Source organism: Taudactylus pleione, unplaced genomic scaffold (assembly GCF_031769625.1).
Source record: "Taudactylus pleione unplaced genomic scaffold, aTauple2 ptg000504l, whole genome shotgun sequence".
NCBI lineage: Eukaryota > Metazoa > Chordata > Amphibia > Anura > Myobatrachidae > Taudactylus > Taudactylus pleione.
In genome coordinates, this window is record NW_028284906.1 from 269,752 (window position 1) to 341,840 (window position 72,089).

General features: G+C 43.5%; 2 protein-coding genes across 3 annotated transcripts in view; both read left to right on the forward strand.

The window, feature by feature from the left end:
- The first annotated feature begins 6,259 nt into the window (after positions 1–6,259).
- LOC148501722 (uncharacterized) lies at positions 6,260–26,147 on the forward strand. Its single transcript, XM_088450044.1, has 7 exons — positions 6,260–6,394; positions 9,680–9,844; positions 11,419–11,610; positions 12,459–12,537; positions 12,656–12,753; positions 13,102–13,549; positions 24,909–26,147. Exons 2-7 carry the CDS (start codon positions 9,767–9,769, stop codon positions 25,841–25,843), a joined length of 1,830 nt encoding a protein of 609 aa, XP_088306170.1. The 5' UTR covers positions 6,260–6,394; positions 9,680–9,766; the 3' UTR covers positions 25,844–26,147.
- Positions 26,148–60,586: 34,439 nt separating this feature from the next.
- Positions 60,587–72,089, forward strand: part of LOC148501723 (uncharacterized) — an 18,579-nt gene continuing 7,076 nt past the window's right edge. For both annotated transcript variants that reach the window (XM_088450035.1, XM_088450036.1), the window contains exons 1-2: positions 60,587–61,922; positions 67,895–68,005. In XM_088450035.1, the coding sequence (XP_088306161.1) occupies positions 67,903–68,005 (103 nt within the window). In that variant the 5' untranslated portion in view covers positions 60,587–61,922; positions 67,895–67,902. The remainder of the gene's footprint in view (positions 61,923–67,894; positions 68,006–72,089) is intronic.

The following is a 72,089-nucleotide window of genomic DNA, read 5'->3' on the forward strand; positions in this document are numbered from 1 at the left end:
ATAGGTTTCCGCAGAAGGGACCCGTTCCCGCGGCAAGGTATTAATCCCCGGTGTGCTGGAGGTAAGGGCACCATGTGGTGCAATCCAGCTCTGAGCCATCTTCGGAGACTGCTGGGCTATGTGTCGACTGCTGGGGACCGGTGCACAGGGCATCAAGGAGCAACTGCAGATGGGACTCATGTCCCGGACTGCAGGGCTGAGTGACACACAGGGTGATCGGCTAACCGCCCCCAGCCTCAGCACCGTGGTAGCCAAGCCCAGCGCTGAGCACTGTAAATAAAAACACACTGTGGAAAAACACCCACACATAACTGGAAATAATGTTAAATAAAATGTCTAAAAGTATTTAACCCTGTACAGGGAGCATGGAGCTGGGCACATAGATCCCGAGCTGCAGTGCTGCACTGTGTGCAAAGTCTGATGCTGTGCACAGGTATGAAATGTGGATGTATATAACAAGTATTTAACCCTGTATAGGCAGCACTGAGCTGGGCACATAGATCCCGAGCTGCAGTGCTGCACTGTGTGCAAAGTCTGATGCTGTGCACAGGCATGAAATGTGGATGTATATAACAAGTATGTAACCCTGTATAGGCAGCACTGAGCTGGGTACATAGATCCCGAGCTGCAGTGCTGCACTGTGTGTAAAGTCTGATGCTGTGCACAGGCATGAAATGTGGATGTATATAATATGTATGTATATTAAGAGTATAATTTATAAAGAAAATGCACTTACCTGTGATTCTCTGGACTACCAGGGGATCTATAGTCCTCAGTGGGCTGCCGGATCCCCCAGCCCCTTCCAGAAATATAAAAATGTCCTCCTATGCAGCCTCTTGTCTGGGAGTGGTATGAGGATGTGCATAGGAAGCTGGCTAATGCAGCCAGCTAATTGTGTTAAGGGAGCTCCAAAAGGGCTTCCCCTCCGTGGCCAGGAAACCCTGCTTGCCCACCTCTGGAGCGAAGATGCGGGCAGAGGTGGCAGGCTTGATCCCTTAGCAGATTCCTGGAAGTCCGTTTTGGAGGGAAAACTTTGTACCTTCCAGACAAGTCGGAGCCGTGGGTGTGCCGAGCTCGGGCACATGGGAGTGACTACTCCCCACTTTCCATAGGGGACAATGTTAAACGTGCATTTGGCCAGCACATGCACAGGGCGTGCACTTAAGGTAATTGGTTGGAAACCACAGGGCGGACTTACCCCATGTGGTAATGTGTATTGGAGTGGCATAAAAGGCGGCTGCGTGCCTGGTAAAAATGTACATCTTTGTATATCCTTTGTGGAGAAGAACTGCTGTAACACCTTTTGTATGCTGAACCCCTTCAACCTGATGGACGTGTCTTTAAGATTTTGAGCAATAAACATCTTGCCCGACTACAACTGCATCTCAATCCTGCGACCAACAGAATTGCGCCTAATGCTAATCCGTTCGCCAGTTGTTCTAGGTGCTCAGCACTCCAACTTCAAGCCCTCTGCCAGCTACCGTGCAGAGCCTGGTCCATTGAGAGGGATCATGAGGAATCAGCTGACACCAAATCAGGTGGTGTGGCCGCAGCTAGTCAAAGCATACATCTGTGACCGGATGGCCTCAGCCCGACTCCCAATCAGAGGGGGAGCAGCTTCACATTTCTAAATTATTTAAAGTGCCAGCTCCAACTATCCACACCTCTATACCCAGTGTACAAAGCTTCCGGTATCCCCTAGTGGATGAGAGGAAAACACTTTATCAACCTTAAGTAAAAATTAGGGAGAGGAAGAGGAAAGTCACCGCACTGATCAAAAAGGAGTGGAGCTTTATCAACCTTGCCTGACTCTTGAGTTATTATACATTCTTTAACTTCATACTTAATTATTTTTATGGTGCCCAAAAATAAAAAGTGGGTTCAATACGCATTATCAACCTAAGGCAGAGGAGTTATGTCCCTTTTTTTTTTTTTATTGAACCTTAAAGTATACTTTAAAAGCCTATGAAAGACAAATATCGGGATTTTGATTGCCTGTATGAGTATTTTAATGTTTAATTAAAAGTCTGTCTTTAAAAAGGAAAATGACCATTTGGTATAACTTTGCCCGCCAGGGGAGTACTTTAATTTGTATATTTATATATACAGTGGGGCAAAAAAGTATTTGGACAGCCACCGATTGTGCAAGTTGTAGCACTTTAAAAGATGAGAGAGGTCTGTAATTTCCATCATAGGTACACTTCAACTGTGAGAGACAGAATCAGAACAAAAAATTCCGGAAATCACATTATGATTTTTAAACAATTTAATTGTATATTCTTGCGGAAAAAAAATCAAAAAGTTTAACTCAATACTTTGGAAAGTAACCTCGGTTGGCAATTACAGAGGTCAAACGTTTCCTGTAGTTCTTGACCAGGATTGCACACACTGCAGCAAGTATTTTGGCCCACTCTTTAATGCAGATCTTCTCTAGATGTGTCATGTTTTGGGGCTGTCACCGGGCAACACAGAATTCCAACTCCCTCCACAGATTTTCTATTGGTTTGAGGTCTGGGGACTGGCTAGGCCAATCCAGGACCTTGAAATGCTTCTTACGGAGCCACTCCTTAGCTGCCTGGGCGGTGTGTTTGGGGTCATTGTCATGCTGGAAGACTCAGCCATGTTGCATCTTCAATGAGGGAAGGAGGTTTTCCCCCAAAATGTCACGATACATGGCTCCATTCATCCTCACCGTAATACGGATCAGTCGCCCTGTCCCCATTGCAGAAAAGCATCCCCAAAGCATGATGTTTCCACCCCCATGCTTCACAGTGGGTATGGTGTTTTTGAGATGCCACTCATCATTCTCCCTCCAAACACGGGTTGTGGAGTTTATACCAAAAAGTTCTATTTTGGTCTCAACTGACCACATGACATTCTTCCAATCCTCCTCTGGATCATCCAGATGGTCATGGACAAACTTTAGACGGGCCTGGGCATATGCTGGCTTAAGCAGGGAGACCTTTTGGGCGCTGCAGGATTTGAATCCATGACAACATAGTGTGTTACTAATGGTAACCTTTGCGACTGTGGTCCCAGCTCTCTTGAGGTCATTGACCAGGTCCCCCCGTGTAGTTCTGGGCTGATCCCTCACCATTCTCAAGGTCATTGATACCCCACGAGGTAAGATCTTGCATGGAGCCCCTGATCGAGGGAGATTGTCAGTGATCTTGTATTTCTTACATTTTTTAATAATTGAGCCAACAGTTGATCTCTTCTCACCAAGCTACTTGCCTATTGTCGAGTAGCTCATCCCAGCCATGTGCAGGTCTACAATTTTGTCCCTGGTGTCCTTAGACAGCTCTCTGGTCTTGGCCATGGTGGAGAGGTTGCAGTCTGACTGTTTGAGGGTGTGGACAGGTGTCTTTTATACAGTTAACCAGTTCAAACAGGTGCCATTAATACAGGTAACGAATGGAGGATCGATGAGCTTTCTAAAGAAGTAGTAACAGGTCTGTAAAAGCCAGAATTCTTGCTAGTTGGTAGGTGTCCAAATATTTTCCGCAAGAATATACAAATAAATTGTTTAAAAATCATACAATGTGATTTCCCGAATTTTTGTTCTGATTCTGTCTCTCACAGTTAAAGTGTACCTATGATGGAAATTACCGACCTCTCTCATCTTTTAAAGTGCAACAACTTGCACAATGGGTGGCTGTCCAAAAACTTTTTTGCCCCACTGTATATGTGCAAATTTCTTATTACACATAGGGGGGTATTCAAGTAGCCTGCGATTATTTTTCTGGAATCTCCATAAAGTGATTGACAAAGTTTAGGCACTGAGGGACTGATTCAGCTTTGGGAATAGAGTGAGAAAGAGCATGCAACTGTGAATCAGTACAAACCATGTTGCAATGCAAGGGGTGCAAATACATACATTTTATTTTGCATGTAGGGTAAATACTGGCTGCTTTTGGATGTAGCCCACAAATACTGCACAGCTATATTTGTAAAATGCAATTCAGATGTCAGTTTGGACACAGGGCCTGCACGCTATGGGCGATTGTCGCCAGTCTGCGCATGCATCGCAGTGTGCAAGCCAGTCATTGAGTTTGGGAATCGTGCGCTTGTAGCATAAAGACTGAGCGCTACTTTGAGTGACAGATAGTGCCGTTTGTGGGTGGTAACAGGGGAAGGTGAAGGAAAAAGGGGGAGTGGATGTGCAAACACAGGAGTGTCTGAGCGTCAAAACGCCGTTCTTTGGGCGTGCATAATTAGCATGGAGGAGTCACCTGGTTGTATTTCAGCCTGCAGTGATCGCAGTGCTTGCGGCGGGGCAGGGTCTACCTTACGGGCTGCATGCAGCTCCGATGGCTCTCGATGTTACTGATTAATCATACACTTCCTGGAGATGACTTGTGCTAAGAAAGAAAAGTGGGCGTCTTTACACCGGCATGCGATGACTCTGCCGTTGCTCTCTAAGAAAAAGAGGGCGTCCTTTAGCCTGGCTATGCGATCGCAGCATTTGCATACCCGGCCTCTTTGGCTGCGAGAGAGCACAGCTTAGCATCCGGGTCTGAATCGCCCCCACAGTCCTCCCAAATCTAATCTCTCTGCACATATTACATCTGCCCCACCTACAGTGCTGCATGGTTCCCCCAAGATGATCAGTTACGTGCTTTTCCTCACTCTATTCCCAAAGCTGAATCAGGCCCTGAGATAGGAATGGTTTTTCATACACCTTACATAAAAACGGAGCATCAGGAGTGGCATTTACAAGCAATATTTTTAAACTTTGACCACCTATATTATTATTATTATTTATTTATATGGCGCCAGAAGTGTTCCGCAGCGCCTTACAAAGTACAAAAACAAATTGGATACAAGTGACTTACAGAACAATACAATACAGGACATGGATAACATATATTGCTACATTAGCGACCATATCACCCAGATAAGCAACAGAGCATAAGCAACCAAGTGTTAGGTGCCCTAGTGGTGAGAAAGAAGTAAATGACACTATAGTAAGGAGAAGCACAAGAGGGTAGATGGCCCTGCTCGTGAGAGCTTACATTCTAAAAAGGTGGGGGAAGACAAACTGGGTTGACACAGATGGGGACGAAGGAGCATGTAGCAAGGAGTTAGAATGATAGCTGGAAGGCTTTGATGAAGTAGTGGGTCTTGAGAGCCCGTTTGAAGGATTGCAAACAGGTGGAGAGTCTTATGGGGAGTGGGAGAGAGTTCCAGAGGTGGGGAGCAGTGTGGGCAAAATCTTGGAGGCGGGAGTGGGAGGAAGTAATCAGCTGGCATGAAAGGCGGCGTGCATTAGTTGAGCGAAGAGGGCGGAGAGGAGCGTGAAGGGAGATGAGGTCAGAGATGTATATTGGGGTAGATTGGGTGAGGACTTTGTGAGCGAGCGTGAGAACCTTAAATTGGGTTCTATATCTTTTTTACATGGGCTTGTAGCTATGTGGTAGTATCAAGTCTACAAAGTTTCATGAAAATATGATTTGGTGGGTGTCATAATTACAGTTTTCTGGGTGATTTGACATTGAATGACCCCTGTGTTATCCCATATATAATACTAATATCACATATCAGTGTGTGCTGGGAGCTGTGTTATTCCCCCTCATATATCACTGTACAGTCCCCTCTCCCTATATAATAATAATACCACATATCAGTGTGTGCTGGGAGCTGTGTTATTCCCCCTCATATATCACTGTACGGTCCCCTCCCCCCTATATAATAATAATACCACATATCAGTGTGTGCTGGGAGCTGTGTTATTCCCCCTCATATATCACTGTACAGTCCCCTCCCCCCTTATATAATAATAATATTATCACAGATATCATATAAGAAGTCACATGACATAATCACCAGAGATGTTGTGAATGGATAAAATGGCGGCTGAGGTATCTGGAATCTCTCGCTATGTAGCCCCGCCCTCTCCGCACCGTCACGTGTTACTCTCACTCTCCCTGCTGTGTATTTTGTGCAATCTGATTGGCTCTTCGCTACGTCCTTCAACTCATTATCAGGGAGGAGGTGACGGCTGTAGCCATAGAGACGGCGGGTGGGCGGAGCCGCCTCATTACAGCCTGGCCGTACGATTGGCTGCCGCTTCTTCCACCCCGCCCACTCCCCATAGGAATCTGTGGCATCATGTGATCCCCTCTGTAATAACTTTGACCACACATGTCCCCAGTGCAGGAGGCGGGCGGCCATTTTCTTGTATACCAGGCTCGGCAGTTACTATGGGAGCGGCGGCCATTTTCTCCTGGTCTGAGCCCTGCCCCCTATTTATCACGTGATCTCCTCCGGGCAGCGCTGTAGACACAGAGTCACTCAGTCATTGTCTCATCCTCTGCTGCTGCTGCTGCTGCCGGGGAGAGGGGGCACAATAGGAGCAGAGAGACACCGGGGAGACTGCTGCAGGGGAGGGCAGGTAGGATGGTGACAGTCCTGGTGCTAATCTGTATTATTAAGTGGTGATAACAGTCTTCCTCCCTGCAGGTATAATCACATAGAGATGGCATGTGTGCACGCAGGGGGGGTTCTGAGCACCCAGAACCCCCCCCATGCCTGTCGGTCAGTGGCATAGTGGTGTAGGACCAGTGGTGCCGTTGGCCGCTGTCAAGGTCACCTCTGTCAGTATGTGCAGTGTGGACCGCGCTAAACAGTGACAAATCTCACCGCCGGCGCAGACCCTGTTGTTACTATTATACAGATGGTGCAGACTCAGTTGTTACTATAATACAGGTGGAGCAGACTTAGTTGTTACTATAATACAGTTGGTGCAGACTCAGTTGATACTGTAATAGAGGTTGTGCAGACTTAGTTGTTACTATAATACAGGTGGAGCAGACTTAGTTGTTACTATAATACAGGTGGTGCAGACTCAGTTGATACTATAATACAGGTTGTGCAGACTTAGTTGTTACTATAATAAAGGTAGCTCAGACTTAGTTCCTATAATACAGGTGGCGCAGACTTAGTTACTATAATACATGGAGCAGACTAAGTTGTTACTATAATACAGTGGCGCACACTTAGTTGTTACTATAATACAGGTGGTGCAGACTTAGTTGTTACTATAATACAGTTGGCGCAGGCGTAGTTGTTACTATAATACAGTTGGCACAGACTTAGTTGTTACTATAATACAGGTGGCGCAGACTTAGTTGTTACTATAATACAGGTGGCGCACACTTAGTTGTTACTATAATACAGGTGGCGCAGACTTAGGTACTAAAATACAGGTGGCGCAGACTTAGTTGTTACTATAATACAGGTGGCGCAGACTTAGTTGTTACTATAATACAGGTGGCGCAGACTTAGTTGTTACTATAATACAGTGGCGCACACTTAGTTGTTACTATAATACAGGTGGCGCAGACTTAGTTGTTACTATAATACAGTTGGCGCAGGCGTAGTTGTTACTATAATACAGTTGGCACAGACTTAGTTGTTACTATAATACAGGTGGCGCAGACTTAGTTGTTACTATAATACAGGGGGCGCACACTTAGTTGTTACTATAATACAGGTGGCGCAGACTTAGGTACTAAAATACAGTTGGCGCAGACTTAGTTGTTACTATAATACAGGTGGCGCAGACTTAGTTGTTACTATAATACAGGTGGCGCAGACTTAGTTGTTACTATAATACAGGTGGCGCAGACTTAGTTGTTACTATAATACAGGTGGCGCAGACTTAGTTGTTACTATAATACAGTTGGCGCAGGCGTAGTTGTTACTATAATACAGTTGGCACAGACTTAGTTGTTACTATAATACAGTTGGTGCAGGCGTAGTTGTTACTATAATACAGTTGGCACAGACTTAGTTGTTACTATAATACAGTTGGTGCAGACACCAGCGCCTTTGATGGTGATTCATTTGATTACTCTGCGAGGTGTGGCACTCACGCGGTGACGGCTGTATCGGAACTCCCCGCCTGCTCTTTGTAAAGAGTCATCTGCTGTCTCAGAGCGTAACGGACACAGCGTCGGTGTTTGGAGATACAGATTCCTCAGTCTCACCAGGCTTGTGATGAGATGTTTTGTTTTACCTTAAATGTTCATGTTTATGGTACTTTCATCTATATAAATGTACAATTGTATTACATCGTGCGCTCCTGTTTTATTACTAGAATATAAATATATATACACATACGAGGCAGGGTGTAGGTGCGCTGTGGGTCGGGCTTAGCTGGTCATGTGGTGGGTAGAGGCTGAGGGACATTGAGACCCCTGAATTCTGGAAACGAGTGATAACCTTATCTGAGGAGGGGGCTGCTAGAAATCCTGCATTTGTCAAAATAGATTTCCTGCAATAGAAGCCGTGTAAGGGCAAATACATGATGCAATTCAATTCTTCCTATCACATATGAATATAGATTTACATTTGCCAGGTGGGATTGCTAGAAGGTGATGCCGGGCTGCGCACAGATCTGCCATGTACAGTAGGGCTGACATTGAACCTCTGCATAGGAAAACCTCACAGTAAAGATGGGCTCCGGAACGGCTCATCGCATCCTTCACACTGAATTCCCCCAAGTGTGCAGCCCTGAGTACGTTATCCCGCAGGTCCAGGTGCCGGGATGGAGCACAATGTGCCTTAGCCATCTGTTCCTGGTGCCAGAATGGAGCTTTGGGTATGTTAGCCAGCAGTTCTGCGTGCCGGGAATAGGTATACGGGAACATTATCCATCCCATCCAGCTGCCCCATTGGTGTCCCAGTATCTTACCATCCATTCTGGGTGCCGGAATGGGGCTCTAAGTACCCAAGCCCTTCATCCCAGCTACTGGAATAGGTGTTGGAGCAGTAGTCCTATATATTTCAGTTGCCAAAACAGGTGTTAGGTTACTAATTCCATCTCATCCAGCTCCTGGAATAGGTGTCTCAATACCATGGGTGTACCTAGAGCTTTGTGTCCCCAAAGCAACATTTTGAAGGAGTCCCTGCAAAACACACACCCAGAGGGAGGGAATCTGCATACAAGGCGTCCACAATAACAAGTCATCCAATTTTTTATTTTTTTTACTCCAACACTGGGGGGCATCATCTTCATATCTAGGGAGGGGACTGTTAACCCTCTCACCCGGGAAGGCCCAAGCCAACCATGGTTACCCAATCACTAATAGATGGGGGCACCTGGGAGTGTCGGTGTAACCCCCTATACACTGATCAGATCTGCTTCCTCAGGCAAATTGTATAAAGTATGTGTCTTGGAGGTCCAGGACTATTGGCAATGAGAGGACCATTGGTGTAAACTCCAGCAATGCCGTGTGTTGGTCATTGAGAAGCCCTATAAAGCTGGATCAGAGGAACTTCTGAGAAACACTGAACAAGACTCTGTCTCTGGGAATGAGGGGATTTAGTGATCATTCAGTGTACGCTTATGTTTATATGATAGCATAATGGACAGCATAACTACTCACCACTGAGGTCGTAAATTCAAATCCCGACCAAGACCATGTCACTGGGGATTTTGTATGTTGTTCTTGTGTTTGCATTGGTGTCTTCCATGTGCATGCTGGTAGGTTAGTTGGTTTCTTTTAAAAGTACCCCTAATGTGTGTGTACGTGTGGTAGGAAATGTAGAATGTAAGCTCCCCTTGGGCAGGGACAGATGTTACTCAATATTCCCTGTAAAGCGTTGTGTGATGTGTGCTAACTACATAAATAACTAGTAAGAAATAGGTTCTAATAAATATATTTATTCCTAGATATCTGTTCATTGAGGAGTCAGATCCTTGTTACTAGAACTCACGTGAGGGTGAGACGTGTCCTGTATAAATCACTGATCACTGAGAATGGACACGGACAGGAGTCACATGACTGAGAGGATACTAAATCTCACCCTGGAGATCATCTACCTGCTGACTGGGGAGGTGAGATGGTCTGGGAGTGTCACAGTGACGTCACTTATATCTATAGTAATAATACAGAGATATGACTGGGGGGTGAGGGGATCTGGGAGTTTCATAGTGACATCACTTATATCTATATTAATAATACAGGACTTGATTGGGGAAGTGAGTGGGGCTGGGAGTGTCACAGTGACATCACTTATATCTATAGTAATAATACATGGTCATGACTGGAGAGGTGAGGGGATCTGGGAGTGTCACAGTGACATCACTTACATCTATAGTAATAATACAGCGAAATGACTGGGGAGGTGAGGGGATCTGGAAGTGACATCACTTAAATCTATAGTAATAATACAGAGACATGACTGGGAAGGTCTATCGATCTGGGAGTGACAATGACATCACTTAAATGTATAGTAATAAAACATGGACATGACTGGGGAGGTGAGGGGCATCTGGGAGTGTCACAGTGACATCACTTATATCTATAGTAATAATACAGGGACATGACTGGGGAGGTGAGGGGATCTGGGAGTGTCACAGTGACATCACTTATATCTATAGTAATAATACAGGGACATGACTGGGGAGGTGAGGGGATCTGGGAGTGTCCCAGTGACATCACATATCTATAGTAATACAGGGATATGACTGGGGAGGTGAGGGGATCTGGGAGTGACCACTTAAATCTATAGTAATAATACAGGAACATGACTGGGGAGGTGAGGGGATCTGGGAGTGTCACAGTGACATCACTTATATCTATAGTAATACAGGGATATGACTGGGGAGGTGAGAGGATCTGGGAGTGTCACAGTGACCTCACTTATATCTATAGTAATAATACAGAGATATGACTGGGGGGTGAGGGGATCTGGGAGTTTCATAGTGACATCACTTATATCTATAGTAATTATACAGGGACATGACTGGGGAGGTAAGATGATCTGGGAGTGTCACAGTGACATCACTTATATCTATAGTAATACAGGGATATGACTGGGGAGGTGAGAGGATCTGGGAGTGTCACAGTGACCTCACTTATATCTATAGTAATAATACAGAGATATGACTGGGGGGTGAGGGGATCTGGGAGTTTCATAGTGACATCACTTATATCTATAGTAATAATACAGAGATATGACTGGGGGGTGAGGGGATCTGGGAGTTTCATAGTGACATCACTTATATCTATAGTAATAACACAGGACTTGATTGGGGAAGTGAGTGGGGCTGGGAGTGTCACAGTGACATCACTTATATCTATAGTAATAATACAGGGACATGACTGGGGAGGTGAGGTTATCTGGGAGTATCACAGTGACATCACTTATATCTATAGTAATAATACAGGGACATTACTGGGGAGGTGAGAGGATCTGGGAGTGTCATAGTGACATCACTTATATCTATAGTAATAATACAGGGACATTACTGGGGAGGTGAGGGGGATCTGGGAGTGTCACAGTGACATCACTTATAGCTATAGTAATAATACAGGGACATTACTGGGGAGGTGAGGGGATCTGGGACTGTTAGAATGATATCTGGGAGGGTATGCAGTGATTTTTGGTGTCTCCCCCAATACACAGGATTACACAGTAGTGAAGAAGACATCCGATGGCTGCGAGACACCCAGCAGCTGTCCCCATGTGTCAGGAGGGCTGAGCAGGAACCAACGCCCCATCACAGTGCCTCTACCTCACTCACTGATACATGAGAGAGACAATAACCAGAAGATCTTGGAACTCACCAACCGGATTATTCAGCTGCTGACTGGAGAGGTGACTGCTGGGAATAGGACATTATACAGTAACACCAGGGGATGTGTCTGGGTGATGACTGGAGAGGTGACTGCTGGGAATGGGATATTATACAGTAACACCAGGGGATGTGTCTGGGTGATGACTGGAGAGGTGACTGCTGGGAATGGGACATTATACAGTAACACCAGGGGATGTGTCTGGGTGATGAATGGAGAGGTGACTGCTAGGAATGGGACATTATACAGTAACACCAGGGGATGTGTCTGGGTGATGACTGGAGAGGTGACTGCTGGGAATGGGACATTATACAGTAACACCAGGGGATGTGTCTGGGTGATGACTGGAGAGGTGACTGCTGGGAATGGGACATTATACAGTAACACCAGGGGATGTGTCTGGGTGATGACTGGAGAGGTGACTGCTGGGAATGGGACATTATACAGTAACACCAGGGGATGTGTCTGGGTGATGACTGGAGAGGTGACTGCTGGGAATGGGACATTATACAGTAACACCAGGGGATGTGTCTGGGTGATGACTGGAGAGGTGACTGCTGGGAATGGGACATTATACAGTAACACCAGGGGATGTGTTTGTGTAATGACTGGAGAGGTGACTGCTGGGAATGGGACATTATACAGTAACACCAGGGGATGTGTCTGGGTGATGACTGCGGAGGTGACTGCTGGGAATGGGACATTATACAGTAACACCAGGGGATGTGTTTGTGTAATGACTGGAGAGGTGACTGCTGGGAATGGGACATTATACAGTAACACCAGGGGATGTGTCTGGGTGATGACTGTATCATTGTGTGTGTCAGGTTCCTATAAGTTGTCAGGATGTCACTGTCTGTCTCCATGCAGGAGGGGGAGTATTTAGATGAACACAGGGGTCTGTACAAGGATGTGATGATGGAGAATCACCGGCCCCTCACATCACTGGGTAAGAGGAGACTGTCATTTATTGTACAGGGGAGAGCAGGTATGGGGGCCCCTATATACACACATCATCTGATAATCACATATATACAATGTACTCAGTCACTGTGTGTCTCCTACAGATGGACCCAGTAATAGGAAAACCCCAGAGAGATGTCCCCGTCCTCTGTATTCACAGGATTGTACAGAGGAGAATCACAGGACGCCACAGGAGCATCAGGTAGATGGAATTTCGGGTCTCATCCATATACCATAGTGACTTTCTCTATATGACCTGTAGAGCAGCAGTGTGTGCCTTATACACTGATATTGTACTGTGTAGTCTAAATCAGTGGTTCTCAAACTCTGTCCTCAGGAGCCCATACAGCACACATTTTTCAGATCACCCAGCAGGTGCACAGGTGTATTCATTAGTCACTGACACATTTTTAAGAGATCCACAGGAATTATTTTACTTGTGATTATGTGGGGAGACCTGGAAACCATGCACTGTTTGGGGTCCTGAGGACCAAGTTTGAGAACTTGTGGTCTAAATTAAATCAGACATTATTTTTTATGGGTCATTTAGAGTGAAGATTTTGCTGATATTAAAGTTGAAGATATAGAGGGAGAAGAAGACACGTATGTGACTAATATGAAGGCAGAAGATATAAAGGGAGAAGAAGAGACGTATGTGACTGATATGAAGGCAGAAGATATAGAGGGAGAAGAAGAGACATATGTGACTGATATGAAGGCAGAAGATATAGAGGGAGAAGAAGAGACGTATGTGACTAATATGAAGGCAGAAGATAGAGAGGGAGAAGAAGAGACGTATGTGACTAATATGAAGGTGGAAGATATAGAGGGAGAAGAAGAGACGTATGTGACTAATATGAAGGTGGAAGATATAGAGGGAGAAGAAGAGACGTATGTGACTAATATGAATTTGGAAGATATAGATGGAGAAGAAGAGACGTATGTGAGAAGTGATCAGCAGTGTAAGGAGGAGGAAATCCCTACAGATATCAGCACAGGTGAGTAATAAACATTTATTACGAAAAGAGTCACATATACTACTTGTTCAGTTACTACAACAGTCTCTTACTCTACATCCTCCTCTGTCAGTACAAACTAATGACAGAAATGTATCTGCCCAGTTGGGGAGTCATCAGCCCCTATTATACTCCTGCTCTCCCCCTCACATCATGTCACTGTGTGTTACCAGCCCAGAGATCTGACCAGTCTCCTCCCCACACTCTCTGGTGTATCTCATACATCAGGATCCATCAGCCCCTATTATACTCCTGCTCCCCCCCTCACATCATGTCACTGTGTGTTACCAGCCCAGAGATCTGACCAGTCTCTTCCCCACTTTCTCCTCCTTACATCATGGAAGGACTCAGGAGAGTGCGCTGTTGGCGGGCCCTCAGCATGGTGGTCGTCTCAAGGGCCTGGAGCTCAGGAGACATTCCTGCCGGCTTCGGACACTAGGTGCCGCCATATTGAACCTGGTCAGCTTACCGCTATTTCCCAGTGGTAGCCAGGCTAATGTCCACCTGACTGCACCAGCCAATTACCGCGTTGACCCAGGGTATAACTATCCTTCTTTGATAGCATTCTGTGCCTGAGCTTCGTCGCTACTAGACGTCCAAGGCTCCAGCTCCCTGGCTAGCTGTCTGCAGTTCACCTGACGATTCTTGCTGTGGTACCAATCCGGCTCAAGGTTGTTCTATAGTCAAGTCCCAATCTGGTTTCAGTTTGTGGTATAGCCTGGTCCCAATCCACCTCCAGTTTGTGTTACAGTCCTATCCCAACCCGACTCCAGTTTATGCTACAGTCCAGTCCCAATCTGGCTCCAGTTTATGCTACAGTCCAGTCCCAATTTGGCTCCAGTTTGTGCAACAGTCTGGTTCCTCCCAGCTCCAGTTTGTGCTACAATCCGGTCCCATTTGGTGCTACATTCCAGTCCCAGTGTTTTTTTTTCCAGTGCAATAAGAAAAAGTTATTTTAGCTGGCACTCCCCTTCTGGAATTAATGTGACTGAGTAGTGTGTTGTGTGGTAATAACGGTAACGAGTTAGACTTTAAAGATAGAGATTTGTGGAATGTGACTTTGACCACCCCTCAATGGTCTGAGGACCTCATTCAGAGTCGGTCGTTAGGTCCGCTCTATCGTAAGGGAAAAGTCACCGGATATGCAAATGAAGCGATCGCAAGATGCGTCGCTAAGATGGGCTCGCAAGCTGAACGAGCGAGGGTAAGAAGCAGCCGTAAGACTAAAAACACGCCCCCATTGCGATGGCAACACACGTCATCTCTGGGGATATAAGGATTAATCGAGACCATCGGGACCCATCGGAGCTGCTCGCAGAGCTTAAGGCTGACCATACCCTCACTCAAGCACTACGATCTAGTCAGTGTAAAAACCAACCATGTCACATGTGCCATGACACTACTTTTTTAATTATGCACTCCCATTAAACTCCATTTGCATAGTCAGGCACGCCTGCGTTCGGATCTCCACTCCCCCGTTCACAAGCACCTTCCCCTGTTACCTCCCTCAAACGGCTCATTCTGTCACTCAAACTAACGACCTGGCTGTGCTCAAGGAGAGAGAAATTTCCGATCGCAACAGCTAGTTTGCGCATGCGCAGTTTAGTGAACATCGCTGGGTACGACCGAGCGGCCGCTTACGACCTACTCTGAATGAGGTCCTGAATCTTTTGACACCCTGTTTGACTCCGTAGCTGCTGGGAAGTTTATTACATCATCATTGGTTTGGGAAATTTCCATTCCCATCAAGGCTCTGTCTAATCCGGTCTATCTCACAGCGGTGGACAGGAGCCGCATTCAATGAGGTCTCGTTACTCATTCCACTACTAGAGCTTCCAGTTATTCCCAAAGCTACTCATCATCTTGTCTTCCATGGCTACAACTTCATAATCCACAGTTTGATTTGCCTAGAACACATCTTAAGTCATGGGGTGCCTCTTGTTTCCAGTCTTGTTTGCCTCGTGTAACTCCTCTACATTTAATCCAGTCTGGCCTTCTTTGATCATCTTTGATACACAAGATGGCCATTACAAATATTTAGTCATGCCATTCGATATTTGCAATGCCCCCGCTGTATTCCAGCACTTTATAAACAAGATTTTCCCAGACATCTTGTATCTCTTACTTAGACGACATTCTTATATTCTCCAGAGACCTGGAGTTCCATCGGCAGTGAGTGAAAGAAGTTCTGCAGCGTCTTCGTGTCAATCATCTCTATGGTAAACTGTCCAAGTGTATCTTTGAAGTGCCCGAAATTCCATTTCTAGGCTACAGCTTGAAGGCGGTCCAGCGATTTTTAGGATTCGCTAACTATTACCGCAAGTAAATAAAAAAAAAAAATTATTCTGTGGTAGCCTCGATGACAGCCTTAACAAAGAAGAGAGCCAATCCTTTGCACTTGTCTCCTGAAGCCATCTCTGCTTTTCATGTTTTAAAACAAGCTTTTACCTCTGCGCCAATCCTCTGTCAGCCTGATTTGGAAAACCCATTCTTCCTTGAAGTCGATGCTTTGTCTGTGGGAATAGCTGCTGTCTTATCACAGAACATGGAAGACTGGAAGCTTCATCCATGCAGGTTTTCTCCCAAAGATTTTCTCCTGCTCAGAAAAATTATTCAATTGGTGACCAAGAGCTCTTAGCCATCAAATTAGCCTTAGAGGAGTGGTGATACCTTATTAGAGGTTGCTAAACATCCCATCTTGCTTCATAAGAATCTGTTGAATTTAAAGTCAGCCCAGTGTCTCAACCCTTGGCAGTCTTACTGGGCCTTATTCTCAAGGTCCAACTACAAAATCACCTTCTACCCTGGAATCCAAAATCATAGGGCAGACGCTCTAACATGTGTCTGCTATCCATCAGGAATCTTGTCCTATTCCCAATCCGCTTTCATTTGCCAACACCCAGGTAGCCCCTGTACCACCACCTGGTAGGATGTTCGTACATCCAGAACGCCACCAAAAATTGATGACATGGGCTCATGAATCCTTCTTCGCTGGTCTTCATAGGCGACATTTTTTGTCTCCATAATCTCCCGAAGGAAATTGTCTCAGACAGAGGTGTAGTTTGTGGCCAGGTTCTGGAGAGCATTGTGTTCTGCAATTCAAGTCTAATTAAAATTCTTTTCAGCATATCATTCCCAAACTAATGGTCAAATGGGGGACTCAAGATAGTGCGCTGTTGGCGAGCCCCCAGCATGGTGGTGGTCTCAGGGGCCTGGTGCTCTGATGTTCCCGCCAGATCCGGACACTGGGCGGCGCCATGTTGGTCCCGGTCAGCTGAGCGCTATTCTCCAATTGCTGCCGGGCTACTGTCCACCTGACCACACCGGCCAATCACTCTGTAGCCCAGGGTATAAATCTCTTTCTCTGACAGCATTTTGTGCCTGAGTTTTGTAGCTACTAGATGTCCAAGGCTCCAGCTCCCTGGCTAGCTGTCTGCAGTACAAATGCTGATTCCTGCTGTGGTCCCAATCCGGCTCCAGTGTTTGCTATTGTCCGGTCCCAATCCGGCCCCAGCCTGTGCTACGTTCCAGTCCCAATCTGGCTCCAGTTTGTGCTATAGTCTGGTCCCAATCCGGGTCAAGTTGGTGCTACATTCCAGTTCCAGTCCCAGTGTTTATTTCCAGTGCACCTGGATGGACACCTTGAATACCTTGTGATGCCCTTTGGGTTGTGCAATGCCCCTGCCGTGTTTCAGGGCTTTATTAATGAGATTTTCCGGGACCTGTTGTATGTCTCGGTTGTAGTTTGCCTGGACGATATATTGATTTTTTCTTCTACTGTAACAAAACATCATGAACATGTGAAGGAAGTATTGTCCCGTCTGAGAAAGAACCACCTGTACTGCAAACTGGAGAACTGTGTCTTTGGGGTTCCCAGTGTGCCATTTCTTGGTTACGTCATCTCTGGCTCCAGTCTAGAAATGGACCCCAAGAAGGTGCAGGCGATTTTGGATTGGTCCTGTCCTCAAACTTTGGAAGCCATCCAGAGATTGCTTGGGTTCGCCAACTACTATAGACGTTTTATTGAAGGATTTTCATCATTGTTGGCTCCCATCACCGCCTTGACCTGAAAAGACGCTAACCCTGCCCTATGGCCACCTGAGGCAGAGACTGCCTTCCAACTTTTAAAACAGGCGTTTATTTCAGCTCCAGTCTTATGACAACCAGATCTGGATAGGTCGTTTCTAGTGGAAGTGGATGCGTCTTCAGAGGCCGTGGGTGCAGTTCTTTCCCAGCATTATGACGATAATCGAGTTCATCCCTGCGGGTTCTTCTCTAAGAAGTTTTCTCCTGCTGAGAGAAATTATGCCTTTGGTGAACAAGAACTTTTAGCAGTAAAATTAGCCTTAAAAGAATGGAGATACCTGCTGGAAGGGGCCAAGTTTCCCTTCACTGTCTTCACGGACCATAGAAATCTGCTCTTCCTCAAGAATCTTCAGTGCGTGAGTCCTCGTTTGGCCCTGTGGGCGATATTTTTTGCTCGGTTCCAGTTCACCCTGACCTTCCGGTCTGGAGCCCTTAATCAAAAGGCAGATGCCCTGTCCAGATCTTTCCGCTGTGATGACAAATCAGAGAACAACAAAATACCCCTGTTTTGGAGTCGAGTCTTCGCCACCTTACAGCTACAGCCTCCTACAGGGAAGTCCTTTGTGGCCCCGGAGTTAAGGAAGCAGCTCCTCACATGGGCTCATTCCTCTCGCTTTGCAGGTCACTCAGGTACCCGGAAGACCTTGGAATTTTTAAATAGAGGCTATTGGTGGCCATCCATGAAAGCAGACGTGTCGGAATTTATTTCTTCATATTCTTTGTGTGCCCAGCATAAATCTTCACGTCAGGCACCGGCTGGTGAGTTATTGCCACTACCTATTCCACCACGTCCCAGGATGCATCTCTCCATGGACTTTGTCACGGATCTGCCGAATTTTCAAGGGTTCACTACCATCTGGGTCGTAGTAGACCGATTCTCTAAAATGGTCCATTACATACCACTAAAGAAATTGCCTTCTGTCCCTGACCTGGCTCACTTGTTCATTTAACATATTTTCCGTCTCCATGGTCTTCCAGCTGAGAGAGTCTCTGACCGTGGTGTTCAGTTCACAGCAAAATTTTGGAGAGCCTTATGTTCTGTATTGCAAGTAAAGCTAATTTTTTCTACGGCTTATCACCCACAAAGCAACGGTTCCACTGAGAGGGTTAATCAAGACCTTCCTAAGGATTTTTATGACATCTTCCCATTGGTCTGCATTGCTGCCATGGGCTGAATTTGCTCATAACACCTCCTACCACTCTTCCACGAACCAAACACCATTCCAAGTGGTCTACGGCCTTCATCCTCGGGTCCCTGAATTTCAAAGCCTCCCCGTCTTTGATGTCCCAGCTGTAGAAAACACTGTACGGAAATTTGCTTCAATCTGGTCTCAAGTTCGTACTGACCTGGAGAAGGCGTCCTCCCGTTCAAGCTGATAAAAAGCGTAGGAAAATACCACGTATGCAAGTTGGAGACCAGGTCTGGTTGTCCACCCGGAACCTACGACTTCGAGTGCCATCCATGAAATTTACTCCACGCTTCATCGGGCCCTTCTCCATCATAGAAGTCATTAACCCCGTGGCTTATAGCCTTCAACTACCCCCTTCTCTGAAAATTCCCAATTCCATTCATGTCTCCCTGTTGAAACCCCTGGTGCTAAACAAATTCCACAGAGTCCTGCCTGCGTCTCCCCGTGTCCAGACTGAAAGGGGCATAGAGTTTGAGGTCTCCCAGGTCTTGGATACCCATCTCCGCAGAGGACATTTGCAGGACCTACTGGACTGGAGGGGCTACGGCCCAGAAGAATGTTGTTGGACCGATGCCTGAGATGTCCATGCTCCTAAACTCATCAAGAGATTCCATGCTGCCCATCCGGAGAAGCCTGGTGAGTGTCCTGAGGACACCCATAAGGGGGGGAGGTACTGTCACAGCCAGGGTTTCTCGGCATGGTAGTCACCGGGTATTACCTGTGAGGTCGTTATGGCGGGGGGGTCTCAGGCAGCGGTGCTGGTGTTTGGCGAGGGGCATTGGCTGTGCGTGGTTCTGTGCGGGCACATTGTCACTTAGCCTGGTGAGGTCTGGCGGTGTTTCTGTTCCGTTGGCATGGGCGCCGCCATCTTGCCTGCGGCCATGTGATTCCGGCTGTCCAATCCTGGTAGGTCATGTGCTCATTCCAGCCAGTCACAGCGCGGCACTGAGTATTTAGGAAGGTCCAGAGCCTTCCTTTGCCAGTGCAACGTGTTTCTCAGCTGCGGCTGAGAGTACCTGTGCCTTATCTGCCTGCTTGTTATACGCTTCTAGCCTGAACCTTGCCTGCTCCAACCTGCTGGGCTTACCCTGCACCCTCCATATACCTTCTTACATGCCTGAGTACCTGAACCTGCTGTTTCCCTGCACCTTGCTTCATTTCAATCCCAGCTGGACTTCACTACCTCTGCCTGCATCAGTTACAGCTCACCAAACCTGCATTCAGTTACAGCTCATCATACCTGCATTCAGTTACAGCTCATCATTCCTGCATTCTGTTTTCAGCTCACCATACTTATTTACTGGACTGTTCCTGCCTGTCACTATCTGGACATTTCCCCATTAACCCCCTCTACAGTTATCAAGTGCACTTTAGTGCTATACCTGGACTTTTTCATTTGCCATTCCCATGTCTTCTAAGTCACTTATTAAAAACTCCACTTTTTCATTTAAGTCTGCTTCTGTGTCTGTTCCTATCACCACCCCGGGTCCACAACAAATACAGAACCTCACACCCTGTAACAGTGATGTGACCCATTACTGCAGATTAGGGGATAATACTAAGTATCATGTCTGGCCGAGATGCCAGTCACTGGGGAGTTTAGCCTGTTTTTTCTGACACGGATGATGACGAAAGACAAACACAGGAGTAAAAACGAATTAATACTGCAAGACAGGTGTAAAAAAAATAAAGTTAAATACGCCATCAGCCAAACTCATAAGTACTTTCCATAGGAAACAATACTTAATGAGAATTTACCAAGAATCGTGTTTTTAAACACATTCCGAAAATCACTAAACTCAGGTCAAAACTAGGGATGTGCGCCGACCCCTGTGTTTTGGTTTTGGATATGTACCTCGTGTTTTGGGATCTGGATCTGGTTTTGCCAAATTCGCCCCTTGCGTGTTTTGGTTTTGGATCTGTATTTTTTATTTTTTTTAAATTTATAAAATCTGCTAAAATCACATTTGTTTTTATTTTGTTCCTACAGTATTATTAACCTCCATAACATTAATTTCCACTCGTTTCCAGTCAATTTTGACCACCTCACAGCTCACAATATTGTTTTCATCCGGTTTAGGCCCAAAATTTGCACCAAGCTGACTAAGCTAAGCGGCAACAGTGGGTGGCACAAACACGTGGCAGTTCAACTTCCAACATGGCACATAAGGAAACATATTTTCATTAATCAAGAGGCCTGAGGGAGTTGTAGTATGTATGTAGTTGAAGGCAGGGAAAGGAAGATCTGATTAGTAGTAAATTTCATTTAATTTTTTTGATTCTGAAGCAAATTTATGAGGGAGGAGGGGAGGCATTTACAAACGATATTTTACTCATTCACATCAGTCCTTGCCCCAGAAGAATCCTTGAGCACTATGCCTGCTGCTGCTACTGGGAGTGAATTTTCATCCCAGAAGGGCACCAGGAAGACTACTAGTAGTACTTTAAAAAACAATTAATTGTTAAACAAACCTTTGCAAGGGGGAGCAAGTATGACAGTAGTCACCGAGTTGTACAGCGGATCACTGATGCCATAACATCTATGCTGGTATTAGATGTGGTCCAATAGCCACCAATAATGAAGTGGGTTTTAGACAGTTAATTGAGGTCCTGTGTCCCCGCTACCAAATCCCCTCAAGATTCCACTTCACTAGAAAAGCAATTTACAAACCTGTACAGGGACATTAAACAAAAACGTAATTAGTGGCCTCTAAAATGCTGTTGCACCCATTGTCCACTTAACCACAGATATGTGGACAAGGTGAACAAAGCAAACTTAAGAGTTATGGTTTAATCATACATTGTGTCTTTCTTCTCAGTGGACACAGATCTGAAGAAATGTAAAGAGCTGTTGGTAAGCAAATTGTCAGCTCAAGTGTCATGTGATGCAGCAATGGCTTCACCTTCAGTTTCTCCAGCAAATGCATCGGGCGAGAAAAAAAACTAAACTTTTTCCCCAAAAACACCCACTGGTGATGCAGATGAGTCAACCCAACCAAGTTTTTTTGTTTTGTGCCCAGGCATAATGGGCCACAACTGTTTCATCCACTAGTGCCTAATTTACACAAACATTATCCTCATCATCAACATCCTTATTAGCGTCAGCTACACAAATATCCTGCTCATCCTGGTGCACTTCCACAGAAGCAGCCTCAATTTCTATGTCAGCATGTTCACTTGTGCTTACATCATCATAAGAGGCAGAACCACCAGTCATAAAGGCCAAGGCCTTAGCCTTTCCTTTCCACTTTATGTGGTGAAACTGTCTTTCTCCAGCTAACTTTCCCTTTAACGTTTTTTCTTTACCACTGTAAAAGATTGGTTCTTGATTTTAGATGCCTTTACTTAAGCCTGTATGACCTTGGGTATCGGCTTTAGTAGATTATGTAGATAGACTAGTATCGTCATGACTGGTGGCATTGGCAGAAGCCCCAGCACTAGTATGTGGTTCCTGCTCTCCTCTCAACTAATCGTTCTCCATATCAACAAACACGAATGAAGTGGGGGTAGAGCACACGTCAATTTGTACTAAATTTTACACTGCGGTATCAATGACCTACAGTGTCACAAGATTTTTTATGAATAAGAAAAGAATAACACTGCGCTGCCACTTACAGTGTCACAAGATTATGAATAAAAATAACACTGCGCTACCACTTAGTGTCACACAATTATGAATAAGTATAACACACTGCGCTATGATTTATAGTGTCACACTACGTGGATGTAAACTGCGGTCTGGCCGGCAGTGTCACCAAACATTAACGCAGCTCAGTTGCTAACGCACACACACAAAAAAAGCACTTTTATTTTTTTTAACACTGCTGAAGAGCACCCCTGAATGAGGCAACAGGTGCTTGATGAACAACACAGACAGCACCCCTTGTTTATGGACAACAAAGCACCCCTTCCAAGTGCGGACAGACCACCTGCAGAGTCACAAATACATGGACGATAAACTGCGGCAATGTCACGAACAATAAAAGCTGCAGCACCCACTGAAGGTAGCCCCCTTTATATACTGCAGCCTAAGCCCCTTTATGGACATCACAGCAGCAGTCTTCAGCCCAAGACCCCGACTGGGTGCACACACTGAGAGACTGACTAGTACTACATGTCTGCTAGCTTCTCTCCACAGCCGGAGTGAAAATGGCGCAGATCGCGGAGACCTTTATATAATCCAAAACCTGCGAGAATCCAACAGCGGGAGGATGACTTGTTTTCTGATCCGAGTCGCATGAAGTTTGGGTGGGTACGGTTCTCGGAGAACTGGACCTACTCATCTCTAGTCAAAACACACTGCCCTGTGAGCCGCATGTTTGTAGAAGGCTGCACAGATCAGTAATATCCGTGCAGGCTTCTGTGTGTATGTATAGTATAAGAAAATGTAAAAAAAAAAAGGCGGCCTCCCAAAGCATAACCAGCACCAGGCTTTTTGAGCCACTCATAATTCATGAAATACAGGGGGAAAATGGCGTGGGGGTTCCCCTGTATTTCTATGGGAAACACCATGACTCCGCCATCATTTGGCAAGTACTGTACTTAGAGTACAGTGCTATTGTCCGTGGGGATGGGTAATTTGTTGTTTTATTTTGCAATGTCCTGGACTGCCTACATGGAGAAGAGGACCGACTGCCACCATGAAGTAGTGGAGTGATTGTGTATTAATCTAATACAACATTCGGTGTGTGTGTTTGTCTTGTTGTTTGTTCAATATTTTCTTTGCAGAAAGACTAGAAGTGCCAGCAGGCCCTTAGGTCTCAGAATGTCGGCACTTGCGAATCTCTAATTGCCAACATTCTGGGACCAGTAGTCCCACTGTAATGGACTATATTTATTCTATTTTTACACAATTGATCCTGCACCAAAGGTACTTGGAGTGTAGAGAATAAACCTGGGCTGTCAGCCTGGGGTATTCTTGGCAGGGGGTTCCCCCTTTTAAGGGTGGGCCTATTTCCCATGGAATCCCAGTCCTAAGCTGCCTAGTTAGGAGATTTAATGCTTTGGCCAGGGGACCCTGTGAATCGTGTCTCCTTGCTGTGACATTAACCCCCAGCTAGTTAGAGCTGGTTGATGGTAATACAGGGGACCCCCTATGTATTGTTTTCACTGTATTTACTAAACTGGACTGGTACAAGAGCCCAGTGCTGCTTCATTGAAATATGGGGGACTCCCCAAGCTGCTTTTTCCCATATTTCCTAAACCAGTACTGGCTCAAAAAGTGTTTGTTGGTGCATTTTATATGTAATATCCTAATGTTAGAGAATATTAATATTGATTAATGACCCAGTTCCCGCCTCTTTTTAATTAAGTGCAGTTTGATTGTTTTTTGTAAACCCTGCTATATGCATAGGGCAACTTACACTGTCAGTAATGAGTTATACATTGTACCTTGCAGCATCTTCAGTGTGTATGCAATCGGGAAGCCGACTGCCTAAATACCGGCAGCCGGCTTCCCGACTGTCATATCCCGGCAGGAGTGAAATGCCGGGCGTCTAGATGTAAACGCCCGGCATTTCCCCGATGCCGGGAGACCGGCGCCCGGCATCCCGATCGTAGTGATGCCGGGCGCCGCAAGCGGGCAGCCGCTGGGGGGGAGGGTTAGGTTTAGGGCTCCCAGGGGGGACTTAGGGTTAGGCACCCCCCGGGAGGGTTAGGGTTAGGCTAGGGGGAGGGAGGGTTAGGGTTAGGCACGCCCGGGGAGGACTTAGGTTTAGGCAGCGGGGAAGGGGGTGGTTAGGCACTTAGAGGGGGGATTAGGGTTAGGCACTTGGGGGGGAGGTTAGGATTAGGCACCCCTAAGGAGGGTTAGGGTTAGGGGGGTTAGGTTAGTAGATACTCACCTATCCACAATCGGGATTTCCAGCGCTGTCGGGCTTCCGCTGCCGGGATCTCTGCTGATGTCGTGCTGCCGCTGCCATGCGGCCGGCAGTATTTCATACCAATTCCTCTTCAGTGTATCATTTGGTGGTAATTCTGGGACTTTTAACTATAGTCTTTATTGGGCAAAATAAACTTGTCATAGGGAAAACATTAATATTACCATGTATTTGTTTTATTTACAGCACATGGATGTAACAGCAGGAATGTCTCAGAGGAATTTCCCATGCTCTCTCCAGATTGTGAAATAGAAGGCAACGACATCACAGGAGATTCCCCACGAGAAAGCCCCATTATACATCCAGTACATCACCGTACAGATGTGTCATCTAATCCCTCTACTCATGGGGAATGTTCTCCTGATAACTCTGTTATTGGAACTTTTAGTACAGATAAAATATTTCCCTCTTCCACAGGGAAAGCTAAGGCAGGAGAGAGGCCATTTCCATGTTCTGAGTGTGAGAAATGGTTCACATACAAATCATATCTTGTTAGACATCAGAGAAGTCACACAGGTGACAAACCATTTCCATGCTCTGAGTGTGGGAAATGTTTTACACAGAAATCACATCTTCTTAAGCATCAGAGACTTCACACAGGTGAGAGACCATTTCCATGCTCTGAGTGTGGGAAATGTTTTACACAGAAAGCACATCTTGTTATACATCAGAGAAGTCACACAGGTGAGAAACCATTTCCATGCTCTGAGTGTGGGAAATGTTTTATAAATAAATCACAACTTGTTACACATGAGAGAAGTCACACAGGTGAGAAACCATTTCCATGCTCTGAGTGTGGAAAATGTTTTGCACAAAAAATAGATCTTGTTACACATCAGAGAAGTCACACAGGTGAAAAATTATTTCCATGCTCTGAGTGTGGGAAATGTTTTATAAAGAAATCACATCTTGTTACACATCAGAGAAATCACACAGGTGAGAAACCATTTCGATGTTGTGAGTGTGGGAAATGTTTTTCAGATCAATCACATCATCTTAAGCATCAGAGACTTCACACAGGTGAGAAACCATTTCCATGCCCTGAGTGTGGGAAATGTTTTGCACAAAAATCAGATCTTGTTAAACATCAGAAAACGCACAGAAAAATGCAATGTCCGTGAACTGGGAAACCTAAAATAACAATATTCCAAATGTTCCAAAGGTGTGAAATGTTCTCTACAGAAAAAAAGTGTATTTTTTTTTACCATATTCTGTTATACACTAAGGGGCTTATTTACAGATGGACATGAGCATTATTTCTCATACATAGAATATGCCAGCAAGAAAATGTATACTTCCTTATGTAAAAAAACAAGGAGAAAGAAATGTCCTCTTTGTTGGCGCACTGAGAATGAGTATAAAATATAACTTTTAATTCATTAAGATAAAATGTAAATAAACTTTTAACGTGAAATATGAAAACAATTGTGAATATTAAAAATAATAAAATAATATTAAATAAATGTGTGTGTCATTATTGTCCCAATGGTAATAAAGATATGTCCTAAGATCCTCGTTGTTATTATGTATCCAAATTGCACTAAGATCCTAATAAGGTAGGTGAATAATTCAGCCTGTATGAGGTAATGTATCAAGAAAACTAACTTGTGTGCTACAAAAAAGTATCCACTGTATAATAATTCTCTAGCAGTTGAACACTGTTCCAATTTCAGTAACCCTGAGTATAATCATGCAACCATATCTTTGGCCAATAGGTGTCACTATTGTATAAATAATCATGTACTGAAATGGCACTGGTTATTGAAAAAGTGCTAACATGGTCATGAATTGGTATTAACTCAAACTGATATCCCTATAAATCACTATACTGGAATAGGACTCTGATAGAGCGGGGATTTAATCAGCTATATCGCTGCTAGCCTCCACATTATATTAGATAAAGCTAGCACTGGGTATTCACCAACAACACTTTAAGAGTTAATCATAGTGTCTGCTCAGTATAGATATTCTGATTTAATCTAAGTAGCACAATGGTCACTTGAAGTGATGCTGGCATGTAATGCGTTCGAATATAAATATCTAATTCTGCTGGCCAGCACACTACAAAATAGATCTATAAAATAGGCATTCTTGACTAAAACGGCACGTTAGGGTAATCTAGATAAATATATCTATTCAATCACCACTGGTATATACATCACGTCTATATGAACCATATGCTGAAGACGTGCACAGTGTATGTCATGTATAGATATGTATATATATAAATTGGGCATTATTTATTCTAAACAGCACACACTATGTTCTAGTTTGAACAGCACAAAGGTATAATTGAAGTTGCTATGTGCTACTGACATGCACACTACCAGTTATATAGAATATCTGCATATAAATGTGAAGCGCTGTTCTAAGCTAGCGTACTGTTAATAGAAGCGCTGTATTATAGTGCATTAATGAAGTGCATGAATTTTAAAGCAGCATGAATGTTATAACAACTAAATCCCTGCTAATTTGCTTTGACAGTGACATGCACCGTGCATGTTCTATAAGCTGTGTATATCTATATATTCAGCGCTGTTCTGAACAGTGCACATTTAACAAATGCGCTGTATTCTAATTTGAACAGCGTGATAGTGCAATTAGAAATACTGTGTTGGTTAGGACACTAATGACATGCAAAGTGCATTAATGTGAATCATGTGTCACAAGTAATCACTGCATGTAATATTGGGTATAGATATATATCTATTAAGCACTGCCGATTCTAAAACAGAGCGCTGCTGATAAATGCGCTGTATTGTAATGCCTAAATAAGGTACTCAGCTCTCTAAAGAGTCTAAATGATATACCAGTTAAGTTACTGCTAATTTATTCTGAGCAACATGGCAATGCAATAAGATCAATAGTTAGATTACTAGTAACATACACATTATATTGAGGTGTATGTATCAATAGTTTTGATAACTGAACAACATTGTAGCACAACGAGGATAGGTATGACAATTAAATGGCTAATTTGCTCTGGGAGACACACATCAGAGCAGTAAAAACTACTATGCCGACGTATGTTTCACATATACAAGTTTTTTCAAGGCAACCCGAGTGTGCCGTGGAGTAAATTGATATTGATGCCGACCAGCCAATGAAAAAGGTCCAATATAGTCACATGTTATCAATAACCAATGAAAGGCTCCTAAGTGGGAAACCAGTTAAAAACCCATATTCACACCATGTGTCCTATTTCAGCCAATCACGCTGTATCAACAGAAACAGATGGTAAGTACAAGGGTTTCGTTTATAATTATGAATGAATTCAGCTTACTACTATACACGGGTTGTCAAGATTTATGTCATATATCCTATATCGAGCTAATCATTCTCTTATCTATGGGAACTAATATTAAGCAGGAAATATATGATAAACTACTATGTAAATCTATCAATTATCTATCAAACAAACAGATAACCTATCTCAAAGGGGAAACAATATATAGTAAGTTCTTAAATTACACATATAACATACTAAATATCCTTATAAATATAATAATAAATTGACAACATATTCAATATGCCAAAATGTGTAAATAAGTGAATAGTGTACAATGTGTAAATGACACATAATAAATGTATGGAAAAAGTGAACATTAATAAGTGAAAAAATAATAAATGAAAAAGGAAATTAAATAGGAAATGCATCAAAAAGATCAATAGTGAGTGAATAAAGTGCACAGATGACATATCATCTTTTGGTGAAAGAATCTACCAAATAGTAAAAATACTAATAAATAAGTATGTGGATGAGAAATAATTAAAATGCTACTAGTGAATAATATGTGGAGATGTTTCAGTGAAGGTGATGACAAAGGCATGAGGATTAGGATCACCCTTAATAAAAGAATGCGGGTTAAAGAACCTAAACAAGTGATAAAATTGTGATGAAAAAAATATAAATTAAAATAAAATTAATCTGTGATAATGTGACTATATAAACATCAAAGTGTGAATAAATATAATCAAGTAAAATATATTTATTCTGACATAATAATTGAAACCTAATAAAAATAGTTCATATTGATTTATTAATTATTTATGAATATATATAAGTATCTCATAAAATAAAATAAGTAAGTGTAGCTGAATAAAAAAGGGAAAAGAAAAAAGAAATATAATCTTATTTTAAATGGATTTAAGAAGAAACCTGCAGATCTTAATTAATGGATAGATTCTATTTACTGTTTCACAATTATAAGTCCTGCATAATGAGTTACCCTAAATGTTAATTAGAAAGAAAATATATGATCTAAGATCATTCCAATATTTCATAGAAATGGTAAGAAACTGTTGAATTCATTGAGACCATTGGGGTGAAGACTCTGCATCAAAATGATCATCTTAGTCTCAAACTTCAGGAGTTCTTTATCAAGATCTCCACCTCACACTCCAAGTTGGATCTGTTTCATGCCAAAGACTCGGAGGTCTTTCGGGTTCCCCTCATGGAACCTCAGAAAATGGTTAGCTACAGGGGTGAGGGTTTTAAAATTGTTCCTGTCAAGTCTAGCATGTTTGATACTATTGGCATGCTCCAATAATCTTATTTTAAGGGGTCTAATAGTTTTGCAAATATATATTTTGTTACATGGACATTTCAGAAGATAAACAACTCCTGCAGATTTGCAGTTGATATAATTGTTATTATTCCATTTCCTGCCTGAGATGTCATAGAAAAATTTTGTTGGAATCATGTATTGACAGGCTTTGCAACTCTTGCAGCTGAAGGAGCCTTTAGTGGGGTATGTTGATCTCTTAACAGATGTTAGATGACTTTGACCCAGGAGATCCTTAAGATTCTTGGATTGCCTCCAACTTGTTTGAACCTTTTTAGGAAGTACAGTTGCCAGATCATGATCTGTCATGAGGACTGGCCAGTGTTTTTGTAAGATATCATTGATGTCCTTCCATCTACTGTTAAATGTTCCTATATATCTCACTGGTTCTTCCTTCCTAATTTTGGTTTTAGGAATCAACAGAGATTCCCTATGATGAGATTTGACATTGTGATGAGCTCTCTTAATCAACCTCCTACTGTACCCTCTTTGAATTAGTCTAGTACATAATTGCTCCTCTCTTTCCAAATAAGTTTCTTTCTCCGTACAATTTCTTTTGGTTCTCAATAATTCTCCTTTGGGAATACCCCTCAAAGTCGCTGGTAAATGAGAACTACCAAATTGTAAAATACTGTTGGTCGCCGTTGTTTTTCTGAAGATATCTGTGATAATCTGTCCATCTTCATTCATTTTTAAGTTAAATCCAAAAAATTAACTGTAGATTGACTCGCTTCTCCTGTGAGTTTTAAATTCAAACTATAAATTCTTCCAGAAGTTTATGTTTGCCATCCCAGAATACCAGGATATCATCAATATTTCTCAAATAAATCAAAATATGGTCCGTGTATTTTTCATGATTCTCTGTAAAAACTTTTTCACTTTCCCACCACCCCAGGTAAAGGCCGGCATACGTGGGCACACAAGCTGTGCCCATAGCCATGCCTCATCACATGTAAAAAAAATGTTTGTTTAATACAAATTCTAATAATGAAAGTAGGAAGGTTTTAAGTTCTTGATTTCTACTCATATCCAGGAAATATTTGGCAGCTTCAATTCCTCTTCTATGATGTATACTGGTATAAAGGCTTTCTACATCATAGGTGGCTATCCATGTTCCTGGAACTACAACTAAATCATGAAGTTTTGTTAACACGTCCATTGTGTCCCTGACATAAGAAGGTAAGGTTAACAAGTACTGTCTGAGATATTGATCAATAAAAATACTGGCTTTCTTAGTCAGGCTCCCTTTCCCAGATACAATTGGGCGACCAGGAGGTATTTGGTTGTTTTTATGCATTTTAGGGAGAAGATATAATGTCAGTACTTTGGGATTATCCACTCTGAGAAACTCAGAGTCTTTTTTGGATAAAATTCCATCTGCTAAAGCTTGAGATATTACATTTTTATAACTCTTGAGAAAATCTTGGGTGGGGTTAAAGGTGAGTTTTTTTATAGCATTGAGTCTCACCTAGTTGTTTCTTTAATTCATTGACAAACATAGTTCTAGGCCACAAAACCACATTTCCACCCTTGTCAGAGGGTTTCTCTATGGTGTCATGCCAATTGGTGATCTGATTTAATGTTAACCTTTCTCTAATCGTTAGATTATCTGAGATATGATGATCCGACTGTTCTGAAAACAATTTATCAAAGTCCCTTGAAACTAAGTCCGCAAAGACTTTGACACAGGGACTGATTTTTGAGTCTGGAAAGAAAGTTGATTTGGGTTTAATAGTCAATTGGTCCAAAGCCTTAAATCTTGTAACATCATATTGGTATCCCCTGCTTCCAAATCTTCCAAAATTTGTATCATATATCGGTCTTCTGAGAGTTCAATAGAGGAGGGGTCAGTGGTATCAGATAGTGATTGATCTTGTTTATTACAAAAGAATTTCTTTAAAATGATCTTGAGACTAAAAAGCTGCAAGTCTTTCTCACAATCAAATCTGTCCGGTAATTGCACTGGTGAGAAAGATAATCCTTTAGATAATAAAGAAATTTGATCATCAGTGAGGGATCTGTCTGTTAGGTTGATAACCTTGAGACAGTCTTCATCACAATTAGTTATTTCCTGTGCCTCCACAGATCCCTTGGTTCCTCCAACTATCCTCTCATATACCTTTGTCTTCGTCCTCCTCCTCTTGCCCCTTCTGGTCTTAAATCTCCTACCCCCATAAAGTTCCTGTTTTCTTTGGGGGTTCATTCTAAAAAGTTTTACTCCTATCTGGGAACAGAATTTGAGCAGAACTTTCACCTTCTGAGGAGTCAATTTCTGAGGTAGTCAGTAGGGTTGATGTATCTATTCCTTTGAGACTGATTTCTCCATCGGTAAACATTATTTTTGGCAAAGTCCAGTTTGTCTCTCTGTAACTTCTTTTTTCTCTCTATGATCCCTATTTCAAATTATGTAACATCTTTCTTATATTTATTATACATTTTTTGAAAACTCTCCATTGTTTCAAATTTTTTAAGTTTGTCACCCAATCTTTTAATTTCTTTGGCATACTCCTCCAAAAGGAGTTCATCATGCTTGATTAGAACTGAGATTAATCCTTTAGAACACTGAGTCAGACCATTTTCCCACTCACTTTTTAATTCAATAGTAGCAAGTTCAAAAGTCGGGAATAGTTTGGGTCTCAGACCTCTAGGAGTAATGTTATTTTATTATAATTATCAAACATAGTTCTATTCCACCAGGTTTTGGTTTGTTTGAACAAATTTTGTTTAAGAGGTCAGTTTGCCAATCACGTCCTGAGGTTCCTTGTGATTCTTCATCACTTTCAGATATTAGATCAAAATAGTTCTTAAGTTTCTCTGTCATAGAAAAATTTTGTTGGAATCATGTATTGACAGGCTTTGCAACTCTTGCAGCTGAAGGAGCCTTTAGTGGGGTATATTGATCTCTTAACAGATGTTAGATGACTTTGAACCAGGAGATCCTTAAGATTCTTGGATCGCCTCCAACTTGTTTGAACCTTTTTAGGAAGTACAGTTGCCAGATCATGATCTGTCATGAGGACTGGCCAGTGTTTTTGTAAGATATCATTGATGTCCTTCCATCTACTGTTAAATGTTCCTATATATCTCACTGGTTCTTCCTTCCTAATTTTGTTTTTAGGAATCAACAGATTCCCTATGATGAGATTTGACATTGTGACGAGCTCTCTTAATCAACCTCCTACTGTACCTATTTTTCATTTATTATTTTTTCACTTATTAATGTTCACTTTTTCCATACATTTATTATGTGTCATTTACACATTGTACACTATTCACTTATTTACACATTTTGGCATATTGAATATGTTGTCAATTTATTATTATATTTATAAGGATATTTAGTATGTTATATGTGTAATTTAAGAACTTACTATATATTGTTTCCTCTTTGAGATAGGTTATCTGCTTGTTTGATAGATAATTGATAGATTTACATAGTAGTTTATCATATATTTCCTGCTTAATATTAGTTCCCATAGATAAGAGAATGATTAGCTCGATATAGGATATATGACATAAATCTTGACAACCCGTGTATAGTAGTAAGCTGAATTCATTCATAATTATAAACGAAACCCTTGTACTTACCATCTGTTTCTGTTGATACAGCGTGATTGGCTGAAATAGGACACATGGTGTGAATATGGGTTTTTAACTGGTTTCCCACTTAGGAGCCTTTCATTGGTTATTGATAACATGTGACTATATTGGACCTTTTTCATTGGCTGGTCGGCATCAATATCAATTTACTCCACGGCACACTCGGGTTGCCTTGAAAAAACTTGTATATGTGAAACATACGTCGGCATAGTAGTTTTTACTGCTCTGATGTGTGTCTCCCAGAGCAAATTAGCCATTTAATTGTCATACCTATCCTCGTTGTGCTACAATGTTGTTCAGTTATCAAAACTATTGATACATACACCTCAATATAATGTGTATGTTACTAGTAATCTAACTATTGATCTTATTGCATTGCCATGTTGCTCAGAATAAATTAGCAGTAACTTAACTGGTATATCATTTAGACTCTTTAGAGAGCTGAGTACCTTATTTAGGCATTACAATACAGCGCATTTATCAGCAGCGCTCTGTTTCAGAATCGGCAGTGCTTAATAGATATATATCTATACCCAATATTACATCCAGTGATTACTAGTGACACATGATTCACATTAATGCACTTTGCATGTCATTAGTGTCCTAACCAACAGTATTTCTAATTGCACTATCACGCTGTTCAAATTAGAATACAGCGCATTTGTTAAATGTGCACTGTTCAGAACAGCGCTGTATAGATATACACAGCTTATAGAACATGCACGGTGCATGTCATGTTATAACATTCATGCTGCTTTAAAATTCATACACTTCATTAATGCACTATAATACAGCGCTTCTATTAACAGTACGCTAGCTTAGAACAGCGCTTCACATTTATATGCAGATATTCTATATAACTGGTAGTGTGCATGTCAGTAGCACATAGCAACTTCAATTATACCTTTGTGCTGTTCAAACTAGAACATAGTGTGTGCTGTTTAGAATAACGCCCAATTTATATATATATATACATATCTATACATGACATACTGTGCATGTCTTCAGCATATGGTTCATATAGACGTGATGTATATACCAGTGGTGATTGAATATATTTATCTAGATTACCCTAACGTGCCGTTTTAGTCAAGAATGCCTATTTTATAGATCTATTTTGTAGTGTGCTGGACAGCAGAATTAGATCTTTATATTCGAACGCATTACATGCCAGCATCACTTCAAGTTACCATTGTGCTACTTAGATTAAATCAGAATATCTATACTGAGCAGACACTATGATTAACTCTTAAAGTGCTGTTGGTGAATACCCAGTGCTAGATTTATCTAATATAATGTGGAGGCTAGCAGCGATATAACTGATTAAATCCCCGCTCTATCAGAGTCCTATTCCAGTATAGTGATTTATAGGGATATCAGTTTGAGTTAATACCAATTCATGACCATGTTAGCACTTTTTCAATAACCAGTGCCATTTCAGTACATGATTATTTATACAATAGTGACATCTATTGGCCAAAGATATGGTTGCATGATTATACTCAGGGTTACTGAAATTGGAACAGTGTTCAACTGCTAGAGAATTATTATACAGTGGATACTTTTTTGTAGCACACAAGTTAGTTTTCTTGATACATTACCTCATACAGGCTGAATTATTCACCTACCTTATTAGGATCTTAGTGCAATTTGGATACATAATAACAACGAGGATCTTAGGACATCTTTATTACCATTGGGACAATAATGACACACACATTTATTTATTATTTTATTATTTTTAATATTCACAATTGTTTTCATATTTCACGTTAAAAGTTTATTTACATTTTATCTTAATGAATTAAAAGTTATATTTTATACTCATTCTCAGTGCGCCAACAAAGAGGACATTTCTTTCTCCTTGTTTTTTTACATAAGGAAGTATACATTTTCTTGCTGGCATATTCTATGTATGAGGAATAATGCTCATGTCCATCTGTAAATAAGCCCCTTAGTGTATAACAGAATATGGTAAAAAAAGACACTTTTTTTCTGTAGAGAACATTTCACACCTTTGGAACATTTGGAATATTGTTATTTTAGGTTTCCCAGTTCACGGACATTGCATTTTTCTGTGCGTTTTCTGATGTTTAACAAGATCTGATTTTTGTGCAAAACATTTCCCACACTCAGGGCATGGAAATGGTTTCTCACCTGTGTGAAGTCTCTGATGCTTAAGATGATGTGATTGATCTGAAAAACATTTCCCACACTCGCAACATTGAAATGGTTTCTCACCTGTGTGATTTCTCTGATGTGTAACAAGATGTGATTTCTTTATAAAACATTTCCCACACTCAGAGCATGGAAATAATTTTTCACCTGTGTGACTTCTCTGATGTGTAACAAGATCTATTTTTTGTGCAAAACATTTTCCACACTCAGAGCATGGAAATGGTTTCTCACCTGTGTGACTTCTCTGATGTGTAACAAGATGTGATTTATTTATAAAACATTTCCCACACTCAGAGCATGGAAATGGTTTCTCACCTGTGTGACTTCTCTGATGTATAACAAGATGTGCTTTCTGTGAAAAACATTTCCCACACTCAGAGCATGGAAATGGTTTCTCACCTGTGTGAAGTCTCTGATGCTTAAGAAGATGTGATTGATCTGTAAAACATTTCCCACACTCACAGCATGGAAATGGTTTCTCACCTGTGTGACTTCTCTGATGTGTAACAAGATGTGATTTCTTTATAAAACATTTCCCACACTCAGAGCATGGAAATAGTTTTTCACCTGTGTGACTTCTCTGATGTATAACAAGAGATGATTTCCCTATAAAACATTTCTCGCACTCAGAGCATGGAAATGGTTTCTCACCTGTGTGACTTTTTTGATGTGCAACAAGATGTGATTTATTTATAAAACATTTCCCACACTCAGAGCATGGAAATGGTCTCTCACCTGTGTGACATCTCTGATGTATAACAAGATCTGATTTCTGTGTAAAACATTTCCCACACTCAGAGCATGGAAATGGTTTCTCACCTGTGTGACTTCTCTGATGTCTAACAAGATATGATTTGTATGTGAACCATTTCTCACACTCAGAACATGGAAATGGCCTCTCTCCTGCCTTAGCTTTGTCTGTGGAAGAGGGAAATATTTTATCTGTATTAAAAGTTCCAATAACAGAGTTATCAGGAGAACATTCCCCATGAGTAGAGGGATTAGATGACACATCTGCACGGTGATGTACTGGGTGTATAATGGGGCTTTCTCGTGGGGAATCTCCTGTGATGTCGTTGCCTTCTATCTCACAATCTGGAGAGAGCATGGAAAATTCCTCCGAGACATTCCTGCTGTTACATCCATGTGCTGGAAATAAAATACATGGTAATATGAATGTTTTCCCTATGACAAGTTTACTTTGCCCAATAAAGACTATAGTTAAAAGACCCAGAATTACCACAAAATGATACATTGTACCTTGCAGCATCTTCAGTGTATTACTCATTACTGACAGTGTAAGTTGCCCTATGCATATAGCAGGGTTTACAACAAACAACCAAACTGCACTTAATTAAAAAGAGGTGGGAACTGGGCAGGTAATTAATCAATATTAATATTCTATAACATTAGGATATTACATATAAAATGCACCAACAAACACTTTTTGAGCCAGTACTGGTTTAGGAAATATGGGAAAAAGCAGCTTGGGAGTCCCCCATATTTCAATGAACCAGCATCAAGCTCTTGTACCAGTCCAGTTTAGTAAATACAGTGAAAACAATACATAGGGGGTCCCCTGTATTACCATCCACCAGCTCTAACTAGCTGAGGGTTAATGTCACAGCAAGGAGACACGATTCACAGGGTCCCCTGGCCAAAGCATTAAATCTCCTAACTAGTCAGCTTAGGACTGGGATTCCATGGGAAATAGACCCACCCCTAAAAGGGGGAACCCCCTGCCAAGTATACCCCAGGCTGACAGCCCAGGTTTATTCTCTACACTCCAAGTACCTTTGGTGCAGGATCAATTGTGCAAAAATAGAATAAATATAGTCCATGACAGTGGGACTACTGGTCCCGGAATGTTGGCAATTAGAGATTCGCAAGTGCCGACATTCTGAGACATAAGGGCCTGCTGGCACTTCTAGTCTTACTGCAAAGAAAATATGACAACATGACACACACACACCGAATGTGGTATTAGATTAATACACAATCACTCACACTACTTCATGGTGGCAGTCGGTCCTCTTCTCCATTTAGGCAATCCAGGACATTGCAAAATAAAACAACATATTACCCATGCCCACGGACAATAGCACTGTACTCTAAGTACAGTACTTGCCAAATGATGGCGGAGTCATGGTGTTTCCCATAGAAATACAGGGGAACCCCATGCCATTTTCCCCCTGTATTTCATGAATTATGAGTGGCTCAAAAAGCCTGGTGCTGGTTATGCTTTGGGAGGCCGCCTTTTTTTTTTTTTTTAACATTTTCTTATACTATACATACACACAGAAGCCTGCACAGATATTACTGATCTGTGCAGCCTTCTACAAACATGCGGCTCACAGGGCAGTGTGTTTTGACTAGAGATGAGTAGGTCCAGTTCTCCGAGAACCGTACCCAGCCAAACTTCATGCAACTCGGATCAGAAAACAAGTCATCCTCCCGCTGTTGGATTCTCGCAGGTTTTGGATTATATAAAGGTCCCCGCGATCTGCACCATTTTCACTCCGGCTGTGGAGAGAAGCTAGCAGACATGTAGTACTAGTCAGTCATTCAGTGTGTGTGCCCAGTCGGGGTCTTGGGCTGAAGACTGCTGCTGTGTTGTCCATAAAGGGGTTTAGGCTGCAGTATATAAAGGGGGCTACCTTCAGTGGGTGCTGCAGCTTTTATTGTTCGTGACATTGCCACAATTTATCGTCCATGTATTTGTGACTCTGCAGGTGGTCTGTCCGCACTTGGAAGGGGTGCTTTGTTGTCCATAAAGAAGGGGTGCTGTCTGTGTTGTTCATCAAGCGCCTGTTGCCTCATTCAGGGGTGCTCTTCAGCAGTGTTAAAAAAAAATAAAAGTGCTTTTTTTGTGTGTGTGTTAGCAACTTAGCTGCGTTATTGTTTGGTGACACTGCCGGCCAGACCGCAGTTTATCATTTATCATCCACGTAGTGTGACACTATAAATCATAGCGCAGTGTGTTATACTTACTCATAATTGTGTGACACTAAGTGGTAGCGCAGTGTTATTTTTATTCACAAATAATCTTGTGACACTAAGTGGCAGCGCAGTGTGTTATTCTTATTCATAAAAAATCTTGTGACACTGTAGGTCATTGATACCGCAGTGTAATATTTAAAATTAGTACAAATTGACATGTGCTGTACCCCCACTCCATTCGTGTTTGTTGATATGGAGACCGATTAGTTGAGAGGAGAGCAGGAACCACATACTAGTGCTGGGGCTTCTGCCAATGCCACCAGTCATGACGATACTAGTCTATCTACATAATCTACTAAAGCCGATACACAAGGTCATACAGGCTTAAGTAAAGGCATCTAAAATCAAGAACCAATCTTTTACAGTGGTTAAGAAAAGACATCAAAGGGAAAGTTAGCTGGAGAAAGACAGTTTCATCACATAAAGTGGAAAGGAAAGGCTAAGGCGTTGGCCTTTATGACTGGTGGTTCTGCCTCTTATGATGATGTAAGCACAAGTGAACATGCTGACATAGAAATTGAGGCTGGTTCTATGGAAGTGCACCAGGATGAGTAGGATATTTGTGTAGCTGACGCTAATAAGGATGTTGATGATGAGGATAATGTTTGTGTAAATTAGGCACTAGTGGATGAAACAGTTGTGGCCCATTATGCCTGGGCACAAGACAAAAAAACTTGGTTGCGCTGACTCATCTGAATCACCAGTGGTTTTTTTCGGGGAAAGTTTAGTTTTTTTTTCTCAGCAGATGCACTTGCTGGAGAAACTGAAGGAGAAGCCATCGCTGCCTCAAGTGACATTTAAGCTGACAATTTGCTTACCAACAGCTCTTTACATTTCTTCAGATCTGTGTCCATTGAGAAGACACAACGTATGATTAAACCATAAATCCTAAGTTTGCTCTGTTCACCTTGTCCACATATCTGTGGTTAAGTGGACAATGGGTACAACAGCATTTTAGAGGCCACAAATTACGTTTTTTTTTAATGCCCCTGTACAGGTTGGTAAATTGCTTTTCTAGTGAAGTGGAATCTTGAGGGGATTTGGTAGCGGGGACACAAGACCTCAATTAACTGTCTAAAACCCACTTCATTATTGGTGGATATTGGACCACATCTAATACCAGCATAGATGTTATGGCATCAGTGATCCGCTGTACAACTGGGTGACTGCTGTCATACTTTCTCCCCCTTGCAAAGGATTAACAGTTAATTGTTTTTTAAAGTACTACTAGTAGTCTTCCTGGTCCCCTTCTGGGATGAAAATTCACTCCCAGTAGCAGCAGGCATAGTGCTCAAGGATTCTTCTGGGGCAAGGACTGATGTGAATGAGTAAAATATGTTTTGTAAATGCCTTCCCTCCTCCCTCATAAATTTGCTTCAGAATAAAAAAAATGAAATGAAATTTACTACTAATCAGATCTTCCTTTCCCTGCCTTCAACTACATACATACTACAACTCCCTCAAACCTCTTGATTAATGAAAATATGTTTCCTTATGTGCCATGTTGGAAGTTGAACGGCCACGTGTTTGTGCCGCCCACTGTTGCCGCTTAGCTTAGTCAGCTTGGTGCAAATTTTGGGCCTAAACCGAATGAAAACAATATTGTGAGCTGTGATGTGGTCAAAATTGACTGGAAACGAGTGGAAATTAATGATATTGAGGTTAATAATACTGTAGGAACAAAATAAAAACAAATGTGATTTTAGCAGATTTTATACATTTTTGAAAAAAAAATACAGATCCAAAACCAAAACACGCAAGGGGCGAATTTGGCAAAACCAAATCCAGATCTCAAAACACGAGGTACATATCCAAAACCAAAACACAGGGGTCGGCGCACATCCCTAGTTTTGACCTGAGTTTAGTGATTTTCGGAATGTGTTTAAAAACACGATTCTTGGTAAATTCTCATTAAGTATTGTTTCCTATGGAAAGTACTTAGGAGTTTGGCTGATGGTGTATTTAACTTTATTTTTTTTACACCTGTCTTGCAGTTTTAATTTCGTTTTTACTCCTGTGTTTGTCTTTCGTCAACATCCGTGTCAGAAAAACTGGCTAAACTCCCCAGTGACTGGCATCTCGGCCAGACATGATACTTAGTATTATCCCCTAATCTGCAGTAATGGGTCACATCACTGTTACAGGGTGTGAGGTTCTGTATTTGTTGTGGACCCGGGGTGGTGATAGGAGCAGACACAGAAGCAGACTTAAATGAAAAAGTGGAGTTTTTAATAAGTGACTTAGAAGACATGGGAATGGCAAATGAAAAAGTCCAGGTATAGCACTAAAGTGCACTTGATAACTGTAGTGGGGGTTAATGGGGAAATGTCCAGATAGTGACAGGCAGGAACAGTCCAGTAAATAAGTATGGTGAGCTGAAAACAGAATGCAGGAATGATGAGCTGTAACTGAATGCAGGTATGGTGAGCTGTAACTGAATGCAGGTTTGGTGAGCTGTAACTGAATGCAGGTTTGGTGAGCTGTAACTGAATGCAGGTTTGGTGAGCTGTAACAGAATGCAGGCAGAGGTAATGAAGTCCAGCTGGGAGTTAGAGTGTGAGGCAAGGTGCAGGGAACAGCAGGTTCAGGCCCTTAGTCAGGTAAGAAGGTATATGGAGGGTGCAGGGTAAGTCCAGCAGGTTGGAGCAGGCAAGGTTCAGGCTAGGAGCATATACAAGCAGGCAGGTAAAGCACAGGTACTCTCAGCCGCAGCTGAGAAACACGTTGCACTGGCAAAGGAAGGCAGGCTCTGGACCTTCCTAAATACTCAGTGCAGCGCTGTGACTGGCTGGAATGAGCACATGACCTACCAGGATTGGACAGCCGGAATCACATGGCCGCAGGCAAGATGGCGGCGCCCATGCCAATGGAACGGAAACACCGCCAGACCTCACCAGGCCTAGTGACAATGTGCCCGCACGGAACCACGCGCAGCCAATGCCCCTCGCCAAACACTAGCACCGCTGCCAGAGAACCCCCGCCATAACGACCTCACAGGTAATACCCGGTGACTACCATGCCGAGAAACCCTGGCCGTGACACAGGACACCAATAACAGTACACTCCAGTTACCATGTAGGGGTCGGTGTAATGATAAAGCTCATTTAATATCAGAATGGGCATATTAGCAATGGTATTAGTAACAGTATGTGTTATGATCTGTAGACTTATAATCCACTGTATACATGTATAAATTGTATCCGCTAACCAAATGATTTGTATGTTCAGATATAGAATGTTTATATTTATGGAAGAACTAAATAAGTGTCAGAGGATGTGGCTGATAGACTATTTCCAGTAATGTTTGCATGCCAGGGGAACGAGACAGCCGATAAAAGGGGAGATGCAGGTGCTCACTATAATCACTAAGACTTCTAATGATCATAATATTTATAATATACTCCAACAATTAACATGGTATTTTTTATGTTAGGTTACTTAGTACATGTTTGCCCACCTACCAGGTCACGATGAACCTCAAAAGGTGAGTCCCTAACATCCCTAATACTGACACACAATTATTTATCTATAAATTACCTGTAATAGAGCAATAAATGTGAGTACTGCAATGTAAAAGACCCATACCAATATAATCACCTGGGGCAGGTGGGAGGAGTTCTAGCCCAGGAGAAGGGGTATCGCCTTCATATGTACCTTACATACACACATACACAGAGGGAAAAAGGGGGGCTGAGCTGCACAAGGCCAAAAGTATTTTAGGGGCAGCGATTGTCCAATGGTTCTGTAATATGACATTGTAAACCCATCGGGGCGAAGGCGTTGGCCAGTGTAAGAAGACGTCAGGGCATCCACCAGCTCCTGTATGTAAGGACTGCGGGTTCTGGACTTCCAAGGAGAGACTTAGATACCTGGTCACTGATAGCTCGGGAGGTTTGGAGTAGAGAAGGACGTATGTAGCTCTTCCTCATGGATGAAGGATGTATATGATGTTATACAGCAGGAGAGAACGGGGAGAAAGGTGCACTGGAAATAAACACTGGGACTGGAACTGGAATGTAGCACCAATTTGACCCGGATTGGGACCGGACAATAGCAAACACTGGAGCCGGATTGGGACCACAGCAGGAATCAGCAGGTGTACTGCAGACAGCTAGCCAGGGAGCTGGAGCCTTGGACATCTAGTAGCTACAAAACTCAGGCACAAAATGCTGTCAGAGAAAGAGATTTATACCCTGGGTTACACAGTGATTGGCCGGTGTGGTCAGGTGGACAGTAGTCCGGCAGCAATTGGAGAATAGCGCCCAGTGTCCGGATCTGGCGGGAACATCACTGGAGCACCAGGCCCCTGAGACCACCACCATGCTGGGGGCTCGCCAACAGCACACTTTCTCGAGTCCCCATTTGCCCATTAGTTTGGGAATGATATGCTGAAATGAATTTTAATTAGACTTGAATTGCAGAACACAATGCTCTCCAGAACCTGGCCACAAATTACACCTCTGTCTGAGACAATTTCCTTCGGGAGATTATGGAGACATAAAATGTCGCCTATGAAGACCAGCGAAGAAGGATTCATGAGCCCATGTCATCAATTTTTGGTGGCGTTCTGGATGTACGAACATCCTACCAGGTGATGGTACAGGGGCTACCTGGGTGTTGGCAAATGAAAGCGGATTGGGAATAGGACAAGATTCCTGATGGATAGCAGACACATGTTAGAGCGTCTGCCCTACGATTTTGGATTCCAGGGCAGAAGGTGATTTTGTAGTTGAACCTTGAGAATAAGGCCCAGTAAAACTGCCAAGGGTTGAGACACTGGGCTGACTTTAAATTCAACAGATTCTTATGATGCAAGATGGGATGTTTAGCATCCTCTAATAAGGTATCACCACTCCTCTAAGGCTAATTTGATGACTAAGAGCTCTTGGTCACCAATTGAATAATTTTTCTGAGCAGGAGAAAATCTTTGGGAGAAAAACCTGCATGGATGAAGCTTCCAGTCTTCCATGTTCTGTGAGAAGACAGCAGCTATTCCCACAGACAAAGCATCGACTTCAAGGAAGAATGGGTTTTCCAAATCACGCTGACAGAGTATTGGTGCAGACGTAAAAGCTTGTTTTAAAACATGAAAAGCAGAGATGGCTTCAGGAGACCAGTGCAAAGGATTGGCTCTCTTCTTTGTTAAGGCTGTCATCGGGGTTACCACAGTAGAATTTTTTTTTTATTTACTTGCGGTAATAGTTAGCGAATCCTAAAAATCGCTGGACTGCCTTCAAGGTGGAGGGCTGTGGCCAGTCTCGAATGGCACTTGACTTTTCAGGATCCATTTTAAGATTATTCCTGGAAATAATGTAGCCTAGAAATGGAATTTCGGGCACTTCAAAGATACACTTGGACAGTTTACCATAGAGATGATTGACACGAAGACGCTGCAGAACTTCTTTCACTTACTGCCGATGGAACTCCAGGTCTCTGGAGAATATAAGAATGTCGTCTAAGTAAGAGATACAAGATGTCTGGGAAAATCTTGTTTACAAAGTGCTGGAATACAGCGGGGGCATTGCAAATATCGAATGGCATGACTAAATATTTGTAATGGCCATCTTGTGTATCAAAGATGATCAAAGAAGGCCAGACTGGATTAAATGTAGAGGAGCTACACGAGACAAACAAGACTGGAAACAAGAGGCACCCTATGACTTAAGCTGTGTTGTAGGCCAATCAAACTGTGGATTATGAAGTTGTAGCCATGGAAGACCGAGGACAAGATGATGAGTAGCTTTGGGAATAACTGGAAGCTCTAGTAGTGGAATGAGTAACGAAACCTCATTGAATGCGGCTCCTGTCCACCGCTGTGAGATAGACTGGATTAGACAGAGCCTTGATGGGAATGGAAATTTCCCAAACCAATGATGATGTAATAAACTTCCCAGCAGCTACGGAGTCAAACAGGGTGTCAAAAGATTCAGGACCTCATTCAGAGTCGGTCGTAAGCGGCCGCTCGGTCGTACCCAGCGATGTTCACTAAACTGCGCATGCATAAGATTCGCAATGCGCGTGCGCAAACTAGCTGTTGCGATCGGAAATTTCTCTCTCCTTGAGCACAGCCAGGTCGTTAGTTTGAGTGACAGAATGAGCCGTTTGAGGGAGGTAACAGGGGAAGGTGCTTGTGAACGGGGGAGTGGAGATCCAAACGCAGGCATGCCTGACTATGCAAACGGAGTTTAATGGGAGTGCATAATTAAAAAAGTAGTGTCATGGCACACGTGACATGGTTGGTTTTTACACTGACTAGATCGTAGTGCTTGAGTGAGGGTATGGTCAGCCTTAAGCTCTGCGAGCAGCTCCGATGGGTCCCGATGGACTCGATTAATCATTATATCCCCAGAGATGACGTGTGTTGCCATCGCAATGGGGGGGTGTTTTTAGACTTACGGCCGCTTCTTACCCTCGCTCGTTCAGCTTGCGAGCCAACTTAGCGACGCATCTTGCGATCGCTTCATTTGCATATCTGGCCCCTTTTCCCTTACGATAGAGCGGACCTAACGACCGACTCTGAATGAGGTCCTCAGACCATTGAGGGGTGGTCAAAGTCACATTCAACAAATCTCTATCTTTAAAGTCTAACTCATTACCGTTATTACCACACAACACACCACTCAGTCACATTAATTCCAGAAGGGGAGAACCAGCTAAAATAACTTTTTCTTATTGCACTGGAAAAAAACACTGGGACTGGAATATAGCACCAAATGGGACCGGATTGTAGCACAAACTGGAATTAGATTGGGACAGGACTATAGCACAAACTGGAACTGAGAGGAACCGGACTGTAGCACAAACTGGAGCCAAATTGGGACCGGGCTGTAACACAAACTGGAGCTAGATTGGGACTGGACTGTAGCACAAACTGGAGACGGGTTGGGATCGGACTGTAACACCAACTGGAGGTGTATTGGGACCGGGCTATACCACAAACTGAAACCAGATTGGGACTTGACTATAGCACACCCTGGAGCTGGATTGGTACCACAGCAAGAATCGGCAGGTGAACTGCAGACAGCTAGCCAGGGAGCTGGAGCCTTGGATGTCTAGTAGCGACGAAGCTCAGGCACAGAATGCTATCAAAGAAGGATAGTTATACCCTGGGTCAACGCGGTAATTGGCTGGTGCAGTCAGGTGGACATTAGCCTGGCAACCACTGGGAAATAGCGGTAAGCTGACCAGGTTCAATATGGCGGCGCCTAGTGTCCGGAGCCGGCAGGAATGTCGCCTGAGCTGCAGGCCCTTGAGACGACCACCATGCTGAGGGCCCGCCAAGAGCGAACTCTCCTGAGTCCTTCCATGATGTAAGGAGGAGAAAGTGGGGAAGAGACTGGCCATATATCTGGGCTGGTAACACACAGTGACATGATGTGAGAGGGAGAGTAGGAGTATAATAGGGGCTGATGGCTCCTGATGTATGAGATACACCAGAGAGTGTGGGGAGGAGACTGGTCAGATCTCTGGGCTGGTAACACACAGTGACATGATGTGAGGAGGAGGAGAGCAGGAGTATAATAGGGGCTGATGGCTCCTGATGTATGAGATACACCAGAGAGTGTGGGGAGGAGACTGATCAGATCTCTGGGCTGGTAACACACAGTGACATGATGTGAGGGGGAGAGCAGGAGTATAATAGGGGCTGATGGCTCCCGACTCCCCAAATGGGCAGATACATTTCTGTCATTAGTTTGTACTGACAGAGGAGGATGTAGAGTAAGAGACTGTTGTAGTAACTGAAAAAGTAGAATATGTGACTCTTTTCTGTAATAAGTGTTTATTACTCACCTTTGCTGATATCTGTAGGGATTTCCTTCTCCTTACACTGCTGATCACTTCTCACATACGTCTCTTCTTCTCCATCTATATCTTCCAAATTCATATCAGTCACATACATCTCTTCTTCTCCCTCTATATCTTCTGCCTTCATATTAGTCACATACGTCTCTTCTTCTCCCTCTATATCTTCTGCCTTCATATTAGTCACATACGTCTCTTCTTCTCCCTCTATATCTTCCACCTTCATATTAGTCACATACATCTCTTCTTCTCCCTCTATATCTTCCACCTTCGTATTAGTCACATACGTCTCTTCTTCTCCCTCTATATCTTCCGCCTTCAAATTAGTCACATACGGCTCTTCTTCTCCCTCTATATCTTCCGCCTTCATATTAGTCACATACGTCTCTTCTTCTCCCTCTATATCTTCCGCCTTCATATTAGTCACATACGTCTCTTCTTCTCCCTCTATATCTTCAACTTTAATTTCAGAAAAATCTTCACTCTAAATGACACATAAAAAATAATGTCTGATTTAATTTAGACCACAAGCTCTCAAACTCGGTCCTCAGGACCCCAAACAGTTCAGTTTTAACGGGAAAGGGGAGGGGAACCACTGCACTAACTATTATGATGAAACCCCAATTGACTATTTCACACACATTTTAATTGTCTGGGGGTGCTGCCTGGGACACAAACCAATAGAACCAAATCAATATCTCAAAAGAAATGAGAAAACAGAATGTCCTTTATAGGCGCACAAATACAAATAACGCATAAAATATAACCTTTATTGGTATATATTAAAACCTTATTATGTGAAATATAGTTAAAATAATATAGATAGAAAAAATAGTGAAAAAAGATAGAATGTGAAATAAAATATCAAGACACTTGACTCACTGGGTGCTGCTATTCATATTATTACTATGATATTAGAGAATCTATGTCTCTTTTATATAGTAGTAAATCATAGACCTTATAAGCCTTCACAGTAAATAATCGTTACTCAATATGTCTTATATTATTGTATATTCTGAAACATACCATAATATGTATTATAGTTGAATATATGTAACTTATATAGACTTAGTGATTATACCAGCTCAATTGCACTACTATATATTCAATCAATACAATACATGGATTCCTTGTTTCAATATAAGATACATTAATTAATTAATTAGATTAATTATAGTTACTGCGTATTATATTCAACTCCTTCCTAGCTATGCTAATACACACTGTGTTGGAATTTAATTAATATATACGCACTATCAAACTGTCAATTCAATTAAGTTCACCCTCATATATCATTGTGATATCGTGCGTATCATAATATGCACGTGTATTAACATAAGATAAAGGTCCTTTGGGTAGAACCTAAATAAGCTAATTAGAGATCTGAAATGATCGTATTAAGGTATTATATAGAATTTCTGAGGGTATAAGATAACCGGTCAGAGTAAATGTTGATCATACTATATTGCTTAATGGTTAATTGATGTTCTCCGTTAGAAACTAAACTCCTGTATTACTGATATATCAGTAATACAGTATGTTTCAGAATGGTTTCCAGGTCTCCCCACATAATCACAAGTAAAATAATTCCTGTGGATCTCTTAAAAATGTGTCAGTGACTAATGAATACACCTGTGCACCTGCTGGGTGATCTGAAAAATGTGAGCTGTATGGGCTCCTGAGGACAGAGTTTGAGAACCAGTGATTTAGACTACACAGTACAATATCAGTGTATAAGGCACACACTGCTGCTCTACAGATCATATAGAGAAAGTCACTATGGTATATGGGTGAGACCCTAAATTCCATCTACCTGATGCCACTGTGGGATCCTGTGATTCTCCTCTGTACAATCCTGTGAATACAGAGGAGGGGGACATCTCTCTGGGGTATTTCTGGTACTGGGTCCATCTGTAGGAGACACACAGTGACTGAGTACATTGTATATATGCGATTATCAGATGATGTGTGTGTATATAGGGGCCCCCATACCTGCTCTCCCCTGTACAATAAATGACAGTCTCCTCTTACCCAGTGATGTGAGGGGCCGGTGATTCTCCATCATCACGTCCTTGTACAGACCCCTGTGTTCATCTATATACTCCCCCTCCTGCATGGAGACATAGACAGTGACATCCTGACACCTTATAGGAACCTGACACACACAATGATACAGTCATCACCCAGACACATCCCCTGGTGTTACTGTATAATGTCCCATTCCCAGCAGTCACCTCTCCAGTCATCAACCGGAAACATCCCCTGGTGTTACTGTATAATGTCCCATTCCTAGCAGTCACCTCTCCAGTCATCGACCAGACACATCCCCCGGTGTTACTGTATAATGGTCCCATTCCCAGCAGTCACCTCTCCAGTCATCACCCAGACACATCCCCTGGTGTTACTGTATAATGTCCCATTCCCAGCAGTCACCTCTCCAGTCATCACCCAGACACATCCCCTGGTGTTACTGTATAATGTCCCATTCCCAGCAGTCACCTCTCCAGTCATCACCCAGACACATCCCCTGGTGTTACTGTATAATGTCCCATTCCCAGCAGTCCTCTCCAGTCATCACCCAGACACATCCCCTGGTGTTACTGTATAATGTCCCATTCCCAGCAGTCACCTCTCCATTCATCACCCAGACACATCCCCTGGTGTTACTGTATAATGTCCCATTCCCAGCAGTCACCTCTCCAGTCAGCAGCTGAATGATCCTGTTGGTGAGTTCCAAGATCTTCTGGTCATTGTCTCTCTCATTTATCAGTGAGTGAGGTGGAGGCACTGTGATGGGGCGTTGGTTCCTGCTCAGTCCTCCTGACACATGGGGACAGCTGCTGGGTGTCTCGCAGCCATCGGATGTCTTCTTCACTATTGTGTAATCCTGTGTATTGGGGGAGACACCAAATATCACTGCATACACTCCCAGATATCACTGTAACAGTCCCAGATCCCCTCACCTCCCCAGTCATGTCCCTGTATTATTACTATAGCTATAAGTGATGTCACTGTGACACTCCCAGATCACCCTCACCTCCCCAGTCATGTCCCTGTATTATTACTATAGATATAAGTGATGTCACTGTCACTCCCAAATTCATTGACCTCCCCAGTCATGTTCCTGTATTATTACTATAGATTTTAGTGATGTTACTTCCAGATCCCCTCACCTCCCCAGTCATGTTCCTGTATTATTACTTTAGATTTAAGTGATGTCACTCCCAGATCCCCTCACCTCCCCAGTCATTTCGCTGTATTATTACTATAGATGTAAGTGATGTCACTTTGACACTCCCAGATCCCCTCACCTCCCCAGTCATGTCCATGTATTATTACATGTATTATTATTTAATATAGATATAAGTGATGTCACTGTGACACTCCCAGACCCACTCACTTCCCCAATCAAGTCCCTGTATTATTACTATAGATATAAGTGATGTCACTATGAAACTCCCATATGCCCTCACCCCCCAGTCATATCTCTGTATTATTACTATAGATATAAGTGATGTCACTGTTACACTCCCAGATCATTTCACCTCCCCAGTCATGTCCCTGTATTATTACTATAGATATAAGTGATGTCACTCCCAGATCCCCTCACCTCCCCAATCATTTCGCTTTATTATTACTATAGATGTAAGTGATGTCACTGTGACACTCCCAGATCCCCTCACCTCTCCAGTCATGACCATGTATTATTACTATAGATATAAGTGATGTCACTGTGACACTCCCAGCCCCACTCACTTCCCCAATCAAGTCCCTGTATTATTACTATAGATATAAGTGATGTCACTGACACTCCCAGATCCCCTCACCTCCCCAGTCATGTCCCTGTATTATTACTATAGATATAAGTGATGTCACTGTGACACTCCCAGATCCCCTCACCTCCCCAGTCATGTCCCTGTATTATTACTATAGATTTAAGTGATGTCACTTCCAGATCCCCTCACCTCCCCAGTCATGTCCCTGTATTATTACTATAGATATAAGTGATGTCACTGCGACACTCCCAGATCCCCTCACTTCCACAGTCATGTCCTTGTATCATTACTATAGATATAAGTGATGTCACTGTGACACTCCCAGACCCTCTCACCTCCCCAGTCAGCAGGTAGATGACCTCCAGGGTGAGATTTAGTATCCTCTCAGTCATGTGACTCCTGTCCGTGTCCATTCTCAGTGATAAATGATTTATACAGGACACGTCTAACCCTCCCGTGACTTCTAGTAACAAGGATCTGACTCCTCAGTGAACAGATATCTAGGAATAAATATATTTATTAGAACCTATTTCTTACTAGTTATTTATGTAGTGAGCACACATCGCTTTACAGGGAATATTTAGTAACATCTGTCCCTGCCCCAGGGGAGCTTACATTCTACATTTCCTACCACACGGACACACACACTAGGGGTACTTTTAAAAGAAACCAACTAACCTACCAGCATGCACATGGAAGACACCAATGCAAACACAAGAACAACATACAAAATCGCCAGTGACAGGGTCTTGGTCGGGATTTGAATTTACGACCTCAGTGGTGAGTAGTTATGCTGTCCATTATGCTATCATATAAACATAAGTGTACACTGAATGACCACTAAATCCCCTCATTCCCAGAGACAGAGTCTTGTTCAGTGTTTCTCAGAAGTTCCTCTGATCCAGCTTTATAGGGCTTCTCAGTGACCACCACACGGCATTGCTGGAGTTTACACCAATGGTCCTCTCATGGCCAATAGTCCTGGACCTCCAAGACACATACTTTATGCAATTTGCCTGAGGAAGCGGATCTGATCAGTGTATAGGGGGTTACACCGACACTCCCAGGTGCCCCCATCTATTAGTGATTGGGTAACCATGGTTGGCTTGGGCCTTCCTGGGTGAGAGGGTTAACAGTCCCCTCCCTAGATATGAAGATGTTGCCCCCCAGTGTTGGGGTAAAAAAAAATAAAAATTGGATGACTTGTTATTGTGGACACCTTGTATGCAGATTCCCTCCCTCTGGGTGTGTGTTTTGCAGGGACTCCTTCAAAATGTTGCTTTGGGGACACAAAGCTCTAGTTACACCCATGGTACTGAGACACCTATTCCAGGAGCTGGATGAGATGGAATTAGTAACCTAACACCTGTTTTGGCAACTGAAATATATAGGACTACTGCTCCAACACCTATTCCAGTAGCTGGGATGAAGGGCTTGGGTACTTAGAGCCCCATTCCGGCACCCAGAATGGATGGTAAGATACTGGGACACCAATGGGGCAGCTGGATGGGATGGATAATGTTCCCGTATACCTATTCCCGGCACGCAGAACTGCTGGCTAACATACCCAAAGCTCCATTCTGGCACCAGGAACAGATGGTTAAGGCACATTGTGCTCCATCCCGGCACCTGGACCTGCGGGATAACGTACTCAGGGCTGCGCACTTGGGGGAATTCAGTGTGAAGGATGCGATGAGCCGTTCCGGAGCCCATCTGCACTGTGAGGTTTTCTCTCGCAGAGGTTCATTCAATGTCAGCCCTACTGTACATGGCAGATCTGTGCACAGCCCGGCATCACCTCCTAGCAATCCCACCTTGCAAATGTAAATCTATATTCATATGTGATAGGAAGAATTGAATTGCATCATGTATTTGCCCTTACACGGCTTCTATTGCAGGAAATCAATGTTGACAAATGCAGGATTTCTAGCAGCCCCCTCCTCAGATAAGGTTACCACTCGTTTCCAGAATTCAGGGGTCTCAATGTCCCTCAGCCTCCACCCACCACATGACCAGCTAAGCCCGACCCACGGCGCACCTACACCCCACCTCCTTTATATAATATATATTCTAGTAATAAAACAGGAGCGCACAATGTAATACAATTGTACATTTATATAGATGAAAGTACCATAAACATGAACATTTAAGGTAAAACAAAACATCTCATCACAAGCCTGGTGAGACTGAGGAATCTGTATCTCCAAACACCGACGCTGTGTCCATGACGCTCTGAGACAGCAGATGACGCTTTACAAAGAGCAGGCGGGGAGTTCTGATACAGCCGTCACCGCGTGAGTGCCACACCTCGCAGAGTAATCAAATGAATCACCATCAAAGGCGCTGGTGTCTGCGCCAACTGTATTATAGTAACAACTACGCCTGCGCCAACTGTATTATAGTAACTAAGTCTGCGCCACCTGTATTATAGTAACAACTGAGTCTGCACCACCAGTATTATAGTAACAACAAAGTCTGCTCCACCTGTATTATAGGAACAACTAAGTCTGAGCTACCTGTATTATAGTAACAACAGAGTCTCCTCCACCTGTATTATAGCAACAAAGTCTGCACAACCTCTATTATAGTATCAACTGAGTCTGCACCACCTGTATTATAGTAACAACTAAGTCTGCTCCACCAGTATTATAGTAACAACTAAGTGTGCGCCACCTGTATTATAGTAACAACTAAGTCTGCTCCACCTGTATTATAACATCTGCACCATCTGTATAATAGTAACAACAGGGTCTGCGCCGGCGGTGAGATTTGTCACTGTTTAGCGCGGTCCACACTGCACATACTGACAGAGGTGACCTTGACAGCGGCCAACGGCACCACTGGTCCTACACCACTATGCCACTGACCGACAGGCATGGGGGGGGTTCTGGGTACTCAGAACCCCCCAGAACCCCCCCTGCGTGCACACATGCCCCCTCTATGTGATTATACCTGCAGGGAGGAAGACTGTTATCACCACTTATTACAGATTAGCACCAGGACTGTCACCATCCTACCTGCCCTCCCCTGCAGCAGTCTCCCCGGTGTCTCTCTGCTCCTATTGTGCCCCCTCTCCCCGGCAGCAGCAGCAGCAGCAGAGGATGAGACAATGACTGAGTGACTCTGTGTCTACAGCGCTGCCCGGAGGAGATCACGTGATAAATAGGGGGCAGGGCTCAGACCAGGAGAAAATGGCCGCCGCTCCCATAGTAACTGCCGAGCCTGGTATACAAGAAAATGGCCGCCCACCTCCTGCACTGGGGACATGTGTGGTCAGAGTCATTACAGAGGGGATCACATGATACCACAGATTCCGAAGGGGGTGGGGGGAGAGAAGCGGCAGCCAATCGTACGGCCAGGCTGTAATGAGGAGGCTCCGCGCACCCGCCGTCTCTATGGCTGCAGCCGTCACCTCCTCCCTGATAATGAGTTGACGGACGTAACGAAGAGCCAATCAGATTGCACAAAATACACAACAGGGAGCGAGACCCTAACACGTGATGGTGCGGAGAGGGCGGGGCTACATAACGAGAGATTCCAGATACCTCAGCCGCCATTTTATCCATCCGGCAACATCAGGTGATTATGTCATGTGACTTCTTATATGATATCTGTGATATTATCATTATTATATAGGGGGGAGGGGACTGTACAGTGATATATGAGGGGGAATAACACAGCTCCCAGCACACACTGATACGTGGTATTATTATTATATAGGGAGAGGGGACAGTACAGTGATATATGAGGGGGAATAACACAGCTCCCATCACACACTGATATGTGGTATTATTATTACATAGGGGAGAGGGGACAGTACAGTGATATATGAGGGGGAATAACACAGCTCCCAGCACTCACTGATATGTGGAATTATTATATAGGGGAGAGGGACCGTACAGTGATATATGAGGGGGAATAACACAGCCCCCAGTACACACTGATATGTGGTATTATTATTATATAGAGGAGAGGGGACCGTACAGTGATATATGAGGGGGAATAACAGCTCCCTGTGCACACTGATATGTGGTATTATTATTATATAGGGGGAGGGGACCGTACAGTGATATATGAGGGGGAATAACACAGCTCCCAGCACACACTGATATGTGGTATTATTATTATATAGGGGAGGGGACCGTACAGTGATATATGAGGGGGAATAACACAGCTCCCAGCACACACTGATATGTGGTATTATTATTATATAGGGGAGGGGACCGTACAGTGATATATGAGGGGGAATAACACAGCTCCCAGCACACACTGATATGTGGTATTATTATTATATAGGGGGAGAGGGGACCGTACAGTGATATAAGAGGGGGAATAACACAGCTCCCAGCACACACTGATATGTGGTATTATTATATAGGGGGGAGGGGACCGTACAGTGATATATGAGGGGTAATAACATAGCTCCCAGCACACACTGATATGTGGTATTATTATATAGGGGAGAGGGGACTGTATAGTGATATATGAGGGGGAATAACACAGCTCCCAGCACACACTGATATGTGGTATAATTATATAGGAGAGGGGACTGTACAGTGGTATATGAGGGGTAATAACACAGCTCCCAGCACACACTGATATGTGGTATTATATAGGGGAGAGGGGACTGTACAGTGATATATGAGGGAATAACACAGCTCCCAGCACACACTGATAATGTGGTATTATTATTATTTAGGGGAGGGGACCGTACAGTGATATATGAGGGGGAATAACACAGCTCCCTGCACACACTGATATGTTTTATTATTATTATATAGGGGAGAGGGGACTGTACAGTGATATATGAGGGGGAATAACACAGCTCCCGGCACACACTGATATGTGATATTAGTATTATATATGGGATAACACAGGGGTCAATCAATGTCAAATCACCCAGAAAAATGTAATTATGACACCCACCAAATCATATTTTCATGAAACTTTGTAGACTTGATACTACCACATAGCTACAAGCCCATGTAAAAAAGATATAGGTGGTCAAAGTTTAAAAATATTGCTTGTAAATGCCACTCCTGATACACCGTTTTTATGTGAGGTGTATGAAAAACAGTTCCTATCTCAGGGCCTGATTCAGCTTTGGGAATAGAGTGAGGAAAAGCATGTAACTGATCATCTTGGGGAAACCATGCTGCACTGCAGGTGGGGCAGATGTAATATGTGCAGAGAGAATAGATTTGGGAGGACTGTGGGGGCGATTCAGACCCGGACGCTAAGCTGTGCTCTGTCGCAGCCAAAGAGGCCGGGTATGCAAATGCTGCGATCGCATAGCCAGGCTAAAGGCTGCACTCTTTTTCTTAGAGAGCAACGGCAAAGTCATCGCATGCCGGTGTAAAGACGCGCATGCGCAGACAGGCGACAATCGCCCATAGCATCCATTCGCGGCTTAGCGAGCGGGTCTGAATCGGGCCCTGTGTCCAAACTGACATCTAAATTGCATTTTACAAATATAGCTGTGCAGTATTTGTGGGCTACATGCAAAAGCAGCCAGTTTTTACCCTACATGCAAAATAAAATGTATGTATTTGCACCCCTTGCATTGCAACATGGTTTGTACTGATTCACAGTTGCGTGCTCTTTCTCACTCTATTCCCAAAGCTGAATCAGTCCCTCAGTGCCTAAACTTTGTCAATCACTTCATGGAGATTCCAGAAAAATAGCAGTTTTTCCACGGAAATATATAATCGCAGGCTACTTGAATACCCCCCTATGTGTAATAAGAAATTTGCACATATACAGTGGGGCAAAAAAGTTTTTGGACAGCCACCCATTGTGCAAGTTGTTGCACTTTAAAAGATGAGAGAGGTATGTAATTTCCATCATAGGTACACTTTAACTGTGAGAGTCAGAATCAGAACAAAAATTCTGGAAATCACATTGTATGATTTTTAAACAATTTTTTTGTATATTCTTGCGGAAAATAAATATTTGGAACCTACCAACCAGCAAAAATTCTGGCTTTCACAGACCTGTTACTACTTCTTTAGGAAGCTCATCGATCCTCCACTCGTTACCTGTATTAATGGCACCTGTTTGAACTGGTTAACTGTATAAAAGACACCTGTCCACACCCTCAAACAGTCAGACTGCAACCTCTCCACCATGGCCAAGACCAGAGAGCTGTCTAAGGACACCAGGGACCAAATTGTAGACCTGCACATGGCTGGGATGAGCTACTCGACAATAGGCAAGTAGCTTGGTGAGAAGAGATCAACTGTTGGCGCAATTATTAAAAAATGTAAGAAATACATGGTCACTGACAATCTCCCTCGACCAAGGGCTCCATGCAAGATCTCACCTCGTGGGGTATCAATGATCTTGAGAATGGTAAGGGATCAGCCCAGAACTACACGGGTGGACCTGGTCAATGACCTCAAGAGAGCTGGGACCACAGTCACAAAGGTTACCATTAGTAACACACTATGTTGTCATGGATTCAAATCCTGCAGCGCCCGAAAGGTCTCCCTGCTTAAGCCAGCATATGCCCAGGCCCGTCTAAAGTTTGTCCGTGACCATCTGGATGATCCAGAGGAGGATTGGAAGAATGTCATGTGGTCAGTTGAGACCAAAATAGAACTTTTTGGTATAAACTCCACAACCCGTGTTTGGAGGGAGAATGATGAGTGGCATCTCAAAAACACCATACCCACTGTGAAGCATGGGGGTGGAAACATCATGCTTTGGGGATGCTTTTCTGCAATGGGGACAGGGCGACTGATCCGTATTATAGTGAGGATGAATGGAGCCATGTATCGTGACATTTTGGGGGAAAACCTTCCCTCATTGAAGATGCAACATGGCTGAGTCTTCCAGCATGACAATGACCCCAAACACACCGCCAGGGCAGCTAAGGAGTGGCTCCGTAAGAAGCATTTCAAGGTCCTGGATTGGCCTAGCCAGTCTCCAGATCTCAACCCAATAGAAAATCTGTGGAGGGAGTTGGAATTCTGTGTTGCCTGGTGACAGCCCCAAAACATGACACATCTAGAGAAGATCTGCGTTGAAGAGTGGGCCAAAATACCTGCTGCAGTGTGTGCAAACCTGGTCAAGAACTACAGGAAATGTTTGACCTCTGTATTTGCCAACCGAGGTTACTTTACAAAGTATTGAGTTAAACTTTTTGATTGTCCAAATATTTATTTTCCGCAAGAATATACAAATAAATTGTTTAAAAATCATAATGTGATTTCCGGAATTTTTTGTTCTGATTCTGTCTCTCACAGTTGAAGTGTACCTATGATGGAAATTACAGACCTCTCATCTTTTAAAGTGCAACAACTTGCACAATCGGTGGTTGTCCAAATACTTTTTTGCCCCACTGTATGTATAAATATACAAATTAAAGTACTCCCCTGGCGGGCAAAGTTATACCAAATGGTCATTTTCCTTTTTAAAGACAGACATTTAATTAAACATTAAAATACTCATACAGGCAATCAAAATCCCAATATTTGTATTTCATAGGCTTTTAAAGTATACTTTAAGGTTCAATAAAAAAAAAAAGGGACATAACTCATCTGCCTTAGGTTGATAATGCGTATTGAACCCACTTTTTTTTTTTTTTTGACACCATAAAAATAATTAAGTATGAAGTTAAAGAATGTATAATAACTCGAGTCAGGCAAGGTTGATAAAGCTCCACTCTTTTTTGATCAGTGCGGTGACTTTCCCTTCCTCTCCCTAATTTTTACTTAAGGTTGATAAAGTGTTTTCCTCTCATCCACTAGGGGACACCGGAAGCATTGTACACTGGGTATAGAGGTGTGGATAGTTGGAGCTGGCACTTTAAATAATTTAGAAATGTGAAGCTCCTCCCCCTCTGATTGGGAGTCGGGCTGAGGCCATCCGGTCACAGATGTATGCTTTGACTAGCTGCGGCCACACCACCTGATTTGATGTCAGCTGATTCCTCATGATCCCTCTCAATGGACCAGGCTCTGCACGGTAGCTGACAGAGGGCTTGAAGTTGGAGTGCTGAGCACCCAGAACAGCTGGAGAATGGAATAACGTTTGGCGCAATTCTGATTGTCGCAGGATTGAGATGCAATTGTAGTCAGGCAAGATGTTTATTGCTCAAAGTCTTAAAGACACATCCATCAGGTTGAAGGGGTTCAGCATACAAAAGATGTTACAGCAGTTCTTCTCCACAAAGGATATACAAAGATGTACATTTTTACCAGGCACGCAGCCGCCTTTTATGCCATTCCAATACACATTACCACATGGGGTAAGTCCGCCCTGTGGTTTCCAACCAATCACCTTAAGTGCATGCCCTGTGCATGTGCTGGCCAAATGCATGTTTAACATTGCCCCTATGGACAGTGGGGAATCCGCCTACAGAGCTCGGCACACCCACGGCTCCGACTTGTCTGTAAGGTACAAAGTTTTCCCTCCAAAATGGACTTCCAGGAATTTGCTAACGGATCAAGCCTGCCACCTCTGCCTGCATCTTCGAGGTGGGCAAGCAGGGTTTCCTGGCCACGGAGGGGAAGCCCTTTTGGAGCTCCCTGAACACAATTAGCTGACTGCATTAGCCAGCTTCTTATGCACATCCTCATACCACTCCCAGGCATGAGGCTGCATAGGAGGTCATTTTTATATTTCTGGAAGGGGCTGGGGGATCCGGCAGCCCACTGAGGACTCTAGATCCCCTGGTAGTCCAGAGAATCACAGGTAAGTGCATTTTCTTTATAAATTATACTCTTAATATACATACATATTATATACATCCACATTTCATGCCTGTGCACAGCATCAGACTTTGCACACAGTGCAGCACTGCAGCTCGGGATCTATGTACCCAGCTCACTGCTGCCTATACAGGGTTACATACTTGTTATATACATCCACATTTCATACTTGTGCAGAGTATCAGACTTTGCACACCGTGCAGCACTGCAGCTCGGGATCTATGTACCCAGCTCAGTGCTGCCTATACAGGGTTATATACTTGTTATATACATCCACATTTCATGCCTGTGCACAGCATCAGACTTTACACACAGTGCAGCACTGCAGCTCGGGATCTATGTACCCAGCTCAGTACTGCCTATACAGGGTTATATACTTGTTATATACATCCACATTTCATGCCTGTGCACAGCATCAGACGTAGCACACAGTGCAGCACTGCAGCTCGGGATCTATGTACCCAGCTCACTGCTGCCTATACAGGGTTATATACTTGTTATATACATCCACATTTCATGCCTGTGCACAGCATCAGACTTTGCACACAGTGCAGCACTGCAGCTCGGGATCTATGTGCCCAGCTCAGTGCTGCCTATACAGGGTTACATACTTGTTATATACATCCACATTTCATACTTGTGCACAGTATCAGACTTTGCACACCGTGCAGCACTGCAACTCGGGATCTATGTGCCCAGCTCCATGCTCCCTATACAGGGTTAAATACTTTTAGACATTTTATTTAACATTATTTCCAGTTATGTGTGGGTGTTTTTCCACAGTGTGTTTTTATTTACTGTGCTCAGCGCTGGGCTTGGCTACCACGGTGCTGAGGCGGGGAGCGGTTAGCCGATCACCCTGTGTGTCACTTAGCCCTGCAGTCCATGACATGAGTCCTGTCTGCAGTTGCTCCTTGATGCCCTGTGCACTGGTCCCCAGCAGTCGGCACATAGCCCAGCAGTCTCCGAAGGTGGCTCAGAGCTGGATTGCACTACATGGTGCCCTTACCTCTAGCACACCAGGGGTTAATACATTGCTGCCGACACGGGTCCCTTCTGCGGCAACCTATAATCAAAATACATTTCTGCATCAGGATTTATAGTAGGTCGACAGGGTGACCTTGGGGTATAGGTGATGCAGAGTCATCCGGGCACCTTACGCGGTAAATTTTTCGCCCAGGATGCAACGGGTTTCCCTTTATACCCCGCCCCCGGGACGTAGGCTCCTCAGTTTCGAAGGGTGCCCGGCCGGAGCCAGGTCACTGAACACGCAGTGGGGCTGTTGCTAAACAGCCCTGAAGTTTGAAGATTCTTCTAGTGCAGCAGAGCGGACAGTCCAGTGGAAGTTTGCACTGCTGCGTCATCGCACTGCCGCGTCATCACCCCGTTGACGCCGGTACTAATCCAGTGATCTCGGCGGGCCTCTAGGGTCTGTAAATATGGTGCCTAGCGCCCTCTTGCCCTTTTAAAAATGGCACTGTAACATGGGGGTCAACATCTTCAGTGCCGTGGCCGCCATTAAACACGTGGGGCCGGCCTCCGGCCACACCTTCTATGCTCTTCCAGCCTCTCAGTTTAGAACAAAGTGCCAAGGTAGCTGGTCGTTACATGCTGTGCTCCAGAAGTATACTTTTTGATTTTTTTGTTTTATTTTTCACTTTATAACACTACTAATAGGAACCCTTCGCCGCCTCTCTATAAGGTGTGGGTCCGGGTCCTTGGCACCCTGACTCAGGCAGGAATGAACAGGACTTCTATTATAAGCAGACAGCTCCTCACTGCTGAGGAGAACAGAGTGTGTTTCCTTATCAGAGAAGCGCAGTGAGTATTAAACCCAGCTGGGTGTCCTCCGTATCCCTCCGAACCCCCCACCACCACCTCTATAGACGCTGACAGGGAGCCGCGGCTCTCACAAGCCCACACCTCCCTCTGACACAGCAGGGATGGAGTGCGGCGCGAGGTGGCTGTGACTCAAGAGTGGGACAGTCATAGGTTCGTTTGCTATGACAGATATGTTTACTGAGGTCGGCAGGGGGGCTATCTTGACGCCAGGGAGGAGCTTGGCATCGCGAGCTTTCTCCCTGCGCGGCAAGAGACGGCTGCATCACAGTGGGCTGCTGATTCTAGTAACACGCAGGTTTCTGCCTGCTCTCCTACCGACAGGCTGAGTACAAGCGCAGTTTTACTGATGGCTACACTTGATTCTCCTGGCACCGGATATCCCTTCTACAACAGGATCCTTTCATATGGCTGTGAGTACAATGGGGTGTTATAATTGTCTGGTGCAGTAATTAGGTAAGGGAGTGGTTTGGGTCTGCCCCTCTGTGTCCCATTAGCCTTCTCATTCTTCTGTTTCTACTGTAATTTACTGATTCTGTGTGAGTGGGCTGTGTGTGTGTGTAACATGACAAAGTGCTATAACAAACACACACAGCCAAATGCTGTATACTCATATTTTCTGTCTTCTCTCTCCTACAGGCCAATGAGAGCAGCTTGTTTAAAAATGGTCTAATTTTAAAAAGGTTCCACAGGATGATTTTCTGTTAGTAAATTGATTGGTTACAGCTGGTATGTGTGTTTGGAAATGGACAGGTAGAAGTTACACATTGACATACCTGCATTATGTATACTGATGGTGCATACACACGGTCAGATTTTTCTTCAGATCTGAACGATAATGATTTAAAAAATCGTTCATATCTGAAGGAAAATCTGACCTATCTGACGTGTTTGCCAGATGAACGATGAGCGTTTCCGCTTGTAATATAACAATATCTGACATTTGATGTGTTTGCAGTCACATTTGGACGATTCCATTCATTTTAATGCAGTTCGTAGTTCAAATCATTGGTCAAATCGTTCAATCCTTCATCTGACATATCTGACCGTGTGTATGCACCTTAACGTTTTCTATTTTCACAGTACATCGAAAAGCAGGCCAAAGTGGATCAAAGAGCCCAAGACTTCTCTGATTCTCCTTGCCAATTAACACATACTAGAGAAAAAGGAGGGGGGGTGCCATATGGGCATTTGAAGGATGAAAATGTAGGACTTTCCAGATTAGTGATAGTTTGGAGATTTTTTATTGGTATAAGAAAAATGAGAACAGCAAATTCAAAAGGCTTTGTAGGAATCTGTATGCCACCTAGTGGAGGAAACCATGTAAAGTTTAGTCTATAACACTTGAAAATGTTAATTATGTGATTTTTGAAACTCCAGTATGGAGGAGAAAAAACAATTAAAAAAAAAATCATAGAGGGTGGGAGGGACAACTAATACTCTGAGGGAGAAATCCTGAGGAGAACGTCTGTTTTTCGTCCATATAAGGAAAACAAGTCAACAACAGGATATCTAAAGGCTGCAGGTGGATCGGATGGAAGAGAAGACATCAGAGTTGGTAGGAAAGATGGGGACATTCAAAAGTACTGATGAGGCCCAGCTGTAGCCAGGCGATATTTCTGGCAGATGACTGCATGGAACCAAAGATGATCGGACGGGACACAGATGATCCAAACCAGATGTCCAAAGAAGACAACACCCCGGAAGTGCCACCCACCTCATTTGGTGAAGAAGATAACATCAAAGAAACAACTATAGAATTTTAGTTTCAAATGTTTAGGAAAGGGCCTGCTGCTTACATAGGAAGATATTTTTGTCCTTGTATAAATAAAAAAAAAAACAAGGTTTCTTCCATCTACCCATGTCGTAGGAGAGAAATGCCGCTTATTAACCCTTTTATTACTTCTTACTCTGGACTGTAAAAAGTACATTGTCATAATCCACCTTCTTTGATCAGATGTACATACACACACTAAAATGGTGACAAATACATAATATACATATGTAATTTTATCTGTTAGGAACAGGCAACTGCCATCAGGGAGACTTGTTATAGGAGAATTCCCCAACGATGTATCCTGTATTGCAAATTCCCCCTCCTTTCTCTGCTCTGCCAATGCAGGCCCAATAAAGACCAGTTCTCTCACACACACACACATGCAGAGCTTACCCCTGTTTCCTGTGTCAGGTTACACTATATATATGTGTATGTATGTATGTATGTATGTGAATGGACTGAGGCTGGACACGTGTTGGAGACTGCTGAATTGACAGGTTCAAGCCAAGCCTGTAATCCCAAGGACAATAAGTATCGTTGTTATTACATTGAACCATTAGCAGATATATATCTATGTGTGTGTGTAAACTGTATTTTCTATGTGTAATTGTGTAGTTAATAGTATTTCATACTGTGTACATCATATATTGATAAACTAATATTATACAGAGAACTCTGGGTGTTTTATGGTATTGCATGTTGTGAAAACAGTAAGTGGGGAAAGATTTATAGAACAAGGAACAGTATAAGGAAATAAAGGGGATATAACAATCCTTTTATACCCCCCTATGTCTAATAAGAAATATGCACTTATATATAGAAATATACAAATACTTCCCTGGTGGGCAAAATTATACCAAATGGTAATTTTAATTTTTAAAGAGATTTTTAATTAAACATTAAAATACTCATACAGGCAATCAAAATCCCATTATTTTTCTTTCATAGGATAAGATTAAATTTTTCAAAAAGGACATAACTCATCTGCCTTAGGGTGATAATGCTTATTGAACCCACCCTTTTTTTTGGCACCAAAAAAATAAGTATGAAGTAAAAGAATGTATAATGACTCTGAGTCGGGCAAGGTTGATAAAACATTTTTTTCTGGAATCTCCATATTCTGATTGACAAAGGGAAAACATTTTAAAGTAATACAGTATGTGGATTAGGCACTGAGATAGGAATTTGTTTCCGCATTCACCTAATATAGAACGGTGCATCAGGAGCGGCATCCCCGAGCAGTTTTTCAAAAGTTTGACCCCCTATATCTCAAAAACTATGAGGGCTAAAGAAGAAAAAAATTACATAGATTGGTGGCTATGTGGTAGTATCAAGTGTGCAAACTTTCATGAAAATCTGAGTCTGTGGGTGTCATAGCCTGGGTGAATTGAAATGGAGTGACCCACAGCTCCCAGCACATACTTGGCCTGATTCAGACCCGATCGCAAGTGCTGAGCGCTCGCAACCGGGCCGATGTTTGCCCACTGGGCATGCACACAACGGAGCCGGCTCCGTCGTGCGCATGCGCGAGACCCGGCTAGCGATGGGTGCTCCGGGTCTCGCACCAAAGGCGAAGAGCTGTTGATGGTGATTGACAGCTCGCCCCGTTTTGTAGGCGGGCAGGGGGGGCAGGCTGGCCAAACGGAGGCGTTCCCGAAGGAACGCCTGCCATTTGGGGGTGGCCCAACTGACATCACCAGTGATGTCAGTGGGAGAGCTTCCGGCTCTATTAGAGCCAGAAGCTCTATGGGGCTTGCGGCCACAAGACCCTATCACAAGGGTCTCGTCTCAAACCCGATGGTCTTGACCTTCAACCTGGCCGCTCGCAATAGCTGTGGGTGGTCACCCACAACTATGCGAGCAGTCAGGAGGCCGAACAAAAAAAAAATACCGCCCTGATTCAGAGCGGGCGCTCGTTCAGAGCATCCGTCTCTGAATCAGGCCCACTATGTGGTATTATTATATAGGGGAGAGAGGACCATACAGTGATATATGAGGGGAATACACCAACTCCCAGCACACACTGATATGTGGTATTATTATTATATAGGGGGGAGGGGACTGTACACTGATATATGAGGAGGAATAACACAGCTCCTAGCACGCTACGTGGTATTGTTATTGTATAAGGGGGAGGCTACTGTACAGTGATATATATGGGGGAATAACACTGCTCCCAGCACACACTGACATGTGGTATTATATAGGGGAGAGGGGACTGTACTGTAATATATGAGGGGGAATAACAGCTCCTGGCACACACTGGTATGTGATATTATTATTATATAGGGGAGAGGAGACCATACACTGATATATGAGGAGGAATAACAACTCCCAACACACACTGATATGTGGTATTATTATATAGGGGAGGGGACTGTACAGTGATATATGAGGGTGAATAACACAGCTTCCAGCACACACTGATATGTGGTATTATTATATAGGGGGACTGTACTGTGATATATGAGGGGGAATAACACAGTTCCCAGCACACACTATAAGGTATTATTCAATAGGATAGAGGGGACCATACAGTGATATATGAGGGGGAATAACCCTGCTCCCAGCACACACTGATATGTGTTATTTTTATATAGGGGGAGAGGGGACCGTACAGTGATACATGAGGGGGAATAACAAAACGTCCAGCACACACTGATGTGTTATTATTTTTATATAGGGGGAGAGGGGACCATACAATGATATATGAGGGGGAATAACACCGCTCCCAGCACACACTGATATGTGTTATTATTTTTATATAGGGGAGAGGGGACAGTACAGTGATATATGAGGGGGAATAACACAGCTCCCAGCACACACTGATATGTGATATTATTATATAGGGGAGAGGGGACTGTCCAGTGATATATGAGGGGGAATAACAAAGCTCCCAGCACACACTGATATGTGGTATTATTATTATATAGGGGAGGGGACCGTACAGTGATATATGAGGAGGAATAACACAGCTCCCAGCACACACCCTATATGTGGTATTACTGTATAGGGGAGAGGGGTCTGTACAGTGATATGAGGGGGAATAACACAGCTCCCAGCACACACAGATATGTGGTATTATATAGGGGAGAGGGGACCATACAGTGATATATGAGGGGAAATAACACAGCTCCCAGCACGCACTGATATGTGGTATTATATAGGGGAGAGGGGACCGTACAGTGATATATGAGGGGGAATAACACAGCTCCCAGCACACACAGATATGTGGTATTAAATAGGGGAGAGGGGAGCGTACAGTGATATATGAGTGGGATTAACACAGCTCCCAGCACACACTGATATGTGGTATTATTATTATATAGGGGAGAGGGTACTGTACAGTGATATATGAGGGGGAATAACATAGCTCCCAGCACACTGATATGTGGTATTATTATATAGGGGAGAGGGGACCGTACAGTGATATATGAGGGGGAATAACACAGCTCCCAGCACACACTGATATGTAGTATTGTTATAAAGGGGAGTGGGGACTGTACAGTGACACATGCCCACATACCCCTAGAATGCACATCTGATACCCCAAAGAGCATTGGTTTTGTATCTATAGGTCACACTGCAATCCCCTTCGACAATAATGGGGACCGCAGCCTGCTGCAGTAGGTAGCCTCCTGCAAGAGCTTTCTGTGAAATATTCTGCATTAGATTCTTCTTACATAGCGGTGATACTAAAAATTATGCAGAAATTGGGGTCCTGGCAGCTTGTGAGGACAGGAAGTCTGCGTGCACCATGCAGATGCTGGTCTCATCCCTCGCGGTACTGCAGTACTGCTCCCCTGTCCAATTTACCCCCTAACTCTTGCTTTTTGTACCCTAATACTAAACCTCCCCCCCGCGGCTGATGCTTACGTTACCTTTAAAATACCACATTTAGTTCTAGCTGGGATGCCCGGCATTGCCTTGGCTGAAGAATGGACCTTGAAGAACATCTGCAGCCTTCATCTTTTACATTGTCCTCACCTATAACCCCATTCCATTTATCCTGAGAAGGATCTCACTGTGTGCTAACAGGTCATTTTCAGGGCTAAAACATATTCATTTATATAGAGTATGTAGACACTGTTGCCTCAATACTGAGGTGTGATTCTCTCTCTTGAGTGGCTGGTTGTCTCTTTTGCTGAGCTGCCAAGCGTGCTTGTACTTCCTCTGAGGTCTCCTCACCTCTTGCCTCTCTCTAACTTCTAGCAGCTGAGGAGCTGCGACCCAGACTGGATGGTTATTTTTGTGGCATGGCTAAAATGAGAGTTTTTAGAAGTGAGTTTTAAAAGTGATGTTGCCCATAGCAACCAATCAGGTTCTACTTAACATTTAACTAGCACCTTCTAGAAGACAATAGCTAGAATCTGATCGGTTGCTATGGGCAACATCACTTTTAAAAATCACTTCTAAAAACTCTCACTTTAGTAAATTTACCCCTTATGCTGCATACACACGGTCAGATTTGAACGATAACGATTGTAAAAATTGTTCAATCGTTCATATCTTTGACATGTAGGGCATGCATCAATGAACGATGCGCGTTCCTGCATGTCAGATAACGATCTCTGACATCGAATGTGCTTGCAGTCAGATTTTGATGATTTCATTCGTTTTAATACCCTCAGAAATCGTTCATCGTTGATGAAATCATAAAAATCGTTCATTGTTCTTCAAATCTGACTGTCTGTATACACCATTAGTCTTTGGTTGTTCTTTAAGACTGAATAGTCCTGAAAAGGTCCACAGTTTTGAAGGTTGAGATGTGAAAACAATGCAATTTAGGAGTAAATGGCAGTGGAGACAGCCGTGTTCTGACTGTTTGGAATGTTGTATATTAGGAGCAAAGTGACTTACAGGACAGAAATCAGTATAGCTTCCCAAATCACTGCGAATTCAGAAATCATTGCCAAGCAGAAATCTCTGCAGACCAACGGAAATGTGCTTGAAGAAAATCAGTAACTGTCAGTGCAGTGTGACAGTTGGAAGTAAATAGTAACGGTTAGAGCAGGTGCAGTGTGACAGTTGGAGGTAATTAGTGACTGTCAGTGAGTGTGACAGTTGGAGGTAATTAGTAACGGTCAGTGCAGGTGTAGTATGACAGTTGGAGGTAATTAGTAACTGTCAGTGCAGGTGTAGTGTGACAGTTGGAGGTAATTAGAAGCTGTCAGTGCAGGTGCAGTGTGACAGTTGGAAGTAATTAGTAACGGTTAGAGAAGGTGCAGTGTGACAGTTGGCGGTAATTAGTAACTGTCAGTGAAGGTGCAGTGTGACAGTTGGAGGTAATTAGTAATGGTCAGTGCAGGTGTATTGTGACAGTTGGAGGTAATTAGTAACTGTCAGTGCAGGTGTAGTGTGACAGTTGGAGATAATTAGAAGCTGTCAGTGTAGGTGCAGTGTGTCAGTTGGAGGTAATTAGTAACGGTCAGTGCAGGAGTAGTGTGACAGTTGGAGGTAATTAGTAACTGTCAGTGCAGGTGCAGTATGACAGTTGATCATCGGACTCCCTGCTCTCCCATTGGAGTTCTGCCTGCCCTCCACTGGTACATATCAGCCTGTGCTTTGAGATCAGTGCTGTTTTTGGCACTGGAAGACATCCTGAGCGAACTTGCTTAAACCAAAATTTCAAATCAAAGACTCCACGGCCTATTTGGTAGGCACCATGTTAGGCTTATCCAGAAACCTAATCCTGTTCAAACTACACCACCATGCTGAATTTAGTGGAGCTAGGTACAAAACTCTGCCCGTGTATAAAGGACAAACAGAAAGACACACACTTTCTCACGTATCATATAGATAAATGGTCTTTAGAGCAGCTGTAGTTAGTCTTCCACACTGATATTCTTCTGTTTTACTTATGTCTTGTATAATTTATTGGTATTTACTTATTATTTTATTGTTTTGTGTGTTTTATAAGGTAAATAAATGGCTGATCTAAAGACAGAAGAAATAGAGGGAGAAGAGGAGGCATATATGATGGGTAGTCAGCAGTTTAAAGAGGAGGAAATCACTACATATATCAGAACAGGTAAGTAACAAACACTTATTACTGAAGAGTCACATTTTCTCCTCAGTAACTACAGTAATCTCTTATCCTACATCATCCTTTGTCAGTACAAATTAATGAGGGAATATATCTGCCCAGTACGGGAGTCAGGAGCCATCATCCCCTATTATACTCCTGTTCTCCCCCTCATATCATGTCACTGTGTGTTACCAGCCCAGATATCTGACCAGTCTCCTCCCAACACTCTCTGGTGTATCTCATACATCAGAAGCCATCAGCCCCTATTATACTCCTGCTCTCCCCTCACATCATGTCACTGTGTGTTACCAGCCCAGATATCTGACCAGTCTCCTCCCCACACTCTGGTGTATCTCATATTTTAGGAGCCATCCCGGTACCTCAGTGCGAAGGTGGATTAAGTCCCGTGGCTGCAGCGATGCAGGGAGACTGGGAGCCTAGCTCACAATACCCCTCCACTGAAAGAGTTATGCTCCAGCACTAGCCCCTGGGGTTGTTTGGTATGAAAGTCTTATACAAGTATCATTGCACTTACCTCTTACCCTGGTGGGCTGCTGGTCTTCCCCCTCCCAGGGAATCAGAGTGGCCTCCTATGCAGCCTCCTGCAGTGACATGATGAGATGCAGGGAGAGCTAGCCAGCACAGCCACCTGACTATTTTCTTGGAGCACCAAGGAGATGACACTCGGTGGCCAGGAGACTGCTGTCTGGGGATTTTTTCTCCCTGCCTCTGGGCCCAAATTCAGACAAAGAATGTGGTAGTTTCCAAGCAGAATTCTGGAAGTAAATTTGTAATGGTCACCCCCAGACTTGCTGGCATTATGGTGTTTACTTATAGTTTGTTTTTTGTTTCCCCAGGATGCTCCTTAGGTATTTTTCTCCAACATCTGGATGTGGGGACCATAGACATAATGTCACAGGTCTGTCCTGTCACACTGCTGGGGATGTGTGGGACCCTAGACATAGTGTCACAGATTTGCCCTGTCACACTGCTGGGAATGTGAGGACCCTAGATGTAGTGTCACAGATCCTGTCACACTGCTGGGGATGTGGGGACCCTAGACATAATGTCACAGATCTGCCTTGTCACACTGCTGGGGATGTGAGGACCATTAGAGATACATTGTATGAGTGAAGGTTTAGAAGTCTTTCAGAAACTGCATATTCAGAAGTCTGTTTTGGAGACAAGAGATGAACCACCCTCCTGGGATTTTGACTGGAATCACTCCTTCAGGAGACTCAGTAGGATCTACCCCTCCTGGGGTCTTGGCTAGAATATCCCCTTCAGAAAACTTGGCAGGATCTAACCCTCCTGGGGTCTCGGCTAGATTCTCCCCTTCAGGGGCTGCAGGACTAGACTTGAAAACAGATGCCCCTTCTGGGGCTTTAGGACTTGACACAGAATCAGATACACCTCCAGGGGCCACTGTACTAGACTTGAGGACAGATCCCCTTTCTGGGGCTTCAGGGCTTGACACAGAATTAGATACCCCTCCGGGGGCTACAGGACTAGACTAGAAGATAGATGCCCTTTCTGAGGTTGCAGAGTCAGATGCCTTTTCTAAGGCCACAGAATCTGATGTCCCTCCTGGGGTAGACAGACCCGATATTGTTTCTAGAACTGGAGACTTAGATACCCCCTCAAGGAACCAGACATTATCCCCATTATGTGGGGTTGGTATTTCAGGCTCCCCTTCTGGAGTCGGCACCTCAGGCAAGGCAGACATGGGTGGATCCTCTTGGACCTTTGGCAAGGCAGGCACCTCTCGGACCTCTAGCAAGGCAGACACCTCTCGGACCTCTGGCAGTTACAGAAACCTCTCGGACCTCTGGCAAGGCAGACACCTCTCAGACCTCTAGCAAAGTAGACTTCTCTCGGACCTCTGGCAAGGCAACCACCTCTCGGACCTCAAGTACCCCTTCAGGATTCTGTACATCGGGTACTCCTCCTGGAGATCGGACATTGGCTAGGACATTGGTAATGGTATTTAAGACCTCTCCAGAGGTTATTGACAAATGAAATGCCCCACTTGGGGCAGCAGAGCTAAATGGCCCTCCACAAGTGGTAGTGTTAGATGTATCTCCTAGGGCTATAGGATCAGGGATTACTTTGGGAATTGGTGATTTGCATTTCCTTATTTGGTTCCCAAATATTAACTTGGGGTTCTGGGTCAGAGGACCCCAGTTATATACCTGATCCCCTTCTTGGGAACTTTTGGCACCATTATTGGAAGTTAGGGAGTCTAGAATAACCACTTGAGGTGACATGTCGGTCTGTACCACGAGATGTTGAGCGTCAGCCTCAGAAAGTTTGGGACGCCAAAAACTCTGGAATCTCCATTCTGACAGCACGGAAAGAGTCACCCCTAGACTAGGGGAACCAGAATCTGTGGTCTTTTCTGCCTCAGTAAATAGGGAGAGACTTTTGTGGCATCCAAAGAACTTCCAAATAATTCAGAAACTTCCTAACTTTTTTCAGGGAGTGATGTTATCAACTGCTCAACAGGAGCCTGAAAAATCCACAGTTGTTCAGGACTCCCATTACTGGTAAACTGAGGGGGCAGAGAACAGTCACTTTGAAAGGTGCCATAAATTCTTTGTCCACATGATTGACAAACCTGAGAATTGTCACAAAAAAAATTATTTGCAGAAATCTGCTGCTGCAGAGCATCTACATGGATGGATAGCCCTATGAAGGCTTGTGATGTGAGAATTTGCATGTCTTCACAGCTTTTCATTCTGCTGAACAAGACCGGAACTGGATCCTCATCCGGACTCAGACTTGAGGTGGCCTCGCTTGAGGGCGAAGACTGGACCGGATTTTGCAGAGCTGGACCCATTTTGCTATACTCCAGTGATAATGTTATGAATGAATTAACCTGGAGTTTAGCAGCAGGCAAAGCAAGAGTAAATTGCAGGAGCAAACAGGTGCAGGTGAGTACTTGAGTTTGCAACTGGGAGACTTGCTAGATGATTAGGGAAACTACAGAGTTGCAATATACAGACACAGTCTTGGTGAATTGTGTTGAACCTGTAATGCTGGATATGGATTTGATTTTGGCAGGCCAGCTACTCAGGATGCAGGTGGGAATACTATGGAACCTGCAATGCTGGAAATGGATTTGATTGTGGCGACCAGCTACTCAGGATGCAGGTGGGAGTTTGTAACAGAACCAGTACTTAATATAGTTGAACTGACAGGTGAATTCAGGTTGGATCTTGTAACAGAACCAGTACTTAATATAGTTGAACTGACAGGTGAATGCAGGTTGGAGCGTGTAACAGAACCAGTACTTGAAATGGTTGAGCTTGCAGGCAAATACAGGTTGGAGCTTGTAACAGAAACAGTACTTAAAATGGTTAAACTGACTTGTAAATGCAGGTTGGAGTTTGTAGCAGAACCAGTACTTGATGTAGTTGAACTGGCAGGATGAATCCACAGGTACATGCTGGGACTAGACACAAACTGGAGGTGACACAGAAGGTAAGCTGGAGGGTCTTAGGTAGCTAGGATAGGGACTGAGAGACAATCAGGCAGAGAGCCGCAGTGGCACATGTAACAAATCTACGAAGTACAGAGAAACACAATTACCTTTATTACCTGTGTATTATATGGTGTACATAGTTTCTATATTTGGAAAAAATATATATTATTGGGCTTCTCTCAGCTAGCCCAAAACATTGTGTAAATTTATAATTAAGCCTAGGTGGAGACACACATTAACTAGTAGCTTAACAGGGGTCTTCCCAAGTAGGCCCATCCTGACTACACCAATACTTGGGTGGAAGCACTCATAACATTATGTGTACCACTTAGTGGAGGGATATAGGTGAGTACATTAGACCAACTAGTGAAATTGGAGTTAGTAACCTAGTATCCCCTTTTAGAGGTAAAAGGGGGGGTTACACTAATGATAGATATTTATTCCCTGATATAAAGAGCTTTGATATTTCCTATTCCAACTTGTTTATTGCAACATTTATGAGATGCCTCCTTGTATACTTGGTAAATGCTGCATATGAAGTCATACTGTAGCTAGACAGCTTTCCCCATCCAGTATATTTGGTTAGGTTACTGTACACACATC

Excerpts from the sequence above, each read along its gene's own strand:
- LOC148501722 (XM_088450044.1), top strand. The coding sequence starts at position 9,767 with ATGGACACGGACAGGAGTCACATGACTGAGAGGATACTAAATCTCACC. Across the intron at positions 12,754-13,101 it reads GGACGCCACAGGAGCATCAG|AGTGAAGATTTTGCTGATAT; the intron begins GTAGATGGAATT and ends TGGGTCATTTAG. Across the intron at positions 13,550-24,908 it reads CCCTACAGATATCAGCACAG|CACATGGATGTAACAGCAGG; the intron begins GTGAGTAATAAA and ends TTTTATTTACAG.